General features: G+C 41.5%; 1 protein-coding gene across 1 annotated transcript; it reads left to right on the top strand.

Annotated features, from left to right (window-relative positions):
• Window positions 1–30,275: 30,275 nt before the first annotated feature.
• Window positions 30,276–54,303, top strand: LOC307120034 (uncharacterized protein; the record flags this gene model as incomplete). The annotated part of the gene is made up of 2 exons (XM_079806860.1): window positions 30,276–30,480; window positions 49,577–54,303. 2 exons carry the CDS (start codon window positions 30,276–30,278, stop codon window positions 50,884–50,886), a joined length of 1,515 nt encoding a protein of 504 aa, XP_079662986.1. The 3' UTR covers window positions 50,887–54,303.
• Window positions 54,304–72,089: the final 17,786 nt, after the last annotated feature.

The following is a 72,089-nucleotide window of genomic DNA, read 5'->3' as shown; positions in this document are numbered from 1 at the left end:
GGTTGAAAAAACGATTTATGAAGCACCATACAGTGTTGAAAGGTATTTAGCAGTGGGAGGGGCACCCCGCCCTCTACCATACGGAGTTGGAGAGGGAACAGAGACAGTTGTCATCCCAATTCGCCTGATGAGAACCTTTGGAAAGTTCGAAACGCGTCGCGAGAGTGTGCCTGGAGGACACGGGACCGTAAAAATGAGTACAGCTGCCATCATTTGAAAGGTGGGTGATGTAGCAGAGCCTTGGAAAATTTTCTCTTCATGCCCAAATAGGCGTCGAGTTGGTCAAAATGGCCTCCATCATTGGTGTGAGTGATGTTGAAGAGCCGCATAATTTTTTCTCCGTCCCCTGTGACGTCGAGTGTCTCCTTATGTCCAAATAGACGGGAGTTATATATGTCCAAATAGACGGGAGTTATATGCCCCTCACCACATCTGCCTAAAACCTAACCTTCGTTTTTTTATAAAATTAAACCCTTGTTAATATAGCCCTCTTGATTTGAACCCTGGCAATTTTAACCCTCTGGCAATTTTAGCCCTCTATTTTATTTTTTAATAATGATATATATCTGGTCTCGTCCAGTAGCCGTCTTTAGTGGTCAGCGGTTGGGTGGAGAGTGCATAACCATTTCCGATTCCTTCGGGGATCGGATCTTGGATCGATTTCCCCTAACACGCCAGGTCCTCCAACTCTGAGCTTCAGATGGTGATGGATGGGGCTTTGTTTATATATGGTTATTAAATTTTAAAATTAAAAACAAATGTGTTGATAGTGAAAAAACGATTTATGAAGCACCATACAGTGTTGATAGGTATTTAAAAATAAATGTATTGAGGTTGAAAAAACGATTTATGAAGCACCATACAGTGTTGAAAGGTATTTAGCAGTGGGAGGGGCACCCCGCCCTCTACCATACGGAGTTGGAGAGGGAACAGAGACAGTTGTCATCCCAATTCGCCTGATGAGAACCTTTGGAAAGTTCGAAACGCGTCGCGAGAGTGTGCCTGGAGGACACGGGACCGTAAAAATGAGTACAGCTGCCATCATTTGAAAGGTGGGTGATGTAGCAGAGCCTTGGAAAATTTTCTCTTCATGCCCAAATAGGCGTCGAGTTGGTCAAAATGGCCTCCATCATTGGTGTGAGTGATGTTGAAGAGCCGCATAATTTTTTCTCCGTCCCCTGTGACGTCGAGTGTCTCCTTATGTCCAAATAGACGGGAGTTATATATGTCCAAATAGACGGGAGTTATATGCCCCTCACCACATCTGCCTAAAACCTAACCTTCGTTTTTTTATAAAATTAAACCCTTGTTAATATAGCCCTCTTGATTTGAACCCTGGCAATTTTAACCCTCTGGCAATTTTAGCCCTCTATTTTATTTTTTAATAATGATATATATCTGGTCTCGTCCAGTAGCCGTCTTTAGTGGTCAGCGGTTGGGTGGAGAGTGCATAACCATTTCCGATTCCTTCGGGGATCGGATCTTGGATCGATTTCCCCTAACACGCCAGGTCCTCCAACTCTGAGCTTCAGATGGTGATGGATGGGGCTTTGTTTATATATGGTTATTAAATTTTAAAATTAAAAACAAATGTGTTGATAGTGAAAAAACGATTTATGAAGCACCATACAGTGTTGATAGGTATTTAAAAATAAATGTATTGAGGTTGAAAAAACGATTTATGAAGCACCATACAGTGTTGAAAGGTATTTAGCAGTGGGAGGGGCACCCCGCCCTCTACCATACGGAGTTGGAGAGGGAACAGAGACAGTTGTCATCCCAATTCGCCTGATGAGAACCTTTGGAAAGTTCGAAACGCGTCGCGAGAGTGTGCCTGGAGGACACGGGACCGTAAAAATGAGTACAGCTGCCATCATTTGAAAGGTGGGTGATGTAGCAGAGCCTTGGAAAATTTTCTCTTCATGCCCAAATAGGCGTCGAGTTGGTCAAAATGGCCTCCATCATTGGTGTGAGTGATGTTGAAGAGCCGCATAATTTTTTCTCCGTCCCCTGTGACGTCGAGTGTCTCCTTATGTCCAAATAGACGGGAGTTATATATGTCCAAATAGACGGGAGTTATATGCCCCTCACCACATCTGCCTAAAACCTAACCTTCGTTTTTTTATAAAATTAAACCCTTGTTAATATAGCCCTCTTGATTTGAACCCTGGCAATTTTAACCCTCTGGCAATTTTAGCCCTCTATTTTATTTTTTAATAATGATATATATCTGGTCTCGTCCAGTAGCCGTCTTTAGTGGTCAGCGGTTGGGTGGAGAGTGCATAACCATTTCCGATTCCTTCGGGGATCGGATCTTGGATCGATTTCCCCTAACACGCCAGGTCCTCCAACTCTGAGCTTCAGATGGTGATGGATGGGGCTTTGTTTATATATGGTTATTAAATTTTAAAATTAAAAACAAATGTGTTGATAGTGAAAAAACGATTTATGAAGCACCATACAGTGTTGATAGGTATTTAAAAATAAATGTATTGAGGTTGAAAAAACGATTTATGAAGCACCATACAGTGTTGAAAGGTATTTAGCAGTGGGAGGGGCACCCCGCCCTCTACCATACGGAGTTGGAGAGGGAACAGAGACAGTTGTCATCCCAATTCGCCTGATGAGAACCTTTGGAAAGTTCGAAACGCGTCGCGAGAGTGTGCCTGGAGGACACGGGACCGTAAAAATGAGTACAGCTGCCATCATTTGAAAGGTGGGTGATGTAGCAGAGCCTTGGAAAATTTTCTCTTCATGCCCAAATAGGCGTCGAGTTGGTCAAAATGGCCTCCATCATTGGTGTGAGTGATGTTGAAGAGCCGCATAATTTTTTCTCCGTCCCCTGTGACGTCGAGTGTCTCCTTATGTCCAAATAGACGGGAGTTATATATGTCCAAATAGACGGGAGTTATATGCCCCTCACCACATCTGCCTAAAACCTAACCTTCGTTTTTTTATAAAATTAAACCCTTGTTAATATAGCCCTCTTGATTTGAACCCTGGCAATTTTAACCCTCTGGCAATTTTAGCCCTCTATTTTATTTTTTAATAATGATATATATCTGGTCTCGTCCAGTAGCCGTCTTTAGTGGTCAGCGGTTGGGTGGAGAGTGCATAACCATTTCCGATTCCTTCGGGGATCGGATCTTGGATCGATTTCCCCTAACACGCCAGGTCCTCCAACTCTGAGCTTCAGATGGTGATGGATGGGGCTTTGTTTATATATGGTTATTAAATTTTAAAATTAAAAACAAATGTGTTGATAGTGAAAAAACGATTTATGAAGCACCATACAGTGTTGATAGGTATTTAAAAATAAATGTATTGAGGTTGAAAAAACGATTTATGAAGCACCATACAGTGTTGAAAGGTATTTAGCAGTGGGAGGGGCACCCCGCCCTCTACCATACGGAGTTGGAGAGGGAACAGAGACAGTTGTCATCCCAATTCGCCTGATGAGAACCTTTGGAAAGTTCGAAACGCGTCGCGAGAGTGTGCCTGGAGGACACGGGACCGTAAAAATGAGTACAGCTGCCATCATTTGAAAGGTGGGTGATGTAGCAGAGCCTTGGAAAATTTTCTCTTCATGCCCAAATAGGCGTCGAGTTGGTCAAAATGGCCTCCATCATTGGTGTGAGTGATGTTGAAGAGCCGCATAATTTTTTCTCCGTCCCCTGTGACGTCGAGTGTCTCCTTATGTCCAAATAGACGGGAGTTATATATGTCCAAATAGACGGGAGTTATATGCCCCTCACCACATCTGCCTAAAACCTAACCTTCGTTTTTTTATAAAATTAAACCCTTGTTAATATAGCCCTCTTGATTTGAACCCTGGCAATTTTAACCCTCTGGCAATTTTAGCCCTCTATTTTATTTTTTAATAATGATATATATCTGGTCTCGTCCAGTAGCCGTCTTTAGTGGTCAGCGGTTGGGTGGAGAGTGCATAACCATTTCCGATTCCTTCGGGGATCGGATCTTGGATCGATTTCCCCTAACACGCCAGGTCCTCCAACTCTGAGCTTCAGATGGTGATGGATGGGGCTTTGTTTATATATGGTTATTAAATTTTAAAATTAAAAACAAATGTGTTGATAGTGAAAAAACGATTTATGAAGCACCATACAGTGTTGATAGGTATTTAAAAATAAATGTATTGAGGTTGAAAAAACGATTTATGAAGCACCATACAGTGTTGAAAGGTATTTAGCAGTGGGAGGGGCACCCCGCCCTCTACCATACGGAGTTGGAGAGGGAACAGAGACAGTTGTCATCCCAATTCGCCTGATGAGAACCTTTGGAAAGTTCGAAACGCGTCGCGAGAGTGTGCCTGGAGGACACGGGACCGTAAAAATGAGTACAGCTGCCATCATTTGAAAGGTGGGTGATGTAGCAGAGCCTTGGAAAATTTTCTCTTCATGCCCAAATAGGCGTCGAGTTGGTCAAAATGGCCTCCATCATTGGTGTGAGTGATGTTGAAGAGCCGCATAATTTTTTCTCCGTCCCCTGTGACGTCGAGTGTCTCCTTATGTCCAAATAGACGGGAGTTATATATGTCCAAATAGACGGGAGTTATATGCCCCTCACCACATCTGCCTAAAACCTAACCTTCGTTTTTTTATAAAATTAAACCCTTGTTAATATAGCCCTCTTGATTTGAACCCTGGCAATTTTAACCCTCTGGCAATTTTAGCCCTCTATTTTATTTTTTAATAATGATATATATCTGGTCTCGTCCAGTAGCCGTCTTTAGTGGTCAGCGGTTGGGTGGAGAGTGCATAACCATTTCCGATTCCTTCGGGGATCGGATCTTGGATCGATTTCCCCTAACACGCCAGGTCCTCCAACTCTGAGCTTCAGATGGTGATGGATGGGGCTTTGTTTATATATGGTTATTAAATTTTAAAATTAAAAACAAATGTGTTGATAGTGAAAAAACGATTTATGAAGCACCATACAGTGTTGATAGGTATTTAAAAATAAATGTATTGAGGTTGAAAAAACGATTTATGAAGCACCATACAGTGTTGAAAGGTATTTAGCAGTGGGAGGGGCACCCCGCCCTCTACCATACGGAGTTGGAGAGGGAACAGAGACAGTTGTCATCCCAATTCGCCTGATGAGAACCTTTGGAAAGTTCGAAACGCGTCGCGAGAGTGTGCCTGGAGGACACGGGACCGTAAAAATGAGTACAGCTGCCATCATTTGAAAGGTGGGTGATGTAGCAGAGCCTTGGAAAATTTTCTCTTCATGCCCAAATAGGCGTCGAGTTGGTCAAAATGGCCTCCATCATTGGTGTGAGTGATGTTGAAGAGCCGCATAATTTTTTCTCCGTCCCCTGTGACGTCGAGTGTCTCCTTATGTCCAAATAGACGGGAGTTATATATGTCCAAATAGACGGGAGTTATATGCCCCTCACCACATCTGCCTAAAACCTAACCTTCGTTTTTTTATAAAATTAAACCCTTGTTAATATAGCCCTCTTGATTTGAACCCTGGCAATTTTAACCCTCTGGCAATTTTAGCCCTCTATTTTATTTTTTAATAATGATATATATCTGGTCTCGTCCAGTAGCCGTCTTTAGTGGTCAGCGGTTGGGTGGAGAGTGCATAACCATTTCCGATTCCTTCGGGGATCGGATCTTGGATCGATTTCCCCTAACACGCCAGGTCCTCCAACTCTGAGCTTCAGATGGTGATGGATGGGGCTTTGTTTATATATGGTTATTAAATTTTAAAATTAAAAACAAATGTGTTGATAGTGAAAAAACGATTTATGAAGCACCATACAGTGTTGATAGGTATTTAAAAATAAATGTATTGAGGTTGAAAAAACGATTTATGAAGCACCATACAGTGTTGAAAGGTATTTAGCAGTGGGAGGGGCACCCCGCCCTCTACCATACGGAGTTGGAGAGGGAACAGAGACAGTTGTCATCCCAATTCGCCTGATGAGAACCTTTGGAAAGTTCGAAACGCGTCGCGAGAGTGTGCCTGGAGGACACGGGACCGTAAAAATGAGTACAGCTGCCATCATTTGAAAGGTGGGTGATGTAGCAGAGCCTTGGAAAATTTTCTCTTCATGCCCAAATAGGCGTCGAGTTGGTCAAAATGGCCTCCATCATTGGTGTGAGTGATGTTGAAGAGCCGCATAATTTTTTCTCCGTCCCCTGTGACGTCGAGTGTCTCCTTATGTCCAAATAGACGGGAGTTATATATGTCCAAATAGACGGGAGTTATATGCCCCTCACCACATCTGCCTAAAACCTAACCTTCGTTTTTTTATAAAATTAAACCCTTGTTAATATAGCCCTCTTGATTTGAACCCTGGCAATTTTAACCCTCTGGCAATTTTAGCCCTCTATTTTATTTTTTAATAATGATATATATCTGGTCTCGTCCAGTAGCCGTCTTTAGTGGTCAGCGGTTGGGTGGAGAGTGCATAACCATTTCCGATTCCTTCGGGGATCGGATCTTGGATCGATTTCCCCTAACACGCCAGGTCCTCCAACTCTGAGCTTCAGATGGTGATGGATGGGGCTTTGTTTATATATGGTTATTAAATTTTAAAATTAAAAACAAATGTGTTGATAGTGAAAAAACGATTTATGAAGCACCATACAGTGTTGATAGGTATTTAAAAATAAATGTATTGAGGTTGAAAAAACGATTTATGAAGCACCATACAGTGTTGAAAGGTATTTAGCAGTGGGAGGGGCACCCCGCCCTCTACCATACGGAGTTGGAGAGGGAACAGAGACAGTTGTCATCCCAATTCGCCTGATGAGAACCTTTGGAAAGTTCGAAACGCGTCGCGAGAGTGTGCCTGGAGGACACGGGACCGTAAAAATGAGTACAGCTGCCATCATTTGAAAGGTGGGTGATGTAGCAGAGCCTTGGAAAATTTTCTCTTCATGCCCAAATAGGCGTCGAGTTGGTCAAAATGGCCTCCATCATTGGTGTGAGTGATGTTGAAGAGCCGCATAATTTTTTCTCCGTCCCCTGTGACGTCGAGTGTCTCCTTATGTCCAAATAGACGGGAGTTATATATGTCCAAATAGACGGGAGTTATATGCCCCTCACCACATCTGCCTAAAACCTAACCTTCGTTTTTTTATAAAATTAAACCCTTGTTAATATAGCCCTCTTGATTTGAACCCTGGCAATTTTAACCCTCTGGCAATTTTAGCCCTCTATTTTATTTTTTAATAATGATATATATCTGGTCTCGTCCAGTAGCCGTCTTTAGTGGTCAGCGGTTGGGTGGAGAGTGCATAACCATTTCCGATTCCTTCGGGGATCGGATCTTGGATCGATTTCCCCTAACACGCCAGGTCCTCCAACTCTGAGCTTCAGATGGTGATGGATGGGGCTTTGTTTATATATGGTTATTAAATTTTAAAATTAAAAACAAATGTGTTGATAGTGAAAAAACGATTTATGAAGCACCATACAGTGTTGATAGGTATTTAAAAATAAATGTATTGAGGTTGAAAAAACGATTTATGAAGCACCATACAGTGTTGAAAGGTATTTAGCAGTGGGAGGGGCACCCCGCCCTCTACCATACGGAGTTGGAGAGGGAACAGAGACAGTTGTCATCCCAATTCGCCTGATGAGAACCTTTGGAAAGTTCGAAACGCGTCGCGAGAGTGTGCCTGGAGGACACGGGACCGTAAAAATGAGTACAGCTGCCATCATTTGAAAGGTGGGTGATGTAGCAGAGCCTTGGAAAATTTTCTCTTCATGCCCAAATAGGCGTCGAGTTGGTCAAAATGGCCTCCATCATTGGTGTGAGTGATGTTGAAGAGCCGCATAATTTTTTCTCCGTCCCCTGTGACGTCGAGTGTCTCCTTATGTCCAAATAGACGGGAGTTATATATGTCCAAATAGACGGGAGTTATATGCCCCTCACCACATCTGCCTAAAACCTAACCTTCGTTTTTTTATAAAATTAAACCCTTGTTAATATAGCCCTCTTGATTTGAACCCTGGCAATTTTAACCCTCTGGCAATTTTAGCCCTCTATTTTATTTTTTAATAATGATATATATCTGGTCTCGTCCAGTAGCCGTCTTTAGTGGTCAGCGGTTGGGTGGAGAGTGCATAACCATTTCCGATTCCTTCGGGGATCGGATCTTGGATCGATTTCCCCTAACACGCCAGGTCCTCCAACTCTGAGCTTCAGATGGTGATGGATGGGGCTTTGTTTATATATGGTTATTAAATTTTAAAATTAAAAACAAATGTGTTGATAGTGAAAAAACGATTTATGAAGCACCATACAGTGTTGATAGGTATTTAAAAATAAATGTATTGAGGTTGAAAAAACGATTTATGAAGCACCATACAGTGTTGAAAGGTATTTAGCAGTGGGAGGGGCACCCCGCCCTCTACCATACGGAGTTGGAGAGGGAACAGAGACAGTTGTCATCCCAATTCGCCTGATGAGAACCTTTGGAAAGTTCGAAACGCGTCGCGAGAGTGTGCCTGGAGGACACGGGACCGTAAAAATGAGTACAGCTGCCATCATTTGAAAGGTGGGTGATGTAGCAGAGCCTTGGAAAATTTTCTCTTCATGCCCAAATAGGCGTCGAGTTGGTCAAAATGGCCTCCATCATTGGTGTGAGTGATGTTGAAGAGCCGCATAATTTTTTCTCCGTCCCCTGTGACGTCGAGTGTCTCCTTATGTCCAAATAGACGGGAGTTATATATGTCCAAATAGACGGGAGTTATATGCCCCTCACCACATCTGCCTAAAACCTAACCTTCGTTTTTTTATAAAATTAAACCCTTGTTAATATAGCCCTCTTGATTTGAACCCTGGCAATTTTAACCCTCTGGCAATTTTAGCCCTCTATTTTATTTTTTAATAATGATATATATCTGGTCTCGTCCAGTAGCCGTCTTTAGTGGTCAGCGGTTGGGTGGAGAGTGCATAACCATTTCCGATTCCTTCGGGGATCGGATCTTGGATCGATTTCCCCTAACACGCCAGGTCCTCCAACTCTGAGCTTCAGATGGTGATGGATGGGGCTTTGTTTATATATGGTTATTAAATTTTAAAATTAAAAACAAATGTGTTGATAGTGAAAAAACGATTTATGAAGCACCATACAGTGTTGATAGGTATTTAAAAATAAATGTATTGAGGTTGAAAAAACGATTTATGAAGCACCATACAGTGTTGAAAGGTATTTAGCAGTGGGAGGGGCACCCCGCCCTCTACCATACGGAGTTGGAGAGGGAACAGAGACAGTTGTCATCCCAATTCGCCTGATGAGAACCTTTGGAAAGTTCGAAACGCGTCGCGAGAGTGTGCCTGGAGGACACGGGACCGTAAAAATGAGTACAGCTGCCATCATTTGAAAGGTGGGTGATGTAGCAGAGCCTTGGAAAATTTTCTCTTCATGCCCAAATAGGCGTCGAGTTGGTCAAAATGGCCTCCATCATTGGTGTGAGTGATGTTGAAGAGCCGCATAATTTTTTCTCCGTCCCCTGTGACGTCGAGTGTCTCCTTATGTCCAAATAGACGGGAGTTATATATGTCCAAATAGACGGGAGTTATATGCCCCTCACCACATCTGCCTAAAACCTAACCTTCGTTTTTTTATAAAATTAAACCCTTGTTAATATAGCCCTCTTGATTTGAACCCTGGCAATTTTAACCCTCTGGCAATTTTAGCCCTCTATTTTATTTTTTAATAATGATATATATCTGGTCTCGTCCAGTAGCCGTCTTTAGTGGTCAGCGGTTGGGTGGAGAGTGCATAACCATTTCCGATTCCTTCGGGGATCGGATCTTGGATCGATTTCCCCTAACACGCCAGGTCCTCCAACTCTGAGCTTCAGATGGTGATGGATGGGGCTTTGTTTATATATGGTTATTAAATTTTAAAATTAAAAACAAATGTGTTGATAGTGAAAAAACGATTTATGAAGCACCATACAGTGTTGATAGGTATTTAAAAATAAATGTATTGAGGTTGAAAAAACGATTTATGAAGCACCATACAGTGTTGAAAGGTATTTAGCAGTGGGAGGGGCACCCCGCCCTCTACCATACGGAGTTGGAGAGGGAACAGAGACAGTTGTCATCCCAATTCGCCTGATGAGAACCTTTGGAAAGTTCGAAACGCGTCGCGAGAGTGTGCCTGGAGGACACGGGACCGTAAAAATGAGTACAGCTGCCATCATTTGAAAGGTGGGTGATGTAGCAGAGCCTTGGAAAATTTTCTCTTCATGCCCAAATAGGCGTCGAGTTGGTCAAAATGGCCTCCATCATTGGTGTGAGTGATGTTGAAGAGCCGCATAATTTTTTCTCCGTCCCCTGTGACGTCGAGTGTCTCCTTATGTCCAAATAGACGGGAGTTATATATGTCCAAATAGACGGGAGTTATATGCCCCTCACCACATCTGCCTAAAACCTAACCTTCGTTTTTTTATAAAATTAAACCCTTGTTAATATAGCCCTCTTGATTTGAACCCTGGCAATTTTAACCCTCTGGCAATTTTAGCCCTCTATTTTATTTTTTAATAATGATATATATCTGGTCTCGTCCAGTAGCCGTCTTTAGTGGTCAGCGGTTGGGTGGAGAGTGCATAACCATTTCCGATTCCTTCGGGGATCGGATCTTGGATCGATTTCCCCTAACACGCCAGGTCCTCCAACTCTGAGCTTCAGATGGTGATGGATGGGGCTTTGTTTATATATGGTTATTAAATTTTAAAATTAAAAACAAATGTGTTGATAGTGAAAAAACGATTTATGAAGCACCATACAGTGTTGATAGGTATTTAAAAATAAATGTATTGAGGTTGAAAAAACGATTTATGAAGCACCATACAGTGTTGAAAGGTATTTAGCAGTGGGAGGGGCACCCCGCCCTCTACCATACGGAGTTGGAGAGGGAACAGAGACAGTTGTCATCCCAATTCGCCTGATGAGAACCTTTGGAAAGTTCGAAACGCGTCGCGAGAGTGTGCCTGGAGGACACGGGACCGTAAAAATGAGTACAGCTGCCATCATTTGAAAGGTGGGTGATGTAGCAGAGCCTTGGAAAATTTTCTCTTCATGCCCAAATAGGCGTCGAGTTGGTCAAAATGGCCTCCATCATTGGTGTGAGTGATGTTGAAGAGCCGCATAATTTTTTCTCCGTCCCCTGTGACGTCGAGTGTCTCCTTATGTCCAAATAGACGGGAGTTATATATGTCCAAATAGACGGGAGTTATATGCCCCTCACCACATCTGCCTAAAACCTAACCTTCGTTTTTTTATAAAATTAAACCCTTGTTAATATAGCCCTCTTGATTTGAACCCTGGCAATTTTAACCCTCTGGCAATTTTAGCCCTCTATTTTATTTTTTAATAATGATATATATCTGGTCTCGTCCAGTAGCCGTCTTTAGTGGTCAGCGGTTGGGTGGAGAGTGCATAACCATTTCCGATTCCTTCGGGGATCGGATCTTGGATCGATTTCCCCTAACACGCCAGGTCCTCCAACTCTGAGCTTCAGATGGTGATGGATGGGGCTTTGTTTATATATGGTTATTAAATTTTAAAATTAAAAACAAATGTGTTGATAGTGAAAAAACGATTTATGAAGCACCATACAGTGTTGATAGGTATTTAAAAATAAATGTATTGAGGTTGAAAAAACGATTTATGAAGCACCATACAGTGTTGAAAGGTATTTAGCAGTGGGAGGGGCACCCCGCCCTCTACCATACGGAGTTGGAGAGGGAACAGAGACAGTTGTCATCCCAATTCGCCTGATGAGAACCTTTGGAAAGTTCGAAACGCGTCGCGAGAGTGTGCCTGGAGGACACGGGACCGTAAAAATGAGTACAGCTGCCATCATTTGAAAGGTGGGTGATGTAGCAGAGCCTTGGAAAATTTTCTCTTCATGCCCAAATAGGCGTCGAGTTGGTCAAAATGGCCTCCATCATTGGTGTGAGTGATGTTGAAGAGCCGCATAATTTTTTCTCCGTCCCCTGTGACGTCGAGTGTCTCCTTATGTCCAAATAGACGGGAGTTATATATGTCCAAATAGACGGGAGTTATATGCCCCTCACCACATCTGCCTAAAACCTAACCTTCGTTTTTTTATAAAATTAAACCCTTGTTAATATAGCCCTCTTGATTTGAACCCTGGCAATTTTAACCCTCTGGCAATTTTAGCCCTCTATTTTATTTTTTAATAATGATATATATCTGGTCTCGTCCAGTAGCCGTCTTTAGTGGTCAGCGGTTGGGTGGAGAGTGCATAACCATTTCCGATTCCTTCGGGGATCGGATCTTGGATCGATTTCCCCTAACACGCCAGGTCCTCCAACTCTGAGCTTCAGATGGTGATGGATGGGGCTTTGTTTATATATGGTTATTAAATTTTAAAATTAAAAACAAATGTGTTGATAGTGAAAAAACGATTTATGAAGCACCATACAGTGTTGATAGGTATTTAAAAATAAATGTATTGAGGTTGAAAAAACGATTTATGAAGCACCATACAGTGTTGAAAGGTATTTAGCAGTGGGAGGGGCACCCCGCCCTCTACCATACGGAGTTGGAGAGGGAACAGAGACAGTTGTCATCCCAATTCGCCTGATGAGAACCTTTGGAAAGTTCGAAACGCGTCGCGAGAGTGTGCCTGGAGGACACGGGACCGTAAAAATGAGTACAGCTGCCATCATTTGAAAGGTGGGTGATGTAGCAGAGCCTTGGAAAATTTTCTCTTCATGCCCAAATAGGCGTCGAGTTGGTCAAAATGGCCTCCATCATTGGTGTGAGTGATGTTGAAGAGCCGCATAATTTTTTCTCCGTCCCCTGTGACGTCGAGTGTCTCCTTATGTCCAAATAGACGGGAGTTATATATGTCCAAATAGACGGGAGTTATATGCCCCTCACCACATCTGCCTAAAACCTAACCTTCGTTTTTTTATAAAATTAAACCCTTGTTAATATAGCCCTCTTGATTTGAACCCTGGCAATTTTAACCCTCTGGCAATTTTAGCCCTCTATTTTATTTTTTAATAATGATATATATCTGGTCTCGTCCAGTAGCCGTCTTTAGTGGTCAGCGGTTGGGTGGAGAGTGCATAACCATTTCCGATTCCTTCGGGGATCGGATCTTGGATCGATTTCCCCTAACACGCCAGGTCCTCCAACTCTGAGCTTCAGATGGTGATGGATGGGGCTTTGTTTATATATGGTTATTAAATTTTAAAATTAAAAACAAATGTGTTGATAGTGAAAAAACGATTTATGAAGCACCATACAGTGTTGATAGGTATTTAAAAATAAATGTATTGAGGTTGAAAAAACGATTTATGAAGCACCATACAGTGTTGAAAGGTATTTAGCAGTGGGAGGGGCACCCCGCCCTCTACCATACGGAGTTGGAGAGGGAACAGAGACAGTTGTCATCCCAATTCGCCTGATGAGAACCTTTGGAAAGTTCGAAACGCGTCGCGAGAGTGTGCCTGGAGGACACGGGACCGTAAAAATGAGTACAGCTGCCATCATTTGAAAGGTGGGTGATGTAGCAGAGCCTTGGAAAATTTTCTCTTCATGCCCAAATAGGCGTCGAGTTGGTCAAAATGGCCTCCATCATTGGTGTGAGTGATGTTGAAGAGCCGCATAATTTTTTCTCCGTCCCCTGTGACGTCGAGTGTCTCCTTATGTCCAAATAGACGGGAGTTATATATGTCCAAATAGACGGGAGTTATATGCCCCTCACCACATCTGCCTAAAACCTAACCTTCGTTTTTTTATAAAATTAAACCCTTGTTAATATAGCCCTCTTGATTTGAACCCTGGCAATTTTAACCCTCTGGCAATTTTAGCCCTCTATTTTATTTTTTAATAATGATATATATCTGGTCTCGTCCAGTAGCCGTCTTTAGTGGTCAGCGGTTGGGTGGAGAGTGCATAACCATTTCCGATTCCTTCGGGGATCGGATCTTGGATCGATTTCCCCTAACACGCCAGGTCCTCCAACTCTGAGCTTCAGATGGTGATGGATGGGGCTTTGTTTATATATGGTTATTAAATTTTAAAATTAAAAACAAATGTGTTGATAGTGAAAAAACGATTTATGAAGCACCATACAGTGTTGATAGGTATTTAAAAATAAATGTATTGAGGTTGAAAAAACGATTTATGAAGCACCATACAGTGTTGAAAGGTATTTAGCAGTGGGAGGGGCACCCCGCCCTCTACCATACGGAGTTGGAGAGGGAACAGAGACAGTTGTCATCCCAATTCGCCTGATGAGAACCTTTGGAAAGTTCGAAACGCGTCGCGAGAGTGTGCCTGGAGGACACGGGACCGTAAAAATGAGTACAGCTGCCATCATTTGAAAGGTGGGTGATGTAGCAGAGCCTTGGAAAATTTTCTCTTCATGCCCAAATAGGCGTCGAGTTGGTCAAAATGGCCTCCATCATTGGTGTGAGTGATGTTGAAGAGCCGCATAATTTTTTCTCCGTCCCCTGTGACGTCGAGTGTCTCCTTATGTCCAAATAGACGGGAGTTATATATGTCCAAATAGACGGGAGTTATATGCCCCTCACCACATCTGCCTAAAACCTAACCTTCGTTTTTTTTTTTATAAAATTAAACCCTTGTTAATATAGCCCTCTTGATTTGAACCCTGGCAATTTTAACCCTCTGGCAATTTTAGCCCTCTATTTTATTTTTTAATAATGATATATATCTGGTCTCGTCCAGTAGCCGTCTTTAGTGGTCAGCGGTTGGGTGGAGAGTGCATAACCATTTCCGATTCCTTCGGGGATCGGATCTTGGATCGATTTCCCCTAACCTAACCCTAACCCTAACCCTAACACCAGGGGGCTCATTTCTGGGGGCTCAGATTCGTATAAACCTCCTGTACCTAACCCTAACCCACACGCCCACCAACCCTACCCGTGACAGCCCTCCCAGATCCAACACATCTCTTTTTACACCCCAAAAACACCCTAATATGCATGCATATATGTATATATGTCAAATCAACCACTGGGTCCACGTGTGGTTCCCTCACCCCCTGTATTGTGCCGGGACTCAAATGGCACTCCATGCCAAACGGAACAAGATAGAGGCACGGGACCGCCACCACCGTGATCAGCGCCCCCTAGGCCACAAACGGGCCGACTTTCAGCTCTCTGGGACGGGTAGAAATGGAAGTGCAGTACCGTAACTCGACGCACGGTGGCGCTAGAGACTCGAAAACGCTACAGGCGGATCGGGCGTCGCCCAATTAGTACATGTACCGAGTCCCAACCACCTAGCACCAAATGGTGCAAAGATATGACAGAAATAAAACACCAGGGGGCTCATTTCTGGGGGCTCAGATTCGTATAAACCTCCTGTACATACGTGAGCCCTGCCTATAATGTAATATAATATAATACTGGCTGTTTCAAATGCTCATATCACGGCCAAAATTGACCCGATTTGCACGGGGTAAAGTGCTACGTTCATAGCTCGAGCCGGGCTATCTGATACACCTCTCTGAAAACACCCTCATTTAAATACACGTTTCTTAAAGTGACACTAACTCCATTACACGCAAGAGACCACAGATGGATGCTCAACAACATGTATTGTGCCGAAACTCAACCGGCTCTCCATGCCAAACCGAACCAGATAGAGGCACGGGACCACCACCACCGTGATCAGCGCCCCCTAGACGACAAACGGGCCGACTCTAAGCTCTCTGGGCCGGGGAGAACCGCAAGTGCAGTACCGTAACTCGACGCACGGTGGCGCTAGAGAGCCGAGACCGCCTCCGGCGGATCGGCCGTCGCACAATTAGTACATGTTCCCAGCCACCTAGCAACAAAGGGTGCAAAGATATAACAGAAACAAAACACCAGGGGGCTCAACTCGGGGGGGCTCGTTTTCGTACTAACCTGCTGTACCTAACCCTAACCCTAACCTAACCCTAACCTTAACCTTAACCTAACCCTAAACCTAACCTTAACCTAACCACAACCCCACCTTCCCTAAACCTACCCGTCCCTAACCCTACCTAACACAACCCTACTGAATGTAAACCCGCCTTCAAATAACCCCCACCTTACACCTAAAACCTACCCGCTACAAACCCAGGAGCTACAACCTGGTTGATTTTAAAACAGCCCTCCCAAATCCAACACATCTCTTTTTACACCCCAAAAACACCCTAATATGCATGCATATATGTATATATGTCAAATCAACCACTGGGTCCACGTGTGGTTCCCTCACCCCCTGTATTGTGCCGGGACTCAAATGGCACTCCATGCCAAACGGAACCAGATAGAGGCACGGGACCGCCACCACCGTGATCAGCGCCCCCCCCTAGGCCACAAACGGGCCGACTTTCAGCTCTCTGGGACGGGTAGAAATGGAAGTGCAGTACCGTGACTCCACGCACGGTGGCGCTAGAGACTCGAAGACGCTACAGACGGATCGGGCGTCGCCCAATTAGTACATGTACCGAGTCCCAACCACCTAGCTCCAAATGGTGCAAAGATATAACAGAAATAAAACACCAGGGGGCTCATTTCTGGGGGCTCAGATTCGTATAAACCTCCTGTACCTAACCCTAACCCACACGCCCACCAACCCTACCCGTGACAGCCCTCCCAGATCCAACACATCTCTTTTTACACCCCAAAAACACCCTAATATGCATGCATATATGTATATATGTCAAATCAACCACTGGGTCCACGTGTGGTTCCCTCACCCCCTGTATTGTGCCGGGACTCAAATGGCACTCCATGCCAAACGGAACCAGATAGAGGCACGGGACCGCCACCACCGTGATCAGCGCCCCCTAGGCCACAAACGGGCCGACTTTCAGCTCTCTGGGACGGGTAGAAATGGAAGTGCAGTACCGTAACTCGACGCACGGTGGCGCTAGAGACTCGAAAACGCTACAGGCGGATCGGGCGTCGCCCAATTAGTACATGTACCGAGTCCCAACCACCTAGCACCAAATGGTGCAAAGATATGACAGAAATAAAACACCAGGGGGCTCATTTCTGGGGGCTCAGATTCGTATAAACCTCCTGTACCTAACCCTAACCCTAACCCTAACCCTAAATTTTGGATTTTCTCATTCCCCTAACCCTAACCCTAACCCACCCAAGTCAAAAACAAGTCCCACCCACCTAAGTCCCACCCAAGTCAAACACAAGTCCCACCCACCTAAGTCCCACCCAAGTCAAACACAAGTCCTACCCACCTAAGTCCCACCCAAGTCAAACACAAGTCCCACCCAACTAAGTCCCACCCAAGTCAAACACAAGTCCCACCCACCTAAGTCCCACCCAAGTCAAACACAAGTCCCACCCACCTAAGTCCCACCCAAGTCAAACACAAGTCCCACCCACCTAAGTCCCACCCAAGTCAAACACAAGTCCCACCCACCTAAGGTCCACCCACGTCCTATATATATATATGTGGGGCTCAACTCCATAACTCAAAAAGGGGAGGAGATAGAGGGATGGGACCACGCCCAATCGACTGGGCGTGGCCAAATTAGTATATATGTGAAGTATCCGCCCCATAGGACCAAAGGGGGCGGAGTTAGAGGGGGGGGCTCAACTGGGGGCTCAACTCCATAACTAAAAAAGGGGAGGAGCTAGAGGGATGGGACCACGCCCAATCGACTGGGCGTGGCCTAATTAGTATACAGGCGAAGTTTCCTCCCCCTAGGACCAAAGGGGGCGGAGTTACTGGGGGGGGCTCAACTCAGGGGGGCTCAACTTCGCAAAAGTGCCTATTACCTAACCCTAACCCTAACCCTAACCCTAACCCTAACCCTAACCCTAACCCTAACCCTAACCCTAACCCTAACCCACCCTAACCCTAACCCTAACCCTAACCCTAACCCTAACCCTAACCCTAACCCAAGTCAAACACAAGTCCCACCCACCTAAGTCCCACCCAAGTCAAACACAAGTCCCACCCACCTAAGTCCCACCCAAGTCAAACACAAGTCCCACCCAAGTCAAACACAAGTCCCACCCACCTAAGTCCCACCCAAGTCAAACACAAGTCCCACCCACCTAAGTCCCACCCAAGTCAAACACAAGTCCCACCCACCTAAATCCCACCCAAGTCAAACACAAGTCCCACCCAAGTCAAACACAAGTCCCACCCATCTAAGTCCCACCCAAGTCAAACACAAGTCCCACCCACCTAAGTCCCACCCAAGTCAAACACAAGTCCCACCCACCTAAGGTCCATCCACATCCTATATATATATATGTGGGGCTCAACTCCATAACTCAAAAAGGGGAGGAGATAGAGGGATGGGACCACGCCCAATCGACTGGGAGTGGCCAAATTAGTATACATGCGAAGTATCCGCCCCATAGGACCAAAGGGGGCGGAGTTAGAGGGGGGGGCTCAACTGGGGGCTCAACTCCATAACTCAAAAATGGGAGGGGCTAGAGGGATGGGACCACTCCCAATCGACTGGGCGTGACCAAATTAGTATACAGGCGAAGTCTCCGCTCTGTAAGACCAAAGGGGGCGGAGTTAGAGGGGGGGGCTCAACTGGGGGCTCAACTCCATAACTCAAAAAGGGGAGGAGCTAGAGGGATGGGACCACGCCCAATCGACTGGGCGTGGCCAAATTAGTATACAGGCAAAGTTTCCTCCCCCTAGGACCAAAGGGGGCGGAGTTACTGGGGGGGGCTCAACTCAGGGGGGCTCAACTTCGCAAAAGTGCCTATTACCTAACCCTAACCCTAACCCTAACCCTAACCCTAACCCTAACCCTAACCCTAACCCTAACCCACTTAAGTCCCACCCAAGTCAAACACAAGTCCCACCCACTTAAGTCCCACCCAAGTCAAACACAAGCCCCACCCAAGTCAAACACAAGTCCCACCCAAGTCAAACACAAGTCCCACCCACCTAAGTCCCACCCAAGTCAAACACAAGTCCCACCCACCTAAGGTCCACCCACGTCCTATATATATATATGGTGGGCTCAACTCCATAACTCAAAAAGGGGAGGAGATAGAGGGATGGGACCATGCACAATCGACTGGGCGTGGCCAAATTAGTATACAGGCGAAGTCTCCTCCCCCTAGAACCAAAGGGGGCGGAGTTACTGGGGGGGGCTCAACTCAGGGGGGCTCAAGTTCCCTAACCCTAACCCTAACCCTAATTATGCTGCATTATTTTCCTGTTTAACACTGTAAAGCTGCTTTGAAACAATCTACATTGTTAAAAGCGCTATATAAATAAAGTTGACTTGACTTGACTTGACTATAGTGACAAACCAGTCCTCCGCACGTATCTGAGACAAGATAGTCTTTAGCGTTAGCATCTTGAACTTCCCTTTGTAGAGGGTGAAGTTCAGGCGGTGGAGGTCCAGAACGGGACGCAGACCGCCGTCTTTCTTCGGAACAAGGAAATAACGGCTGAAGAAGCCACATTTCTCCTCTGTTGCCGGAACTTCCTCTATTGCCCCCTTTAGGAGGAGAGAAGAGAGCTCTTGTTGTAGTACAGAAGCCTGAGAGGCGCTGTTTACTACCGTTTGAGCGACCCCGTCGAAGCGAGGAGGGTTGCGACAGAACTGAAGCGTGTAGCCTGACTGAATCGTGCGGAGGACCCAGGATGACATCCCTGGCAAAAGCTTCCACTCGTGGAAGAAATTTGACAAAGTGGGAGGTATGATGAGGTGCGGTGGACATACCTGAGATAGGGTGTCGAGCTGGACCTCTGAGGGGTGTGTGGCCATCCGCAGAGGAGTGCACGTGGCGTCCTGGTGCGGAGTAGGCAGTGGAAGGCTGGGCCGCTCTGGTTCCCGGAGAAGACCGGATGTGTCTCCGTCTGGACGAGCGGCGGATGGTGAGCCAATCAGATGTGAGGGGAGAAAGCAAACAGCGTCTCCTTCCTTCAGCGCCGGAAAAGGCGAGGATAGAGTCGGTTCTGTATTCCGAAGCGCGCTGGGCGGCGGAAATGACAGAGCTGGATAGGGAGAGCTGGTGGGGGGCGGACAGAAACGCTTGCGCGGTCTGACCCAGCCCCGGTCGTGAACTGCAGCTCCCCTTTTTCTGACCAGAGGGTCAGGAGCGACTCGAAGTGGCCGAAGCAGAAGGTTTGCTGGGCCACTTTGGGTCGATGCGTCTGTGAGGACGTTGACGGGGAAATGGACGACCGCGAGCTCCCCAGACCGTGGTGGGTGGAGGATGACTCTGGTCGCTCCTCCTGGCGGTAAACTCCCTTCTGAAAGAGGGGCGATCTCTGGACTGAGAGGGGGAGGGGGAAGGAGCGTCCCTCGCTCTCCTCGGCATGAACTGCTTAAGAGCGGCAGACTGGGATTTTGCAGATCTGAACTTCTCAACCACAGTATTAACCGCCTCCCCAAACAATCCGGACTGAGAAATCGGAGCGTCCATAAGGAAAACTTTTTCCTTATCGCGAATCTCAGGGAGATTGAGCCATAGGTGGCGCTCCGCCGCCACCGCGCCCGCCATAGAGCGTCCTACAGTGCGAGCTGTGTGTTTAGTAGCCCGTAACGCCAAATCCGTGGCTTTGCGAAGCTCCTTCACTGCTTCAGGTGTCAAACCGGTGCCCTCGTCCATTTCCTTCAATACATCCGCCTGATAGGCCTGGAGAATGGCCATAGTATGAAGGGCCATGCCAGCTTGACCAGCCGCCATGTAGGATTTGCCAATGAGGGCAGAAGTGGTCCTACACGGCTTAGTGGGAAGAAGGGGAAGGGACTTCCACGAGGGAGCTGAAGATGGCGCGAGGTGAGTGGCCAGCGTGTCCTCAACCGCGAGAATCGCGGAATAGCCCTGTTCCTCAAAACCCACGAGGTTGGTGAAATCAGCGGCTGCCGCGTTAGTTAGGCGGGCTGAGAACGCCTGCTTCCAGGATCTGGAAATCTCACTGTGTAGATCACTGAAGAATGGTAGCTTCCTCCGCGGAGGCCTAGAATTAGGGCCGCTGAGGAATCTATCATCCAACCGAGAAGGTTGAGCTTCACGGGGTTCATCCGTCCACTCGATCGCGAGCTTCTGTGTAGCGCGCGCGAGTACATCCACAAGCTCATCATATGCCGCTGATGGCCGCGCTTCCTGGCTGCTTGGCGGGAGAGCGTCGTCAGTATTTGCAGCACCGAAATCCTCGGAGTCGGATGCTGCAGTGAAAATGACATCCTCCAGCCCGAAGGAAACCGCATCGCATGCCTCCGGGCTGGGACAGAGATAATCATGCGAGTATTCCACTGGAGGAGTCCCGCGCACGTGCTCGGGGGAGAGAGGGAGAGAAAGGGCTAGGCCCGTCTGCTCGCACTCCACATCCTCGAGCTCTACATCCGAACCCCAGGTCGCGGATCCAAGAGAGGCCTGCGCGGCCTCGGGAGCGCGACGGGGAAAAACGGATGACTCCCTCTCAAAAACCACGAGCCACGAGTGGAGGGTTTTGAGAAGAAGGTTATCGCAGTATTTACAGTTAGAGAACCCCTGAACCGCGTCGCGTGCGTGAGGAAATCCCAGACATTTAACACACTTACTGTGGGGATCGTCGATCTGAATCTGAGGAGCAGATGGCGCGCGCGCGCTAATATAGGTGACTACGTCAGGTGGGGCGACGTGCGCGCCATCAGCCAATCAATTGGCGTGATTCTATAAGGGCTTCAGACAATCGGCACACCCAGAGGGCGTCCCATTACTTCATTAAAGTGACGCAGCGTCGAGTGAACCTATGAAAGAGAACATTAGTAGTTTGTTTAAGTTGTCATAACACATGTTAGTGTTTGTTCTCGTTCGTTTACACTGTTTGAGAAGCACGAGTCGTCAATCGAATCACTGAATCATTTAGCAAATTATTTGCTTCAATTGACTCGGAGTGTCGAAAAGCTCAGTTTCTCCATCTCTACTCGCCAGAGACTTAACTCGTGTTTATGATGAACTGATTCACAATAGAGGAAGAGAAATGAGACGCCAGAGACAGAACTTGTGTTTATGATGAACTGATTCACTATAGAGGAAGAGAAATGAGACACAGCTTTTCTGTTACTGGTGTGGATGCGATTTACACACACACAAAATATCCTTTATTAAAGTTAGATAAAGCATTACAATGTTACATTCAATGTAAATAAACTTTTCACGTTGCTTTTAAAAACTGAATCATTGAACGGTTTCTATTGATTTAAACAGATTAAATGCTTAAAACAAACCTTTCTCCAGCCGAATCACAGATGCAGGAGCGGGCGCAGTCCCATGACGTCACATCACCGCACCAAAATAAAAGTTCCGTTCACACTCAGCTGACTACAATCACAGAAGTGCAGAGAAATGTCTGTCTACTATTTTTTTTTACCATATAATCCCTATATTAAACTTAAAACAACTTGTTAATTTGTTTTTAGACTTGTCATTGCGTTTATAATTTGTTATTTTGTTTTCGGAATTGTGATTTGTTTTGCACTTCTCGGCCACCATACAAATGTGATAAAACAAACATGATAAAAAGAGTGTATGAGTTCATAAACCATAGTTTATACATGTCTGAATTTAAACGGCTCATGAATTGAAAAGTTCATGTGAGTCTAAAAATATGTGTAATATATATATATATATATATATATATATATATATATATATATATATATATATTAGATTAGATTAGATTAGATTAGATTAGATTAGATTAGATTAGATTAGATTAGATTAGATTAGATTCAACTTTATTGTCATTACATTAGTACAAGTACAAGGCAACGAAATGCAGTTTAGGTCTAACCAGAAGTGCAATAGCAGCAAGTGCAGGATATACAACGTTTGCATAAGTGCAGGACATGGATATGTACTGAATATATATAAATATATCTATAAATAGAGAGATGGTTATTACTATAAACAGAATTTACAGGTGAATATGTACAGGGAGTAAATATACAGATGGCTATTACTATAAACAGAATTTACAGGTGGATATGTACTATGAATATAATATAATATACAGATGGCTATTACTATAAACAGAATTTTGCAGATAGAGGTATTCAATGATATGTTAGGCTAAAATGAAGAATATGGCAGTGGATTAAGGTAGAGCAATAAATTATGGACAGAAGCTATCCGAAAAAAGTGTAAAAGTGCAGTGGAAAGTGATTACATATTACAGTTAGAAGTACGGTGCAAAATATATATATATATATATATATATATATATATATATATATATATATATATATATATATATATATATATATATATATATATATATATATATATATAATCAAAAGTAAAAGAAGCAATAAAATGTTTGTATATGTAAATTCAATTTCTAAAATACCAACTATTATTGCTAAAAGGTCTGGCGCAATTACAAAATGTAATATTACACCGAATTTTAATTAAATCAAAAGTAAAGGCCTTTGCACACTGAGTCCGAAATTTTCGCATGCCTATTTTCGCATTCGTGATCCGAAAAATTCCTTGCACAGAGACCTTGCACACTGAGTCCGATGCGTATTAATGAACGCGTTACGAAGAAAAAAAAGCAAAACAATACAAAATGGCGTCTTCAAGTAGTGAGGATGATTTTTTTGTCCTCTTTCTTCTTAAAAAGAGGAAAAGAAAGAGGAAATATTGGGTCCATCCACTCCTGCGACCGCGTAGAGAGGAAGGAGAGTTCCACCTCCTTATCAGGAGCAGCGGGATTATCCACACCGATTCAAAGTTTACTTCAGGATGTCAGTGGCTCAGTTTGATGCTTTGCTAGCGATACTGGAGCCACATATAAAAAAAAGACCACCAATTTCCGTGAATCAATTGATCCTGAACAGAGACTGGCAATATGTCTAAGGTATGGATCCATATGAGCGAGCGAGCGCGCGCACACACACACACACGGTCTTGGTGTGCTATAATTAAAGCTGTGATTTAATAATATTTGTAGTATTTTAGATACAATAATATTTGTATATTTAATAGTAGGTATCTGAGCACTGGCGATTCATTCACCACCATTGCCAGCATTTTTAGGTTGGGCATCAGCACTGTAGGGATGACTGTGAGGGAGACTTGTGACCAAATCTGGCTGCAACTCAAGGACACTTACATGCCAACTCCAACAGAGGACATCTGGAAGCACAGGAGGCGAGGAGGTTTAATGAAATATGGAACTTCCCTAATTGTATTGGCGCTCTCGATGGGAAGCATGTCAAGATTGAGGCCCCCGCAAACACAGGTTCCCTTTTTTTTAATTATAAAGGCACCTTTTCCATTGTCCTCCTCACATTAGTAGATGCTGATTACCGTTTCCTGGCCATCGATGTGGGGAGCTATGGTGGGGACAGCGATGGAGGCATTTTTGCAAATTCTGCGCTGGGAAGGGCCCTCCAGCGTGAGACCCTGAATGTTCCACCCCCACTGGAGCTCCCATCTGCACCTGAATTGGTGAAGGTCAACCACATTATCGTAGCAGACGGGACCTTTCCCATGAAGCCATATCTGCTCCGACCCTACGGTGGAAAGCACCTTGAAGAAGACAAGCGCATCTTCAACCTCCTATTAAGAGCACGTCGCATCTCAGAAAATGCGTTTGGCATTCTGACCCAAAGATTCACATTAGAGACACATTCAGACAATATTTTGTCTCGCCTGCTTGCGAGGTACCATGGCAGTATGAGCGTGTGCGGCGTGGACTCACAGTCAGTCACACTGCGTAATGGCTGAGGTAGCTCAGCCCTGAGGTAACCCAGGTGAAAAAAAGTACATTTCTATAATGTACTTAAAGTGCTCTTTTTTCGTGCACTATTTTGTACTTAATATACTAAAAATTCTTCTTTAGTACGTCTTAAGATAATCTTAAGAACATCGAAGTGTACTCAACTGTGCTATTTTGAGACGGCATGAAATATGAACTAAAATGTGCTTTTAATATACTATCTCTGTATTTAGAAAATGTATTTAGTTACCACTTGTAGTGCACTATGGGTTCACATGTACTTCGATGTTCTTAAGATTATCTTAAGAAGTACTAAAGAAGAATTTTTAGTATATTAAGTACAAAATAGTGCACGAAAATAGAGCACTTTAAGTACATTTTACTTTTTTTCACCTGGGGACTGAGGCCCTGAGCATGCAACAATTTGGAATGCCAATTGAACTCTGTCTCCATACCTTAAACATACTGCCAACCCTGTTCACATATATATGTATATACATATACGCACACACACACATTTTTGCATTATTGCACTTTTTGTAGTTGTTAGTATTTAAATATTATAAAGAAAAACAGCAAAAGACCAATGAATGACTTATTTCTTGTTTATTCTGCATCCAAAAGAACTTGCTGCCCAAAAGAACCTAAATTCAAGTAAACGGTTAAAAAATGCTTTTGCATTAAAAAACAAAAACAAAGAATATTTAGAGGTATTTTAAATTCATTAATACAAAAACCGTGATGCTCAGAAGAGCAGAACCTGAATAAATGTAAACATTAAAGTTTTTCTGCATATCAAAAATAAACAATGCAACATTAATCCCTAGTTAAACAGGAATAATGTATTGGTAACATTAATTACCTTAAAACTATTAAAAAAAATAAAATTGCTGTGAAATGATTATTTAAACATAGTAATTTAAATCACAGAGAACGGTAGGTTGGATCCTGGGCAAACTGCTGATAATAAACCCCTCCGAAGGCAACATCGTGAAATAACTCCTGCATTTTTATTTTTAAATATGAAAGTTTCTCGGGGGCGAGTCTCCTCATGCATGGGGCCAAGCTGGAGAGAAAGGTAGAAACCTCATCATTTTGAAGCTCCTCCAAGACCTGACGCTTCTGTCTCTCTTTCTCTCTTTTTTTCATCCCTTGCTTGTTTCCATTGACAGTACCTCGCTAAACCATCATCACTCTCTGCCTGCGTCTTCTTTCTTTTGGCACCGTGGCTACATGGAGTTGTGCATACCTCGCTCTCTGTTTCCGTTACTACACTTTCACGCTCTGTCTGTGTTCCATTCTCTTCCTCCTCCTCCTCCTCCTCTTCCTCCTCATCATTATCAATCAGGATATTACCATCTGACCTGTTGGAAGTAGGCTATCTGAGTTATGAAATGAATGCACTCTGCACTACATTGTACTCTGCAAGCATAATATTTCTGTGGTGCATTTCTGGATAGCTAACATTACCTTCTTCTAGCCAAAGAATATTTTAGAAAGGACATTGCATCCATATGGACCCAATTTTTTCTTTTGCTGGCCCCCTGTCCGCTTCTGCCCTGTTCCTCTTTTTTTTGACGGACATACGTGTACCTCAGGTTGCGCCACATTTTCTTCACTGCTTCAACTAACATCATACAAAACAAGGGAAATTATTACATGCAAACAGTCATTTAGGTGACCAGGGAATTCCTGCAGCTCTTTGGGTTATTTTGGAATTCCGCCTGAAATTGGACATACCCAAATCTGATGGCTCCCCTTACCCGCATACAGTGAAGTAAATGCAAAATAGTGGTGTCGTTTTAAAGGAAAACCCTTTAAAAAAACTAAATAAAGTGTCAAATGTAATAAAAAGTATTATATGTGTTCAAAATATAAAAAATAACCACAAAAACTAGGCGCTTGTATTTTTTTTCTCTTTGAATCCTCTCTTTGAAAGTGTATAACTCTGGACTTGTGTGACACTGCTACCTATTGTAAGTTCCATTTGATTACACTAGATGTCAGAAAACACAGGGAAAAAGAATTAATTGTCTAACATTTTGCTTTCAAAAGTTAAATCTATGAAACCAAAGGAAGGCAAAGTGGATTTTTTGTGGATTTTTGGAGTTTCCAAAGTCCCGGCTGCAAAAACAAGCTATTACAAGGAATTTTACACCAAAAATCCCACTTTTACTACTTACTAAAAGCACTTCCCAAACATGTTTCATTTTCTTTTTCCTCAAATAGGCACATTTAATGAATGAATGACATTACCAACAAGATACTTGAGCGTTTTGTACACCCTGTATTTTGAAATCAATACCTACCATCCTTTCCAAGCTTCTCTGCTATCGTCAGCCACAATCTCTCTTTGTATTCTGTATCTTTATAATCTGCACTTTGCTTTTCATACAGTGCTTTGTGCTGCGAGACTAAAAATATTAGTTTATCAGACGCCATTTTCGCTTTGACAATCGCTTACGGTGGGTCTCAGTTGTCAAATGTCTCTCAAAATGTGTTTTTATGGATGCGAAAAACGCAGAAAATCGAACCTGTTCCGAATTTTTTTTTTGACGGACGAAAATTTCGGAGGCAGTGTGCAAGCGTGATTGACATAACGTGAGGTCGAATTTATTTTTTACCTACGAAAATTTTGCATGGGAATTTCGGACTCAGTGTGCAAAGGCCTTAAGTCTTCAATGTCAAGGGTCATTTGTGTGAGTTGTAGTGACTGAAATCGCTCACTAATGAGTGAACACAGACCCCATTCACACCTGCTCCAGTTTCTATTATATGTATTAAAATCTGCCAGTTCTATAAATGTCCTGTTTATATGTGATACACAAATAAATAATTATTTCTTCATATTGTATTGTATTAATGTGTTTCCCTGAAAGTATATTTTAAGATTAATTTATAAAGTGGCGATTGCTGGTTGTTGTTTTATAAGACTACATTAACATATGTGGGCCTAATAAATGATACGACACACAAATCTTGTCACTCATTGTATTTACTCACAAAAGAAGAAAAATCTGTCATTTCCTCATCCTCACATTATTCCAATCTAAACCTGTGTGACTTTCTTTCCTCTGTTGAACACAACCAGGTGTTAATGTTAACCTCAGTCAGGAGATTTTAAGCACAACGTTCCTTATTCACCAAAGAAAGTGAATGATGGATAAGGATCATTAACGTTAAGGTCTAACAAAGTCTGAAATAACAAGAAAGTGTTCAATGGTAACAGCTTTTTCATTGTTTGTAGAGGTCATGTAAAATGTCATGTAAAAAGTACACTGATAGTCCCTGTTCTGTCTGCTATGGTGCAGTTTTTGACTTCTCATCCCGCTCCATATGCAGTAACCGGCGCATCAGTGGTGTATTGCTGCCCTCCTCAGTTCATTTAAAGAATTCATAGATTCATTAGATTTATTAGATTATATCCTTATATATAATCCAGTCATGTGCAAAAAGTTGATAACATTTTTTGTTTGTCTCATATTCCTTATTACTAAGTAATGATTTCTTTATGATGTCAGAACACCACACCAAGAGAAATGTCTGTCTACTAGTTTTACCAAATCCCTGTATTAAAATTAAAACAGTGACAAATGTGATAAAAACAAACATGTTTGTTTGAGTGTTTTTCACAATATTGTAAAAACGTATTAATGTTTTTATCAAGTTACCATGTGTCCTTACAACATTACATAAATGTAAATTACCATATTAGACATATGAATTTCTATGCTCTTCTGGGATTTTAGACTCAGCAGTGAACGGGACTTTTATTTTGGTATCTAAGAGTGACATCATAAGGCCGCGCCACTCCTGCATCTGTTGGGATTCTGCTGAAGGAAGGTTTGTGTTTTGAGCGTTTAAAGTGTTTAAAGCGAAGCAGAATGAATGATGTATTATTAAATGTAACACTGCATTGCTTTATCTAACATTTATCAGCGTCGTGTGAGTAAAGTAACAGAATAAACTCATGAGTAACAGAAGAAGCGTCTCATTTCGCTCTTTATGATGAATCAGTTCAAACATGAGTTCAGTCTCTGGCGAGTAACGAGAGAACCGGAGCTTTAGACTCTCCGAGTAAATTGAACCGATTGATTCACAACAAATGATTCAGTGATTCGAAGCGCTGCATTTCTATCTCGATTTCATTATGAAATCTGCAATAAAGAACATAAAGTCATTATTTGAATCAAGACGGGAGAACAAGTTAAATAAATCATTAAATAGCTACAAAACATTAAATAGAAATGCTGAGTATATTAAGGATTTGTATAATTTGTATTCTTTTATTAATTTGTTGTGTTCATTTTGATCATTTGTCTCATCAGGGGTCCGTTCTTCATACCTCGCTTCTGAAATTATTCAGATGCCAGATCTTCTAATCTTAGAACTATTTCTAATTTGGTTCTTCAAACGAGTTTGTGTATTATGTTAAAATATCTGGATTAAATTGTCTGAGATTACTGTGTTCACTGAAGAGGGCAGATATATCGATAATCCAAACCACAATTGGCTTCAAGACCTTATGAAAAACTTGACAAATTTCTGGAGCTTCATAAAGAAAACAGCCAAGCAACCAAAATTACATAAATCCATATTATAATAGATCCTTATTATAATAGATAAATGAAATGTGCAGTTTTATCCCCCCAGTCATTTATATTAACGATTTCTAGTATTTGTACAGGCTTTACATTTTTATTTTAATGTTGTAATTAGCAATTCATTTAATTTGACCTTTGAAGCAGATTTGTTACGTGTCAGCATTAATATACTAAAACATATATCTATCTAATAAAGTTTCTTAGGATCAAGATCAAGTTCTCTGCATCTCATGGGCTGCATTAAGCCATCCCAAAATCATTATTGCCCCTGGTTCAGTAATGAACTCTTGTAATAACGGAGTTAGCGATGTATGAAGAGCAGACCCCAGAGCAATTAGTTCCATTAACTGGACGACTGAACTAGAGCTCATTGAGACACTCAGAGATTAAGGGATTTATTTTTCTTTCTGTTAATTATTCTCCTCTTAAACAGGACAGAGTGTTCAAACACTGAAAAACTCCTGCTGAAGCACGAGATCCACGTCTACATAAAGATGGAGTTCATTAAAGAGGAGATTGAAGACGTGAAGATTGAGGAAACATTGAGAGTGAAACATGAAGAAACTGAGGAACAAACAGAGAAAGAGGAGAGAGAAGAGATGAAGATTGAGGAAACATTGAGAGTGAAACATGAAGATACTGAGGAACAAACAGAGAAAGAGGAGAGAGAAGAGATGAAGATTGAAGAAACATTGAGAGTGAAAAATGAAGATACTGAGGAACAAACAGAGAAAGAGGAGAGAGAAGAGATGAAGATTGAAGAAACATTGAGAGTGAAACATGAAGATACTGAGGAACAAACAGAGAAAGAGGAGAGAGAAGAGATGAAGATTGAAGAAACATTGAGAGTGAAAAATGAAGATACTGAGGAACAAACAGAGAAAGAGGAGAGAGAAGAGATGAAGATTGAGGAAACATTGAGAGTGAAACATGAAGATACTGAGGAACAAACAGAGAAAGAGGAGAGAGAAGAGATGAAGATTGAGGAAACATTGAGAGTGAAACATGAAGATACTGAGGAACAAACAGAGAAAGAGGAGAGAGAAGAGATGAAGATTGAAGAAACATTGAGAGTGAAACATGAAGATACTGAGGAACAAACAGAGAAAGAGGAGAGAGAAGAGATGAAGATTGAAGAAACATTGAGAGTGAAACATGAAGATACTGAGGAACAAACAGGTTGGTTTCATTCTCAAAGCTCAATCATTTGATCTTACTAAAATGTCCATCTCTAGAGAAATTAATGATATTTTTGAAGAGTCCTGATTTAAAGCAGTTTTATTTGACATGGAGTGGGTCGCCTCATGTGGACAGACATGTTGAGATCACATGACTTGACAAACACTAATACTGCCTTCAAACTGAGAAGATCCAATATTATGAGACGATATTAACCCCTATATCTACTTTCTACTAAGTTTACATTAACAATCCTCACACCATCTAGAGGATGAGAAGCGTTGAAGAAATGGCCAAACCTTCCATGGTAACTTGGTTGCACGTCTATTGGATGATCTGGGAATGAGTTGAATAATTAGGTCAGGTGTGATGGATCATGCTGATATAAATTGTCCCTTGCTGTTAACTTGTTGTTTGCCTGAAAAAGACCTTCAGGTTGAAATGTTGCTTATTTTATTACATTTAATTTTAGGAGTCACAGTGGCAGTGTGAATAAAATAAAGCACATAAATAAAATATATAGGCTAACAAGCACAAATATGGTCAATTATAACTAGGGCTGCAAGATTTGGGGAAAATATCTAATTGAGATTATTCTGGTTAAAATTGCGATTTAAAATGTGATGATTATTATTATTTAAAAAAAAATTACAAATGAAAAGTGGATATAAAATTTTTTGTTTATATTAATATGACTAATAATAATTTTGATTATTATTATTGCTAAATAAAAATAAGAACTATTACTATTACAATAACATTCATTATTAAAAAATTAATATAGAGGATTTAAGAATAAATATTACAGTATAATAATAATATTTATATTTTACAGAAAACTAAAAAATGATGGGTTACCTGTTAATATGCAGACAGCCTATGACTAAAAATCATTAGAAATCATCTGTGTTTTTATCTGTGATAGTCTATGTTTCTAATATGAAATATGAGCCTCTTGCATCCACTGTGGGGATTAAAACTCCTGTACATTGAAGAAAAACAAATGGATTTTCATATACATTTATTTAGAGAAGTTTTATTTTTCTTATTTTCTACCCAAAAGTTTAATTAATACTGGAGGCCAGAGGGCGCCCTCGAGCAGAAACTCCACATTTGCGTCAGAGAAGTAATTGTTTTCAGGAAATCCCTATGGGAAATCCCTAATGTGAAGCTCCTGTAGGCTGAATAAAACGCAGATAGAAACGCTTTGACTGATTAAACATGAAGATAATACTATAAATACAAGATATGGTGTATTTAAGTTCTGCAAGCCTTCTCGGGTATTTTCATAATAATAAAGTATTCAGTGCTGATTGACATTCTGTGATAAGAAGTCACATCAGCTCGACTGACTATATGAAGTGAGTTAAAACATATTTTGTTGAACAACAGGTTTATGAACATTTCACATTACTAGTTTGTGAAGATAATTGTTATAAGCGACTCAAACGGAGCAGCGTTTAATCCTGTTCACAGAGCCGCTCTTCACTGAAACACTGGGCATATATTTATTTAATTAAAATCGCAGCCTTTGCGCTTTCATAATCGCACATAACCCAAATCGCGATTGCGGTTCGATTTCGATTAACCGTGAAGCCCTAATTATAACTGACTGTCACTATTGTTTTTCTCCCTCTGATCTCATTTTTGTCATATTATGAGAAAGAAACACAAGTTCATTTCATCCTTCTTCCTGCTGCTCTTCCTCAATGGCCATCAGCATAGCGAAGCAAAGTGAACGGCTTTTGAAGCAGGTCGGGAGAACATGCTTGTAAGTTTTGAACATATTCTTTAGTTCTGTTGCATGGCTTAAAGTTGTAGCTATTTTCTAGAACAGTGTTTATTCTCCTAGTATTATTGTATTTTATTCTGTCTGTCAGTAATTTATTACTGTCATAGTAAATTGCATTTGAATAAGTTATTACTGAGCGAGCGTTTTGCACTTAAGTTGCCCTATATCCAGGCAGAAATTAGTATTGATTTGAAGCCATTCACGGGCTATCATCATCTGCGCGTTGAAGTGTAATTATCAGAGCCAGCTGATCTCACTCAGCAGCGAATAGTTTCTATTTAACGAGCGTTCCATAGCTGGCGCGGAAGCGTCTTCAGCCTCCGCGTGTGAAGACCGACGCGGGTAAAGACATCTGTATTCGACTCTTCCTCTGCGTGACTCCTCCGAGGCTGGGACTCCGATAAGGCACCGAGTTATCTCCATTCTTCTCCTTTCATCTTCCTTTCCTCTCTCTAACCATGTGCGTCCACTCCATTCCCGTTATCTCTCAACCACGCCCCACTATTACACGTAGACGGCACCGTAACACTGCTAATCTACGTCCTGTTCCCTCCTCTTCTAATGCCCCTCCCTCTCTTTCTTTTTCTGTGGGGCTATGGAATTGTCAGTCAGCTGTCAATAAAGCTGACTTCATTCCAGCCTTTGCCACTCAATCCGCTCTCAAAATCCTGGCCTTGACTGAGACCTGGGTCCGTCCAGAAGACTCAGCAACACCTGCTGCTCTCTCTAATAACTTCTCTTTCTCCCACACCCCTCGCCAGACTGGGAGGGTGGGGGCACGGGTCTTCTCATTTCCAACAATTGGAAATACTCATCGCACACAGCTCTTTGCAATAACAACACATTTGAATATCATGCTATAACGCTTACAACTCCCACTAAACTCCATATTGTAGTCATTTACCGCCCCCCAGGTCCACTGACCACCTTTGTCCATGAACTAGATGTTCTGCTGTCCTCATTTCCAGAGGATGGCTGCCCACTCATAGTACTCGGCGACTTCAACATTCACCTGGACAAATCTTATGCTTCAGATTTCCACTCCCTCCTAGCTTCATTCGACCTCAAATGCCTCATCACGTCACATACCCACAAATCTGGTAACCATCTGGACCTCATTTACACATGCAGCTGCTCTACTGACAGCATTTTTTGTCAAACCTCTACACATGTCAGATCATTTCTACATCACAATCTTCAACTTACTACTCATGCACCACCAGTTCCTCCACCAGTTACTTTCAGACGAAACCTGCGCTCACTCTCTCCTTCTCATCTCGCCTCTGCTCTGTCATCCTCCCTTCCCTCATCCACACAATTCTCCTCCATGGATGTTAACACTGCAACTGACACTTTATGCTCTACTTTAACTTCTTGTCTAGACAATATCTGCCCTCTTTCCTTAAGGCCAGCACGAGTTACTCCCTCTAACCCTTGGTTATCTGATGTTATTCGTGAACACCGGACGATACTCAGGGCAGCAGAGAGGAAGTGGCATAAATCAAACCACCCATCTTATCTAGCTAAGTATCAGTCTTTGCTCTCATCCTTCTCGGATGAAATACATGCAGCTAAATCTTCTTATTTCCAAAACAAGATCAGCAGCACCCCAAACTCATGCACACTTTTCAGAACATTCAACTCTCTGCTCTGTCCTCCTCCACTACCTCCCACCACCTCCCAATCTCCAGACGACTTTGCACAATTCTTAACAAAAAAAACAACAACTATCAGCAATCAGTTCTCACCCCCGCGCACTGTGGATTTTAGATCATCCACTTCCACGACCGAACATACTCTCTCCTCATTTTCCACACTCACTGAGGCCGAAGTATCTAAACTTCTCCTGTCCTCTTGATCCCATTCGCTCACACCTCCTTCAAGCCATCTCTCCTACACTCCTACCAGCACTCACACACATCATCAACACATCTCTCTGCACTGGCACGTTCCCTACCACTTTCAAGCAGGCTCGGGTAACTCCACTGTTTAAGAAACCCACTTTAATTGCATCACTCATAGAAAACTACAGACCTGCCTCTCTCCTACCATTCATAGCGAAAACTCTTGAACGAGTTGTTTTCAACCAGGTTTCATCCTTCCTCTCACAGAATAATCAGCTGGACGTTAACCAATCCGGTTTCAAAAGGGGCCACTCCACAGGGACTGCACTACTGTCGGTCACTGAAGCCCTGCGGCTAGCTAAAGCTGACTCCAAATCATCAGTCCTCGTCCTCCTTGATCTATCTGCTGCCTGCGACACGGTCAATCATCAAATTCTTCTGTCCACCCTCTCATCACTGGGCATCACAGGGACTCGGCTCCATTGGTTTGAGTCTTATCTCACAGGTAGGTCCTTCAAGGTTGCCTGGAGAGGAGAGGAATCCCAAGCACATAAACTGACCACGGGGGTTCCTCAGGGCTCAGTGCTTGGACGTCTCCTTTTCTCCATTTACACTACTTCTTTAGGTCCCATCATACAGGCACATGGCTTCTCATACCACTGCTATGCTGATGACACTCAGCTCTACCTTTCATTCCAACCAGACGACCCCACAGTAGCTGCACGAATCTCCAGCTGTCTGGCTGACAGCTCTGCATGGATGAGTAAAAATCACCTACTGAGTTCCTCAGTTCCAGACTGTTTTCTCTCCTGCCCTCCGGCAGGCGTTTCAGGATCCACCGGACCAGGACCAGCAGACTTAAGAACAGTTTTTTTCCCCAGAGCTGTCTCTTTATTGAACTCAAACCCCCGCTGATCCACTCCCCTCATATACTGATAACTCTCCTACCTCACATCCACCTTCACTTTGTTATTTGCACTACCGACTCTTTATTACAGTAACAACTGTTTACTTATTCATCTTGCACTACCACACCGTAACTGGATTATGCTCATTTGCACTGCCGACTGTTATTTACAGTACCTACTGTTTACATTTGTATTTTGCACCGTACTTCTAACTGTAATATGCAATCACTTCCACTGCACTTTACACTTTTTTTCGGATAGCTTCTGTCCATAATTTATTGCACTACCTTAATCCACTGCCATATTCCTAATTTTAGCCTAACATATCATTGTATACCTCTATCTGTAAAATTCTGTTTATAGTAATAGCCATCTGTATATTATATTATATTCATAGTACATATCCACCTGTAAATTCTGTTTATAGTATTAACCATCTGTATATTATTCACTGTACATATTCACCTGTAAATTCTGTTTATAGTAATAACCATCTCTCTATTTATAGACATATTTATATATACTCAGTACATATCCATGTCCTGCACTTATGCAAACGTTGTATATCCTGCACTTGCTGCTATTGCACTTCTGGTTAGACCTAAACTGCATTTCGTTGCCTTGTACTTGTACTTGTGTAATGACAATAAAGTTGAATCTAATCTAATCTAATCATCTTCCCCGCCAGTCCCACTATGCAACATGACTTCACCATCCAGTTAGGTACATCCCTGATTTCCCCTTCAAAGTCAGTCAGAAATCTTGGAGTAACATTTGATGACCAGTTGTCCTTCAGAGAACACATTTCTAAGACAGCTTGCTCGTGCAGGTTTGCGTTCTACAACATCAGGAAGATCAGACCGTTCCTAACAGAGGACGCAACACAGCTTCTTGTCCAGGCCCTGGTTATTTCTAGACTTGACTACTGCAATGCGCTTCTGGCTGGACTCCCCTCTTGTGCGATCCAAACACTTCGAACGATCCAGAATGCAGCGGCACGTCTGGTCTTCAACGAGCCCAAAAGGACCCACGTCACACCACTCTTCATCTCTCTGCACTGGCTACCACTCGCTGCTCGCATCAAGTTTAAGGCACTGACGCTTGCCTACAGATCCACCACGAGCTCTGCTCCTGCATACTTTGACTCGATTCTACAAATCCACACCCCCACTAGAAGCCTTCGTTCAGCTAAGGAGCGAAGGCTTGTGGTACCATCACAGAGAGGCAAAAAATCCCTTTCCAGAACATTTTCATTCAACGTTTCCAGCTGGTGGAACGATCTGCCCACCGCCATCCGAAACGCTGATTCGAAACTAAAAACTCATCTCTTCCGTGAGCACTTAACATCATAAAAAAAAAAAAATCCTCTTTCTTCCCTTTTCCCTTCCTACTCTAGCTTGTGCTACGCTGAGAAACGTACACGGACTAAGTATTTCTGGCACTTGTTGTGCTCACTCGACTCTTCATGACCAATCGCTTATTGTACCCCTAAGTTGTAAGTCGCTTTGGGTAAAAGCGTCTGCTAAATGAATAAATGTAAATGTAGATATCTCCACCTGCTTTTCCCTTTTTTTTTTCTTTGGTGTGACTCACTTTCCTCTGTAGCTTACTACTGGCAGGATCGCTTTCTGGAACAGCTTCTGCAGATAAACTTTTAGCCAGATCCAAAACCGTTAAGTATGCCTCTTCCTTTTTCTCTGCATATCAGCTCTTCAAACGTGGGTCTAAAACAGCAGCTTTGGTATAAATGCTGGTCGCAATATTCCCCGTCAGTTCCCATCTTTTGTCAATTTTTCTGTTAGTGTTTATTTATTACTTCATATTTATTAACATGGGCACTGTGGCTGACAGAGATGCATTTTCTTCCCGCGAGAGCAGCTCGGTGAGAGTGATCATAGGTTTCAGCACTGACACACTGTTCTCCGCTGTCCGCCACTGTGTTGTTGTGAGACCGTTTGGTAGTAAGCACAGCTTTAACAGGCAATCTCTGTTCCAGGGGAAAAAGCTTTTCCAATTGTCTATGAACCTTATGTTATTCTGCACACAACACTTAGACAACCAGCCATTGAGTGATGATAGTTTGCTAAGTATCTCATCCCTCTGGTGAACATGAAGTGGGCCAGAGCATATTACAATGGCTAACATCATACTTGTGAGTTCACACACCTCTTTAATCTCCGACTGGCGAAGTCAAACATCATTAGTGCCGACGTGAATAATAATCTTAGAGAATTTACGATTAGCTTTAGCCAGCACTTTTAAATTTGGGTTGATGTCAGGTGCTCTGGCTCTCGGTAAACACGTGACTATGGTGGCTGGTGTCTCTAGTTTCACGTTCTATGTAATAGAATCGCCAATAACTAGGGCACTTTCAACCGGACACTCAGTAGGTGCGTCACTGAGTGGGGAGAACCTGTATGATGATCCGCAACTATGCCGTCTCTCAGTTGCCCTGCTGCACAGGTACTGTTTTTGCTGGAACCAAACAATGTACAGAGTTCACTAAGCCAGTTGCATCCAAAGCAGTGTCTAAGGCTATTACATTCTTATTATTTTGATTTTAAGTTTTGATCATTGAATAATTTTATTGTTCATCACTCTAAAGCTGCTTTGAAGCAATATGTATTGTATTCAACGGTATTTAAAGCAGCACTAGGTAGGTTTTGCTCTCGGGGTCCCCCTACAGTTGGGAAACAGTATTGTCCTCTACTACTGTCGTAAACTGTCATTCTACATCAGTGGATGCATCGCACGTGCATTTGTTGACATGAATGGTAAATGGACTGCATTTATATAGCGCTTTTAACAGACCTACGGGCATCCAAAGCGCTTTACAGTTTGCCTCACATTCACCCATTCACACACCGACGGTGGTGTCAGCCATGCAAGGCGCCATCCAGCTCGTCGGGAGCAGCTGGGGTTAGGTGTCTTGCTCATGGACACCTCGACACTTGGTCAGGTGGAACCTGGGATCGAACCACCAACCTTCCGGTTTGTAGACAACCTACATGAACCACTGAGCCACTGCCACCCCAACATGACAACTATAATAGCCCTGAACACTGCAGGAGTTCACATGCAGGTGTTCTGCTTGCGTCGCGTGTGAAATGTCTTCATCCCAGGTACAGTGGCATATGTTTCAGCATGTCATATGAATATAATTTCATGGGTTTTATTTTTTCAAATGCTAAATGATCGCGATGCTCACATTTACAAGCCAGCGTCATTATAGTAGCCTAGTCTATTGGTTCCCGTTTTACGGAATCTATATGATACTTCAATTCAATGTTTGAGTGGTAGGTAATAACCATACATCGTCAATATTATAATATCAAGCTACCATAGATTAATCTGCACATTTGAAAAATCGATTTGCATTATAGCTTGAGGCAAGACAAATAAACAAATATCACAGACATGTTAGGTATCCTAAAATATGATTTTGTACGTCTAATTCGTCACGTGACAGCAAGCGACCATGACGTATCTCCTCATTCTCAATTTACTTGCAAGAATGTAGCCCCTCCTCCTTCAGCTCATGTCAACAAGCAAACGCTGGCCCAATGTTGATCCTCATCCTGCCTTTAATCCGATCACTTTCTCGTTTCCTCTTTTTGCTTTCCTCCGACAAAACCTTTGCTTTCTTATTTTTCTGTGCTGCCTCGGCCATGACTATAACATCCGCCAAACAAACTATAGTTTGGCTCGGGCTCGCACGTCCAAATTTAAGGAAGTGGGGGTGGTGGTGGAAGTGACGTATATGCCTTAAAGCAGTCGAATTTTGTAGTTCTTTTTGTTCTCGGGTTACTACCCGAAACCCGAAGTTTAAAAGTACGATTAAAAACGATACAGACCCCGTCAGGCTATGGCAGACGTGTCATTCAACCTATTGTAAGTCGATGTATCATCACAAGAGTGTTGAAAATATATTATGAAGGTTGAAAAGTTACCTAGTGCTGCTTTAAATGAATGAATTAACTTTATTTCTAACTATTACAAAAATAAGAAAGAAACACATAAAATATACACAACAAATATAATAAAACAGAAACAAAAATTCAGCATAATAATCACCCAGTTAGAAAAGGGATAGGCTTATCAGGACCTACCCCCAGTATTTACCTAAACCAAATCACAATCGAACAAGATAAATCAAACGTACCATTTTAAATAATACAGAAACAATACTCCAATGTACATTCTACTTTATCATGCTATGAAGATACAGAAGAACTAACAGAAAAAATTATTCAGGCAGCATTAACAACAGTTTGGAATTATCACTATACCTCCCCACATCTGTACTTATCAAAAATAAATCTTTTGTACGTTTTTTTTTTTAAATTGCAAAATATTACACTTTGTTTGATCAATTTGTTCAGACTATTCCACAAAATCACCCCACAAATAGAAATATACATACTTTTCGAGCCTTCTGTTGTCTCCAATTTAAATCCCCTCTCAAGTCATAACCCCCCTCTCTATCTGTGAACAGTTGTTGTTCCTGGCAGCTGTTTATTTTTTTGCTTTGTAGATTATTTGTGCCCCAGATCATTAAACTTTAGAGTGTGCAATTTTAAATACAGTAAATTGGTATGCTCACGATAACCTACTTTAATATCCTAATTGCTCTTTTTTGTATTGTGCTTAATGTTTGTAAGGTGGTTTTAACCCCCATACTTCAACACAGTAATTTAAATACGGTAACACAAGTGAACAATACAAAATATAAAGTACTTTTTTATTCAATACATGCCTTGTTTTCCCCATTACTCCAATACTCTGTTCTACTTTTGCTCTGATATATTTAATAGGGGTTTTCCAACAGATAATCAAGAATCACACCCAGAAATTTATTTTCAACATTATTAATTATTACTTTTACTTGTGTATCAGTTTTACGGTTACCAAACAACATAATTTTGGTTTTATCTAAATTTCATCGACAATTTATTTGTCAAACCACATTTTTAACGTATTCATTTCTGTTGTGACCACCTCCAAAAGCTGCTCCAAATTTTCCCCATAACAGAAAATATTAGTATCATCCATAAAATCACAAATTTTAAAGGTCCCATGGCATGGCATTTTTCTATTATTTTATAATGTTTCCTGAGGTGTACTTATATTGTTAGTATGATTTTTACATCATAAAATGTCATAATGTAGAAATATAAGGCATTTTTTCTATACTGCTGTTTGCCCTGTGGCTGAATGCCCTGCTTCAAGAGGCGTGTCTGCTGTGAGACTTCAGTAAAAACGCCCACTGTTGTGATTGGCTGACATCTTTGCATTTGAAATGAGCGGAGAGGGCGTGGTTTAACGAGGTCTACCAGGCACGAGCAGGCACGAGCTGCTGCCAGAGAGACGGATGGACCTGAGTTCACTTCTCATGAGTTCTCTCAGCACGTCTCAGTTCAGTGAACTGTTGTAGTTACTAGGATATACTTCAGGTTATTAGTTTATTTCTAGTCAGAGGGACTGTCACTCATGTCAGAAAGTTAGTAACTTTAGTAAATTATGGATCAGCGCTGACTGGAGACGCGAACCGTTTAGAACGATTCAGTCCGATTTGGTGAACTGATTCGGTTCACTAAAAAGAACCGGTTCAAAAGAATGATTCGTTCGCGAACCGGACATCACTAATGTACCAGAGACGGAGCGATTGCTAACAAAGTCATTTATAGTAACTACTGAGTTATGAGAGCGATGTGAGCGCGAGTTTATTGTGTTTGTATCTGAGAGTTCTGAATTAACACGAGTCCCAGTCACGCCGAGGCCGTCTTCATCATTATTCTACCAACTTTGTAACACATGTAATGAACCATTACAGCTGTCGATATGAATGAGTTAGTAAGTGTTGATTATAGCATTATTTTTAGATATTTTCCTATCATATGAAAAGCGTCAGTGACACGCATTGAGTACACAGCGCAAACAAAGACACAACAGCAGTAATCAAATGTAATCCAGTTTATTGTGGGGATAGCTAGCCTAGCCCGTATACCCCGCGCTTACCCCCCTTCTGCTTAATCTCGCGCTGCGTTTGGCTCCTCCGCTGTGGGCCAGATGCAGTACTGGGGGTCGGGGATGTTGAAGGCCGACTGGTCAGTGCAGCCTGAGCCTCGGCGTGTGTGAGGTTTATCTCTAAAGATGTGACTCTGCCGATATTGAGCAGAAACTCACAACTGTATGCACAGTATGCACATTTTAGAACAGATAGACGAGATGAGGACGTACAAAAACACTGACTCACAAGATAGAAAACACGAAAACGCCGTTTTGTCGGGAGAGAGAGAAGCCACAGCGTGTGCACGAATAATAAATAATTAGCTACACATCAGAAATGAATTTAGGCTAATAATAGTTTGGGCTCTATTTTGTTAACCTTTAATATTAATATGCAAGTAAGGGCTCCCTATATAGTTTACAGCAATATCTTCAATACACTGTTAGATATAATTTAATTAATTCAAGGACAGACACTTTTTTTCTTCTTCAGTAAGCCACTGTTAAATCTAAAAAGGAATTTTGTAAAACTGTTGTACCGAACCGTGATTTCCAAACCAAGATCCGTACCGAACCGTCAGTTTTATTTTTTGTCATGCGTCACAACACTTCCTTGAATTCCAGGCATTTCCGTGTTGTAAATAAAATCATTTTTTAAATATTAATATGTCATTCTCTTTAAGTCACGCTCAGAAATGTGTCATTTGCATATGACCCCCCCACTGACACTGTCACCGTCACCTTTTTTACTCTGGGGAGTTTGCAGGTCTGATGAAATTATCCAATCTATTTACATACAATTTTCCTAATATTTTAGATAACTGAGAGAGTAAAGACAATGGCCTGTAATTAGTATTGATTACGGATTTCTCTCCAGCTTTATAATGGAATGACTTTAGCAATTTTCATTTTGCTTGGAAATCCGCCTGTTTTGAAAGACAAATTACAAATATAAGTTAACAGTTTTACAATTGCACCAATGACATCCATTTACATTACATTTACATTTAGTCATTTAGCAGACGCTTTTATCCAAAGCGACTTACAAATGAGGGCAATAGAAGCAGCTAGAGCAGTCGAAGGGCAACAATATCAACAATATGCAAGTGCTGTAACAAGTCTCAGTTAATCTAGCACAGAACAGAATGTTTTTTTTATTTTTATAAATAAATTAGACAGACAGACAATGAATAGAATGATAAGTGCTATTCTCGATCAGTCAGGTGCTGCTGGAAGAGATGTGTCTTTAAGTGTTTTTTGAAAATGGCTACAGACTCGGCCGCACGAATTGAGATAGGCAGGTCATTCCACCAGCTGGGAACGGTCCAGGAAAAGTTCAGTGACAGCGATTTCATGCCTCTCTGGTATGGCACCATCCTTAATTAAAGCCATATCAATGTCATTCTAGTCTGTAGACCTTTTATTCTTAAATTTGCTAACAATTTCAATAATCTCCTTTTTCTCAGCTGGTTTCAAAAACATTGAGTTTGGGTTGCTGTCTAAATAATCCACAACCTTCAGCTCACCTTCTGTCTGTGGACTATTAATCTCCTCTGCCAGTTTTGGTCCCACACTTACAAAAAAATAGTTAAACCCATTGACCACATCATTCATGTTGCTTACAGTCCTTTCATTATCTTTAAAATACTGAGGGTGTTTTATATTCTTTATTTTATATTCATAATAATTGTCCTTTTTTTTTAAAGTTTTTTTAAGTGTTATGACATGTCATTTGATCCAAAACATAAACAATATAAAGATCAAAATGTGCTTCTTGGAGCGCCTTGCGATTGCTTAGCGTCTCATTGGTTCCGGACATATGGTATCTGACAGACTGCAGAGTGCGGTGCACGTAAAGTGGCAGAGAAGTTTGTGGAGAGATGATCGGGCCCCAGCAAACTTCCTTGGTCCATTTCATTGCAGACTGTTCCAGTAAAAGAAAGGGCGATGACCAACTCGAAAATGGCAGGAACATTTTTTTAAAAAGTCAAGCTTTAATTGTAAATACGATGCCTCATATATTAGCCCTCTGGTGCTCTTAGGTCATTTCTGACCAGAACATTTTCTGTTTTGAAATGTTAAAAATCACAGCTTCATTGGAATGATATGAAACTTGGTGACTTTTCATGCATTAGGTATGTAAACACACAAAAAAATTGGGGTCATGATTTGAGCATGCAAATTGGTCATAAAAAAAAAAAAGTAGTGTTCATTGTCTTCGGTCATAAATGACCGACCATAGGAAATTAATGGGAAATCGGCAAAAACACAAAAATTCACCGAATATTTGTGTGTACAATCTACAAATCGGCCACAATGTTGAAAAAGGTACACAGCAGTAAAGGGGTGACACTCTAAACATCAAGAGTGTGTTATTGACACATCCACTCACACTTATACACACACACACCTATGAAAAACTGAGCCTATGAACCACATTTTGAATTTTTTTTAATCACAGCTTCATCGGAAAAATATTAAACTTGCTGACATTTCTAGCATTAGGTATGTTAACACCAAAAAAACTGAGGGCATGATTCGAGCATGCTAAGTGGTCGTAAAAAAATGACTCCCACTTGTGCTCTTTGATAAAAAATGACCCCCATAGGAAATGAATGAGAAATCGGCAAAAACACACAAATTCACTGAATATTTTTGTGTACAATCTACAAATCGGCCACAATGCTGAAAAAAAGTACAAAGCAGTAAAGGGGTGACACTCTAAAACATCAAAAGTGTGATATTGACACATCCACTCACACACACACTTATAGACACACACACACCTATGAAAAACTGAACATATGAACTACATTTGGATTTTTTTTAAATCACAGCTTCATCAGAATGATATGAAACTTTAGCCTGGGAAAACCCAGACAACTTCCGGCAAATTTAGATTTGCTCTGCAAGTAGTCTGGCAAAGAGTCCATTCAAACCCATTTCTAATCCCTAGAAATCGCGGCACCAATTAGAAACGTTGGGGCGGGCTTTACAAGATGACGACAGCGCAGCGACGTTGAAGCAGATTTGCCGCCGTGGAGCATCACTCGTTCGAATCGGCTATCGAGTCTGTTTTAAGCGATTTAAACTTTTCCTTTTCGTTAAAACCAGAGCAAAGAACAACACTCGAAGCTTTCATATCTAAAAAAGATGTTATCGCTGTCTTTCCGACTGGATTCGGCAAAAGTCTGATATACCAGCTTGCCCCTTGGTGGATAAAAACGAATGGGTCTTAGCGAGAGCCCTCTGGTAGTGTTAATGTTTTACAAAATATAGTTTTAAGTCCTTTTCAGGCGAGAATGTAGTTGTTTAAAGCTCAAATCTGTGTTTTTTTTATAAAGAGAGCGCCTTTTTGAAAATTTGATCTGCTGTTTTCGGAGTTGTGAGCTCCAGTGGTTCAGCGGCGCTCAATCGCTCATTGAGCCCACCGAGAGGTGCCTTTCCTCGGACAGTCCTTCTGTCGTCTGCCGCTGGCTCTGTCTCTGTAGTGGTTAAACATAAGATATGATTTGTCTCGTCTTGTGTAGATCTAACGGCTGATCTTTACTCTCATTAATCTATAATTAATAACTATAACTAATAATCTATAACTTTATATTTTTAAGATATTAAACTTTACCGTTGTTGTCTCCTAGCGCTGACTTTGACTGAATTGCTTTATTTATTGTATAGCTTCTTATACCTTTTACTTATACTTTTATAATTGCTATTGATGATCACACATAAACTGACATTTAACAAAAAGAGACTGTCATATTTAATTTATTACAGTGATAATCATAGCCTATATTATGTGTTTTTTTTTTATGTAAACGAAAAGAGGCTGGGTTTTTTATATTTCGTTTTGTTATAAACATGCATTGAAGATAATATGCATTCCCTGCACTACATATACAAATATATACTGAGTGATACTGTCAAGAACGCTGCTTGCCCATTAGCAGAGTAGGTGGACTAGTGTCCTCCTGTCCTCGGGAGTTCGTTCTCCGGAGTCAAACTTGGTAAGTCACGGACGCAAGTCAGAAGTTCGCGTACGAAATATGTCATAAAACAGCACTGCCTCATTTCATAAAAAAAAAAAATTCTTAAACAATAGCCACACAAATGTGGTTCAGGCAACGCGTAGCTAGGCCTACATTGATTATCTTATATATTTATAATAAAACAAAGTATAAAACACCCTGTCTCTTTTCGTTTACATTTTAAAAATAATATATTAAAGGGGTGGTAAACCACGATTTCACTATTCTAACTTTAGCTAGCGTCTAATGTTGCTGCTTGAGCATAAACAACATCTGTAAAGTTACAATGTTCAAAGTTTAAAGCAAAGGGAGATATTTGCTTTTAAAGAAATCAGTTTCTAAGAACTACAGCAAACGGCCAGCAGGCGACTACAGACATTCCTCCAGGGTTGGTGACATCAACAGGCTCAATATTTACATAAACCCCTCCTCCGAGAAGATTAAATAAGGGGGGGTGAGGCCATTTTGTATCGCTGCGCTGTTGTGGTATAGTTAGGCTGGAGTGTTGTTGCCGCGATGCCGAGGAAACGCTGTTATTTTCATCCGGATTGCAGGTCTGGGGTACTTGCTCTGTTCAGCCTTCCTTGGGACGGGGGTGCGTTGCAGAGCGTTTAACATACAGCATGTTATATGCACGTGTGTTTGAGTCAGCGTGGAATCAGGCGCGCGCAGGGCTCCTGCAGCACATCTAACAGAGGAAAACATCCACCGTCTTCGCGATTTCAATGCCGGATTTGCACAACGTCAGCTGCGTGAAAAAAACACTGCCGGTGCGTGGATGCACGACGCGCGTGCTGCACATTTCACGGAGGACAACACAAACTTCCACAAACTTCGCGAGTTCAATACAGGATTTGCACAACGGCTTGTCCTGAAAGCTGGATTTACAAACAGAAGCTGTTTACGGGCCACAACCTGTAAGTCTGATTTATATTTCATCGATGTGTTTTCCTGTAATAGGTTGTAGCAAGGAAGTAAACAGATGACAGCGCTGTTCTGCAAACCAGTCTGTTAAATGCTCATTCATACTTAACGTTATCCGACGAACACCTAACGTTACAAACACTAACGTTAAAATCTCAACAGCGAACCTGACATTAGTGTAAATGATTCTTTGATTAGAGCTTTTATGTATTGTTTATCTTCAGGCATGCTAAACATGGTTCTGTGTGTGATTTGTCTAACTTACTAGTTAAAGCCAGTGCTTAGTGTTCGTTTTGGGTTAGTTCTTGCGACAGATATTTGGCTATAATCGTTCTAAAAATACAAAAGTTAAAGTGCCATTCAGTAGCGATCATTATAGATCCGCAGTCTTTACTCTTGAGGACTGAACAGGTTCTGCTCGATCATCTTCACTCAAATGTTCTGGGTCTGATTCGGGCTCATATGGTTTTATTGACGCCGTTGTTTCTAATACTGACCAAAGCACAGCCTCCAGGTAAGGGGCGTGACGTTTCCGACAACCGTGCACTGCGGTTAGCGAATCAGAACACACTAGGCCAGCTAACCAATCAGAGCCCACTGCGTATTTTTGAGGGACCGGCTTCATACAACCCGGAAAGAATCAGACCGTTTTACAAGGAGGGACAGAGCAGTGTAGAATAAAGGTCAAATATATGAAAAATAAGGCAATTTTTTTTTAAACGAAGCATGAACACATGTTACAGTGCACCCCACAAACACAGTCAAGCCTTCAAAAGAATGTGTTTTACCACCCCTTTAAACATTAATATGTGGTTTAGGTAAGGTGACCAGATTTCTGAAATAGAAACCGGGGACATTTCCTATTTGGGAACACAAGTACAGAGAAGAACGCATATTGAGAGACGCCAGAGTTTCTCCATCGCTCTGCATACGTCATCTCCCTCATCGCTCTGATTGGTTTTAGGTCTATCCAATTGCGCCCAGAGGCATTTGAGCGACGCCCGTTGGTGACGCCCCTTTGGAAATGATTTGTCTATGAAGCTTCGCCAGACCATAACTCAGTTACTACTGAGAATGGTCTGGTTTTAACCAGGCTAATGAAACTTGGTATCTTTTCTAGCATTAGGTATGTAAACACACAAAACAATTTAAATTGAGGACATGATTCGAGCATGCTAAGTTGTCGGTCAAAAATGACACCATAGGAAATTAATGGGAAATCTGCAAAAACATAAAATCACAGAAAACAATCTATATTTCTAACAAAAATTATCTAAAACTTTATAATAAATAGTCTGAGATTTTTTAAATATATATTCAAATCCATCAAAAAAAAAAAAAAATCATTAAATGTGTTCAAAACAGAACTAGGAATTCTCAAGCCTCTCCATAGAGACCTCTAGTGATTCCATAGTGATTGGGATTCCAAAAGAGGGCGCTAATCTGTGTTCAAAAAAAATAGTTTTTGAAGGCCTTGGGCCCTATTTTAACGATCTGAAACGCAAGTGTCAAAGCGCGAAGCGCAAGTAACTTTGTGGGCGGGTCTCGGCGCTGTTGCTATTTTCCCGGCGGGATAAATGGCTCTTGCGCCCGGCGCAAATCTAAAATGGGTTGGTCTGAAGTAGCTTCATTATTCATAGGTGTGGTTTGGTTTGGGCGTAACATGAATAAACCAATCCGAGCGTCTTCCAACATTCCCTTTAAAAGCAGGTGCGAAAGTTCCATTATGGATTGCTATTATTATGGCGTATTTACCAGGCGCACGCCAGGAGCGGTTCACAGCCTGATGTTCTTGTAAGAGCAGTGAAAGACAGAGAAGTGAAGTTGTAATGTTGTACATTATGGTAAAGGTGATTTCACAGTCTTTTTTTTTTCAGTCTTTCAGTTTTTTCAGTTTTTCAGTCGATTTTTTTTCCTGGTTCTTGACGGACAAACCAATTTGTCAGATGTCCTTATATACATATAGCCTATGTCTTGCCACTATTGGGCAAACAGGTCTTATCCTTAATTATTACAATTAGCCTGAATCATTTGTAAGCTAGATTTATGCCTATTTTTTCACATCTTCGTGGCACACCACAATGATTTCCGTCATCTCATGTGTTAATATTTTTTTAGTGTAACAATTTATGATTTGCAAAAAGAACTGTTGCATCTGTGTAGGTTACATGAGCAAAGTGTATGCGCCCTTAAAATAGCATAATGAACAACGCGCAACGCGCCACTGACTTTAGACTAGGTTTTTTCTGGTCAGTGGCGCAATTGTTTAATGGAACAGCAAAATAGCACCAGGGATTGTTTGCGCCGGAACACGCCTCCTTTTTTGCGCTGAACCGCCCAGGGAGCGCAAGTTCATTCACTAGTTTAGCGACGTGCTTCTGTGGAGGGAAAAGCACGCTTTGCGCGGGTGCAAAATAGGAATGACACATGCGTCGGTGTACAAAGTCAATTGCGCTGGGTGCAAGATAGGGCCCCTAGTCTCTATTTTAACCTGAAATACTGCAATAAAAAATAAAAAACTAACAAAAATGTTTTTGTATAATTTTCAATGGCAAAAATAGACCATAATTATTGCATACATATTAAAAAATAATCTCAAAATACAAAATTAAAAAGAAAAAAATATTATTGAAGAAAAATAAATTGCATTGGTTTTACTGGGGTGGAGGAAGTTTAATTTTTAGGTGTCCGGTCACTTATGACCGGGAAGACAACCAATGCAACCCCTAAACGAAGAGCACCAGAGGGTTAATGATAGGTTTTTATGTCCATCTCAGCATTAACCCTTTAGTTAATCACCCACATTATCCTCATTATTTTAATCTACTTCATATGAATATGTGTGGCCTTTTTTTTCCCTTTGTTTTCTCTCTCTCTCTCTCTCTCTCTCTCTCTCTCTCTCTCTCTCTCTCTAAAGGAAACATACCCTAGACATAGGTTTTTCAGTGTCTTGCTGGTGGAAATAATGATTACCAGATGTGTTGTATGCATTATACTGATATCACGTGGCTCACATTCTTATACCATGAGATGTATATGATGTAATTATTTTCCATTGGATAAGTCTGTTCTCCACCTCCTTTCTTTCTCTTATATCTATCTGAGAATTGTCTATTAAATTGAAGATTTTCCTTCCCTCAGATCTGAGAAGTCTTTGTCTTTGAATCACCGAGAAAAATGCTGAGAAGGGCACAAAACAGGACAGATTAATTGAACCTATCAATTAGGTAAAAAGTCTAGCTTTAATTGTAAATACGATGCCTCTTATATTAGGTATGAATTTACGGCAACAGGCGATTCCGTGGAGCCAAATCCATTGTATATGCAAATAATTGATAGGCTGTTACTGTTTTACACTATGCTATGGTTCAAAACGATGCATCTTAAAAATATTTTTTTTTATGAATATGCAGGTCCCTGGCACAAAAAAAGGTTGAGAAAAGGTTCTGAGATTAAATGTAACCCCTCTTTCTGTAGCTTAGTGGGTATAGGATCTAGCATACATGATTTTTGTTTTGATGCCTTAAATGTTTTAATGTCTTGATGTTGTTTTGTACCATTAAACGGGGGTTAACTTGTATTTGTCTCTTTTAGATCTGATGGCACTTAAAGTGGAGAGTCAAGAACTAAATGAAATGGAAGAGAAAGATCCGTATGGGCAACATAATGATTTCATAACTTGCTCACAGACTGAAAATATTTCCTCACAAAAAATCACTCAAAAGCCAGGAAAGAGTTTAATTGAAAAACGACACCTTAAAGTCCACATGAGTGTTCACGCTGGAGAGAAGCCGTTTACCCGCCAAAAGTGTGGAAAGAGTTTCACTCAAAAAGGAAACATTGAGCAACACATGAAAGTTCACACTGGAGAGAAACCGTACACCTGCCCACAGTGTGGAAAGAGTTTCACTCTAAAAGAAAACCTTAAAGTCCACATGAGAGTTCACACTGGAGAGAAACCTTACATCTGCCCACAGTGTGGAAAGAGTTTCAATCAAAAAGGAAACATTAAGCAACACATGAAAGTTCACACTGGAGAGAAGCCTTACACCTGCCCACAGTGTGGAAAGAGTTTCAGACATAAAGGACATATTAAAGTCCACATGAGTGTTCACACTGGAGAGAAACCTTACATCTGCCCACAGTGTGGAAAGAGTTTCACTCAAAAAGGAAACTTTGAGAAACACATGAGACTTCATACTGGAGAGAAACCTTACATCTGCCCACAGTGTGGAAAGAGTTTCACTCAAAAAGGAAACTTTGAGCAACACATGAAACTTCATACTGGAGAGAAACCTTACATCTGCCCACAGTGTGGAAAGAGTTTCACTTTAAAAGAACACCTTAAAGCCCACATGAAAGTTCACACTGGAGAGAAACCTTACATCTGCCCACAGTGTGGAAAGAGTTATACTCGAAAAGAAAACCTTAACATCCACATGAGTGTTCACACTGGAGAGAAACCTTACACCTGCCAAGAGTGTGGAAAGAGTTTCAGAAATAGACAAAGCCTTCCAATCCACATGAGTGTTCACACTGGAGAGAAGCCATACACCTGCCGACAGTGTGGAAAGAGTTTCAGATTTAAACGAGGCCTTATAGTCCACATGAGAGTTCACACTGGAGAGAAGCCTTACACCTGCAAACAGTGTGGAAAGAGTTTCAGTCAAAAAGTAAGATTTGAAGACCACCTGAGAATTCACACTGGAGAGAAGCCGTTCACCTGCCAACAGTGTGGAAAGAGTTTCAGACATAAACAAAGCCTTACAGTCCACATGAGAGTTCACACTGGAGAGAAGCCTTACACCTGCCAACAGTGTGGAAAGAGTTTCAGTCAAAAAGGGCATTTTAAAGCCCACATGAGTTTTCACACTGTAGAGAAGCCTTACATCTGCCCACAGTGAGGAAAGAGTTTCAAGCGAAAAGGAAGAATTGAGGAACACATGAGAATTCACACTGGAGAGAAGCTTTAAACCTGCCAACAGTGCAGAAAGAGTTTCACAATAGGAAAGGGCAATAACTTCTCGTTTGCGACATACCGGTAAAATTGTTCCCACAATAAAAATGTGTCTTCCTGTGATAATAACGATAAAGCCTAGATGATGATTTTTTTTTCTGTATGCGACCATTCGCATCTCACGTCCAGAGCGAAAACAACTATGGTGGAAGGCGGAGGTGAAGATGAGGAGTTTATCGCTAAACGAGGAGAACTAAATGTAACCCCTCTTTCTGTAGCTTAGTGGGTATAGGATCTAGCATACACATTTTTTGTTTTGATGCCTTAAGAATGGGTCTCTCTCAGGAGCTCAGTGAACTCAAGCGTGGTACCGTGATAGGTTGCCACCTGTGGAATTAGTTAATTCATGAAATAATCTCACTACTAAATATTCAACAGTTAACTGTTAATGGTATTATAACAAAGTGAAAGCAATTGGGAACAACAGCAACTCAGCCATGAAGTGGTAGGCCACGTAAAATCACAAGAGTAGGGTCAGCGCATGCTTGGGCGCACAGTGTGCAGAAGTCGCCAACTTTCTGCAGAGTCAACAGCTACAGACCTCCAAACTTCTGTGGCCTTCAGATGAGCTCAAGAACAGTGTGTAGAGAGCTTCATATAATGGGTTTCCATGGCCGAGCAGCTCATCCAAGCCGCACATCACCAAGTGCAATGCAAAGCGTTGGATGCAGTGTAAAGCACACCGCCACTGGACTCTAGAGCAGTGGAGACGTGTTCTCTGGTTGACCAATCACGCTTCTCTGTCTGGTAATCCGATGGACGCGTCTGGGTTTGGTGGTTAACAGGAGAATGTCTCGGTTACGTATGTAACCCTCGTTCCCTGAGGAGGAAACGGAGACGTAACGTCAGTGACTGACGAATGGGGGTTTCGCTTAGAAGCCAATAATCTTCGAGAATTTAACAACGCCCAATGTCAGTGCCAATGCCATGGGCATGCGGAATTTGCATGCGTAACTCCGCCCCACCGCGTGGGTATATAAGGAAGGGCGCTGCCAACATCGCATTATGTTTACCTGCTGAGGAGCCAAGACTGAACTCCCGGCCGTTCTAGCGGTACAGCGGATGTGGCCTTCTCAGGGAACGAGGGTTACATACGTAACCGAGATGTTCCCTTTCGTTCAGTCACTACGAAGTAACGTCAGTGACTGACGAATGGGGGTCCCAATACAGTGACGCCACTCAGCTGTCTTCCAGTGCCCTGCGTAAGTGCGAGTGCCCTGTCATAATGCTAGTACGGATGAAGGACTCCCACTTATCACAGGAATACCAAGGTAGACTGGGAAGCATATTCCAGGTGGAGATATGACAAGATGCCTACCTGTAGGGAGGACTTCGAGAATACACATATGACCCGCTAAGGGCTGCATATGGAGAACTGGATATGGAGAAGAATATTGCACGTATCCAGTCCGTGGAGTTGAAGGGTGAGCAAGCGAAGACACCTGAGCCTAGTCCAGTACCAGCCACTAGTGGAGGCGAGTACATAGTCGGACACAGGCTCCACTCGGAGATTGTAGAATCTTGTGAATGTGTTCGGTGTCGCCCAGCCTGCAGCTCTGCAGATGTCTGTTAGCGAGGCGCCATGCGCTAAAGCCCAAGAGGAGGCCACACTCCGAGTGGAGTGTACCCTGACCCCAAGGGGGCATGGACGACCCTGCTGCTGGTATGCCAAAACAATGGTGTAACAGACAAAGAGTCTGAGGTCCTGAAACACTGCATCCTGTCTACGTAAGTGCAGAGAGCGCTTACTGGACAGAGCAGTGCCAAGGCTGGGTCTGCCTCCTCCAAGGGCAGCGCTTGCAGGTTCACAACCAGGTCTCTGAACGGAGTGGTGGGAACCTTGGGCACAAATCCAGGCCGGGGTCTCAGGATCACGTGAGAGTTGGCCGGCCCGAACTCCAGGCACGCTTCGTCAACCGAAAATGCCTGAAGGTCCCCCACCCTCTTGATGGAGGCCAATGCGGTCAGGATCGCTGTCTTCATTGACAAGAACTTAAGATCGACTGACTTCAAAGGCTCAAAGGGAGGCCTCTGCAGAGCATCTAAAACTACTGAGAGGTCCCAAGAGGGTACGAGGGGAGAGCGAGGGGGATTCAGTCTCCTTGCTCCCCTCAGGAACCTGATGACCAGGTCGTGCTGACTTACCTTTTTGTTCTCCAAGAGGTCGTGGTAGGCAGATATTGCGGCCACATATACTTTAAGGGTGGAGGGAGACAGCCTTCGCTCCAACCCTTCTTGGAGGAACGAGAGCACGGACCCGATCAGGCATGTCCAGGGGTCTTCTTGGCAGGAAGAACACCAGGTGACGAAGAGGTTCCACTTCAACGCATGGGCATGCCGAGTGGACTCTGCCCTAGTGGTAGTGATGGTAACTCAAACCTGCCGCATCCCATCCAGGAGCCACACGTGGAGATTCCAGAGCTCGGGACGCGGGTGCCAGAGGGTGCCCCGTCTCTGAGAAAGGAGGTCCAAAATACCCGCACCAAAATTCAGACTCTGTATGGTATCGCTTTTTATATCGGTACTTCGGTATTAGATTGTGGTACTGAACCAGAATTGTGGTATCGAGCCATCCCTACTTCAGCATAGACAATTTCACGCTCCTAATTTGATGGGAAAAGTTTGAGGATTCTTCAAACTTCCTGTCCCAACATGACCAGTGCACAAAGCGTCTGTCCTTAAAGAAATGGAAGAGCGAGTTTGGTGTGGAGGAACTTGACTGGTCTGCACAGAGTCCTGACCTCAACCCGATAGAACACCTTTGGGGTGAATTAGAGCAGAGACTGCGAGCCAGGCCCCATCATCCAACATCAGTGCCTGACCTCACAAATGCGCTTCTAGAAGAATGGTCAAAAATTCTCATAAACACACTCCTAAACCTTGGGTGGGCAGACTCCATATAAAACCCTACAGGTTAAGAATGGGATGTCATTAAAGTTCATGTGCTGTAAAGGCAGGCGTCCCAAAACTTTTGGCAATATAGTGTATTTTTACTCTGAATGCTTGAGAGTTTCACTCTTGCGTCCTTGGTAGTTTGAAGTTCGATTCAGAAGAACGAACTCCCGAGGATGGGCAGACCTAGTCCTGTAATTCTGCAAATTGTTACGTCCTGAGGAGGTATAATGTGTATGGGTGGAGGGAAGGTTATGTTGTTTATTTCTTTATTTCTTTTCTTTTACCTGTATAGGTCATTTAGTTCCTCCTTCCAAAAGTTAGGCAACCTTTTGTTTTTTGTTTTGGCTAGACCCTTTCCTGAAGATTGATTGCTTACATTTTACTTTGTTACCTGAAATAAAATATTTTTTTGCCTAATTTAGTGGTTGACTCACATTTCTGGGGCAGAGGACTGAAGGGAATCCTCCACGTTTACGTTTCTTTTTTTTAAAACTTTAATTGAGTCCTGTTACCCTCTCCCAACACTAGACTGGGAGAGCTTGTAACAAAATGGAAGGCATTCTTGATAGTGTCAGCTCACTCTGGCTACTCACGGTTATCTGTATGTATATTTTAGGCAACAATAAAAGAAACTAGAATTGTACATTTCCTGAAGAAAATGTGAGTGGTGCTTGGTTGTCACGCACATCCCTATCGCTGGGTGACAAACTATTGTAATATGCAGACAACATTTTGAAAATAACATATAATAATCTATAATTAGTCATTTATAAATATATATCTATAAATTATCTATAATCTTTTTTTAATCCAACGATTTTGTACCGTATCCATGTAATTTTCTATATGTAAACGCCATCTCCCCCTGGGTTTTTGCAACCTAGCTGCTAAACAATAATCCCAAGTAGTTCATGTAGTGGAAACACGGGACAGGTTTGCAAAATGTTCTATGAATTGCAATAAGTGTGAAAACACCTTTAGTAAAACTTTTGCTTATAAGCACAATGAAGTTGCAGATTTTCTTATTAGTGATTAAAGAACAGAACAACAATATTAGGTCCATATTCTGATTATATGCAAGCAATAGTCTGTCAGTATAGCAACCATCATGTAGTTAACGGGGAACAGGGTTCCCCAACTTTTCTCCACATCAAATTTAAGGACCTTCAAGTATATTTCTAGGCTTTTAAAATGAAATGTTCAGAGACATGGATCAAGGCGAAATCTTATCGAAGTGACAACAAAGAATTCCCTGGTGATACAATTGGCACTATTGCTATGGACATGCATTAGAAATTTAGCAATAGGACACACTCCACTGCGACCACAGGAGATACAGTGGTTAGTGTCGTGGAAAATGTCGAAGTCTCAAGTGTCCCCTCAGATCAGTCAGTGAAGAAGAAAATCTCTCAGAGGCGAAGTTCCAGGTTTCAGAAGGTTAACTTTATTGTCAGAACAACAAAGTGAGATGCTAGATGAACATCTGAATCTCCCCACTTGTAGCTCACACTTTTATACAGTTTTGACAAGTGATCTCATCTGCAGGTGCATCTCCCTCTCATTTCCCAGCATCTACCAAGCACTCCAACATTTTCATCAAAGTCAAACCATTCATAAGCTATCTCTTTTGTAATGGTGGCCAACATTTTTGGATTGTCCCAAACAGTGATTTGTGCCTCATTATTTTTATCAAGAGAAGAACACATCAAAGGCCACGTGAACCAAAAGAGCAACTCACTATCAGTGCAGATGGCAAATGCAAGCAACCTCAGATAAAATCCTATCCTTTCCCATAAGACTTTTCTCAGTCATGAAGGCCATGAGGCCTCCAAACACGTGTAAGCCAATTTATTCAGCAATTATTTTTAATTGTGGATTATCCCACACTTTCCAATTTTTAAAAATAGCACCATCTTAAGGCTTCTTATCTGACAGGCCTGCTTTTTCATACATTCTCATACTCTTTGTGTTCCACTCAAATGCTCTTAGTGTCATCATATTCTCATGTGAAACTCCCCAACACACATTAGACCTAATTTTTATATTAACTGTGCTCTTTACTAAAAGGACAAAAAAGACATATATTGACCTTTAAAAATCTACAACACATCCCCCCTTTGGGACTTAAAAAGTCCCACATCTATGCCCTCATGGTATAGTATTCTCCCATAAGTCCAGGCCCTTCCAGCCTATCCTTCTATTATGGCCAATGTAGCCACACATCTCTTATCCAAACACCTGTTTTCATGTGAGCATACTTTAACTGGAGTGTGAGGCAAAACATCTCCCCCTTTCTTAGCTAGGGAGGAGTAAAAGACCTCACCTCCCTTTCCTAAGAGAATCTCTATGGGGATGAAAATCAGCCAGCATTTCAGTGTAATACACTCATCAAATTAAATTAGTATGTCGTTATAGCATTACTTCAGTAGATTATCATTTCAGTGAACTATACTTCAGTGATTAGTACTATCAGTGATTCGATTATATGTCCCACGATGCCAGAGGAACTCTCAGGTGCTTCCGGTGGCCTGGAGCGCTATCTGGGTTGCTCCACCGTTGCCAGGTGTACTCAGTCTTGCTTTGAGTGCTACTTGGTTTTGGGGCTGACAGCGGGTTTTTAAACCACCAGTAGAGTCTAGCCCAGTTGCTAAGCACTGTTGTGCTCATCGATCCTCTTCTTCTTTGGCTTTCTCATAAGACTTCACATTACTTCATCATTCACAGTTTATCGGCACAGTAATTCGGCAAATCAGATCACGCGTCCATTCTACTTTTGCCCGCTTACAGGCAGAGACTGAAACAGGAAGCACCCGCCCTCAGAACCATCCAGTGCTGGTCAGACCAATCGGACTCTATGCTACAGGACTGTTTTGATCACGCGGACTGGGAGATGTTCCGGTCGGCCTCTGATGACGACATCGAGGTCTACGCTGATAGCGTAACGTGTTTCATCAGGAAGTGCGTAGATGACGTTGTTCCGACCAAAACAATTCGGCTGTACCCAAACCAGAAGCCGTGGATAAATGGGGATGTTCGCGCGGCACTCAATGCGCGGACCTTCACTTTTAACTCTGGTAATGCGGAGGAGCATAAACAAGCAAGTTATGCCCTCCGGAAAACAATCAAAGCAGCAAAACGCCAGTACAGGGACAAGATTGAAGGACAGTTCAACACCACCGACTCCAGAAGCATGTGGAGGGGAATTAACACCATCACAGACTATAAAGGGAACTCAAACTCCACCGTGAACACCGCTGCCTCTCTCCCGGACGAGCTCAACACCTTTTATGCTCGCTTTGAGGGAAATAACACCGCCCTCACGGAGAGAGAGCTCGCGGCTGAAGATACAGAGGTTAGTGCACTCTCCGTATCTGAAGCGGATGTTACCCGATCCTTCCGGCGGGTGAACGTCCGAAAAGCTGCGGGTCCAGACGGGATTCCCGGCCGCGTCATCAGAGCGTGCGCGCGCCAACTGGCTGGAGTTTTCACGGACATTTTTAACCTGTCCCTCTCCCTGTCTGTGGTCCCCACATGCTTCAAAACGTCCACCATTGTTCCTGTACCTAAGCAGTCAAAAACACTCTGCTTAAACGACTGGCGTCCTGTTGCTCTGACCCCCATCATCAGCAAATGCTTTGAGAAACTAGTCAGAAACCACATCTGCTCTGTTCTCCCCCCCTCACTGGACCCACTGCAGTTTGCATACCGCAAAAACCGCTCCACTGATGATGCCATTTCATCAACAATTCACACTGCTCTCTCCCACCTGGAAAAGAGGAACACATATGTGAGAATGCTGTTTGTAGACTACAGCTCAGCATTCAACACCATTGTGCCCTCCATACTTGACATTAAACTCCGGGCTCTCGGCTTAAACAGCTTGTTATGCAGCTGGATCCTGGACTTCCTGTCAAACAGACGCCAGGTGGTCAGAATGGGCAGTAACATCTCCTCACCACTGACTCTCAACACTGGAGCCCCTCAGGGCTGTGTTCTCAGCCCACTCCTGTACTCTTTGTACACACATGACTGTGTGGCAACCCACAGCTCCAACACCATCATCAAGTTTGCTGACGATACGACGGTGGTAGGTCTCATCACTGACAATGATGAAACGGCCTACAGAGAGGAGGTGCACACTCTGACACGATGGTGTCAGGAGCACAACCTCTCCCTCAACGTCAGCAAGACCAAGGAGCTGGTGGTCGACTTCAGGAGGAATGAGAGAGAACACCGCCCCATCACCATCGATGGAGCACCGGTGGAGAGAGTCAGCAGCTTCAAGTTCCTCGGTGTCCACATCACAGAGGAACTCTCATGGTCCGTCCACTCCGAGGCCGTTGTGAAGAAGGCTCATCAGCGCCTTTTCTTCCTGCGACGGCTGAGGAGGTTTGGAATGAGCCGCCACATCCTCACACGGTTCTACACCTGCACCATAGAGAGCCTGCTGACTGGCTGCATCACCACCTGGTACGGCAACAGTACCGCCCGCAGCCGCAAAGCCCTGCAAAGGGTAGTGCGCATTGCCAGCTGCATCATCGGAGGTGAGCTTCCCTCCCTCCAGGACATTTATGTCAGGCGGTGTGTGAAGAGAGCTCAGAGGATCATCAGAGACTCTAGCCACCCGAACCATGGGCTGCTCTCACTGCTGCCATTAGGCAGACGGTACCGCAGCATCAGATCACGCACCAGCCGACTCCAGAACAGCTTCTTCCCACAAGCAATTAGACTCCTGAACTCTTGATCCATCAGGATCATAACACACACTGGACAGAATATCACTCAGCACAACCCACTGTAGATAAACACACATTATATACACATTTATTTATCATACAGCATCTATTGCACTTTGGATTTCAATTTTTCAATCTGTGAATAATATTTTATACTGTACATTGTATATTATTATTACTATTATAGCGTAATGTATATTGTTTAGTGTATGTTTAGTGTATATTGTTTAAAGTATATGTATATTGTAAGTATGTGTATATTGTTTAAAGCTGTGAGAACTACACTCACATTGTGTAAATTATTTATTGTTTATTGTAGAGTTTACTGTGCTGTGAGTAATTGTGGGCGCATCAGTGTAATCTGATGCTGCTTTAAATGTTGTACATGTCATGTCATGACTACCATGTTGCTCGGAACTGCACCTAAGAATTTCACCTACTGTTGCACTTGTGCATATGTAGAGTGACAAATAAAGTGATTTGATTTTGATTTGATTTGATATCAATATCTTTGGAATACATGCTTATATGGAGAAATAAACTTTCTTTACATTCCCTTAAATTCCGGCTTTTGTCACATTCACAAACAGTGCCCTGTTTCCTTCAATCATACCCTTCATTCACAGAATAAAGTGAGTAAATACCATATGAGTATAAATGTGAGTACATAACATAAAGAAATAGATTTTACTGGAAAGGGGGCCTTAAAATGCATCCTAGTCTACCTGCCTACTCTATCCTTTTTCTGATCACTTTCTATTTTCCCAAAATAAAATACACAGTGGGGCTAGCTCCCTAACCCTTCAAAAACATAGTATTAAACATCAACATAAAATTGAAAAATAAAAGCGGCTCCCCTCTCCTTAACTTCATGATGGGCCCATTACAGGAAGTCATCCAGCTCATCTATTTCCGGGCCTATGGGGTACACTCCGGAATTGGCTCCAATATCCACCCCTGATCTCTTTACAGATATATTGATCATCTGTTTGGCAGCAGCATTGGCCAGCATCGATCTAAGAAAGAGCATAACACAACAAAACAACAAAACAAAAATACCTACAGCCACTGCTATTTTATTCCCACTTTAGTTTCTGACATCGTTTTGGATACATATGTTACATTCTGCAAAAAAATCATCGATTTTGGTTATTCTTCTAACCACTTTCCCCCCTTGCGCAATGGTCAACCATGCGCATCTAAAATTAAGATAGTAAAAAGTGTTGCTGATGTCCTCATGTGCCCTTTTATATCTCATTTGTCTATCGATCAAAAGTTGAAGTGGTCTGTTTATGCCTTCTAATTGATTTATCAATATGGCCTTATTTTTATGTTCAATTGTCCATACACAACTCTGATGACAAAAGCTATTGAACATATAGTTCATCAAGTTGAATGGATCTTCAGAGGAGGTGAAAATTCTCATGGTAAGAAACATGGAGGAATTGGACAAATATCAGTGATCATAATGCACATCAGTCATCTGGAAACAATTAAGGTAACATTTGACTTACACTATCACAATGAGTACTGAGCCACACACAGGAGGTCAAAAAGACAATCATACAGAGACAGACTTTTTGCAGAGAATTGAACAACTTCGTCAAATGGATCTGGGTGCAGCTGAATATACTGAGTACAATACGCATGATGTAGAGTCTGATATTGATCCTGATAACAACTTCCTTTCTATTATCAACAACAACTGCAACTACTATACAAACGATCAATACAACAATAATTGTATTACTAAGGACAAATTGACTATTATTCATTTTAACAGCAGAAGTTTGTATACAAATTTTAATGCAATAAGAGAATATCTACAAAACTTTGTATATCCCTTCAGTGTGATAGCGATTTCTGAAACCTGGTTCAATCAAGTGAAAGGAATTGACTTTGAAATGGATGATTATGATCTGCATTATGTGAATAGACAAAATAAAACTGGATGTGGGGTCGCGCTATATGAGCACAAAACTCTAAAATATTCTCTTCTAATGAATATGTCAATTGTACTTGATAATGTAATGGAATGTATAACAATAGAAATTAATAATGGAAACAAAAAATATATTATTGTAAGTTGTGTTTATAGATCGCCTGGGTCCAGTATTGATACTTTCAATGGAGAGATGGATAATCTGTTTTCAACAATTAATAATAAGTCTTTATTTATTTGTGGGGACTTCAACATTGACCTCTTAAATCCAAACAAACACAAACTGATTGACGAATTCATTGAAAGAATGTACTCCATGTCCTTATTTCCAACAATAACAAAACCTAGTAGAATCACATCACAGAGTGCAACCTTAATTGATAATATCTTTACAAATAATTTGACAAATAACATAGTTAATGGTTTGCTTATTTGTGATATTACAGACCATTTACCCGTTTTTGTCGCATATGACTGTAATATTTCTAAAACTAAAGAAATCTGTAATGTAAGCTGCAAAAGATTACAAACTCAAGAAGCTATTAATGCTTTTAATGATGATCTGAGAGTACAAGACTGGAGTTGTGTTCTTGGGGAGACCGACACAGATAGAGCTTATAATATCTTTTTAGAAATATTCACATATTCATATGATAAGTTTTGCCCCATTTCAGTGTATAGTAAACACAATAAATATTTCAAATGTCCCTGGATGACTAAAGGTCTACAAAATGCATGTAAAAAGAAAAATAATCTCTATAAATCTTTCATTAAACTGAAAACAAAAGAAGCGGAGAATAGATATAAATTGTATAAAAATAAGCTAACTGATATAATAAGAATAGCCAAGAAATTGTATTATAAGAAACTATTGATTAATAATAAAACTAATATAAAAGGAACTTGGGCTGTATTAAATAGCATTCTCAAAAAAGACTTCAAAAAAAATACTTACCCAGAATATTTTGTTGACGCAGATGTTGAATATCGTAATAAGAACATGATAGTTAATAGTTTTAATAATTTTTTCGTAAACATCGGCCGTGACTTGGCATCTAGAATCCCAGATGTTGAGCACAATATTGATAAAATTGAGAACAATTCAAACACCATCTTCCTTTCAGCAGTTAGTGAGGAAGAAGTAATGGATATTGTCCAAAAGTCCAAAAATAACTTCTCTATGGACTGTTATTTCATCAATATGGCAATATTAAAAAAAAGTTATAAATAACATCAAAACACCTTTAACGCACATCTGTAATCTGTCACTTCAAAATGGTTGTGTTCCCAAGAAAATGAAAATTGCAAAAGTTATTCCTCTATTCAAAAATGGCAATAAACATACATTTACTAATTATAGACCAATTTCATTGCTTCCTCAATTTTCAAAATTTTTAAAAAAAATATTTAATACTCTATTAGAAATATTTGTTGATAAATATAATCTGATTAATGAAAGTCAATATGGATTTAGAAGCAAAAGATCTACATCTATGGCTATAATTGATGCAACTGAAGAATTATCAAATGCATTGGACAATAAAAAAATGTACCATTGGAATATTTATTGACTTGAAAAAAGCCTTCGACACTATCAATCATGCAATATTACTTAAGAAACTTGAATGGTATGGGATACGAGGGGTGGCTGGAAACTGGGTAAAAAGTTATTTGAGTGACAGATTGCAATATGTGCAGATAGGTGAGTCCTTATCTGATTGTCGTGAAATTTATTGTGGTGTCCCCCAAGGGTCAGTATTGGGCCCTAAATTATTCAATTTGTACATCAATGATATATTTAATGTTTCAAAACTACTTAAGTGTGTTTTGTTAGCAGATGATACCAACATTTTCTATTGTGATTACAATTATGATAAGGTTATCAATGTGGTAAATACGGAACTAAGGGATATAAAAAAATGGATGGATAGTAATTTACATTTACATTTAGTCATTTAGCAGACGCTTTTATCCAAAGCGACTTACAAATGAGCAAAAGAAGCAACTAGAACAGTCAAGGGCAACAGTATGCAAGTGCTGTAACAAGTCTCAGTTAATCTAGCACAGAACACACAGGACAGGTTTTTTTTTATTATTATTTTAAATAAATTAGACAGACAGAAAATGAATAGAATGATAAGTGCTATTCTTGATTGGTCAGGTGCTGCTGGAAAAGATGTGTCTTTAGGTGTTTTTTGAAAATGGCTACAGACTCGGCCGCACAAATTGAGATAGGCAAGTCATTCCACCAGCTGGGAACGGTCCAGGAAAAGGTCCGTGAGAGCGATTTCATGCCTCTCTGGTATGGCACCACAAGGCGTCGTTCACTGGCAGAACGTAAGTTCCTGGAGGGTGTGTAAGTCTGAATGAGCGAGTTTAGGTATATTGGTGCAGAGCCAGTGGTTGCTTTGAAGGCGAGAACCAGTGCCTTGAATTTGATGCGAGCAGCTATTGGCAGCCAGTGCAGACTGATGAAGAAACTGATGAAGAGACTGATGAAGAGACTGATGAAGAGACTGATGAAGAGACTGATGAGGAGAGGCGTGACGTGCACTCTCTTCGGCTCATTAAAGACCAACCTCGCCGCTGCATTCTGGATCAGTTGCAAGGGTTTGATAGTGCATGTCGGAAGGCCCGCAAGAAGAGCATTACAGTAGTCCAGTCTGGAGAGAACAAGAGCTTGGACCAGTAGTTGTGTGGCATGCTCTGATAGGAAGGGTCTAATCTTCCTAATGTTGTATAACGCAAATCTGCAGGACCGGGTTGTTGCAGTGATGTGGTCAGTGAATTTTAGCTGATCATCAATCACAACTCCAAGGTTCCTGGCTGTCCTAGACGGAGTTATGGTTGATGAACCTAGCTGAATGGAGAGATTGTGGTGAAGTGCTGGGTTGGCAGAGACAACAAGAAGTTCTGTCTTTGCAAGGTTAAGTTGAAGGTGATGTTCCTTCATCCAGGCAGAAATGTCTGTTAGGCAGGCAGCGATACGAACACCAACCGATGGATCATCTGGTTGAAATGAGAAGTAGAGTTGAGTGTCGTCGGCATAGCAGTGATAGGAAAAGCCATGTTTCTGAATGACAGATCCCAGTGATGACATGTAGATGGAGAAGAGGAGTGGTCCAGGCACTGAGCCCTGGGGAACTCCAGTGGCTAGATGATGTGACTTAGACACTTCACCTCTCCATGACACCTTGAAGGACCTACCTGAGAGGTAAGACTTGAACCACTGGAGAGCAGTTCCTGAGATGCTCATCTTCATGAGAGTTGACAGGAGGATCTCGTGGTTAACTGTGTCAAAAGCAGCAGACAAATCCAGTAAGATAAGTACTGTGGATTTGGAAGCTGCTCTTGCCTGTCTGAGTGCCTCCGTAACCGAGAGCAGGGCAGTCTCTGTTGAGTGACCGCTTTTGAAGCCGGATTGGTTGATGTCCAGGAGATTGTTCTGTTCAAGAAACGTTGACAGCTGGTTAAACACAACTCGCTCAAGTGTCTTTGCAATGAAAGGCAGAAGGGATACCGGTCTGTAGTTTTCTAAAAGTGCTGGGTTTAGAGAGGGTTTCTTAAGCAGTGGGGTTACCCGAGCCTGCTTAAATGCTGTGGGGAAGGTCCCGGTGTGAAGAGAGGTGTTGACAATGTGAGTGAGTGCAGGAGTAACAGAAGAAGAAATGGCCTGAAGGAGGTGGGTGGGGATAGGATCAAGCGGACAGGTAGTGGGATGATTGGATAGGATGAGTTTGGAGACATCTGCTTCAGAGAGCAGAGAGAAGGAGGGGAGCGTGTGTGTGATGGTCGTTGAGATGTGTGTGTCGGTTTGTGGTGTGGAGAATTGGCTGCTGATGGAGGAGGTTTTGTTTGCGAAAAATGATGCAAAGTCATCAGCTGTAAGAGTTGATGAAGGAGGGGGGGGAGGACAAAGGAGCGAAGAGAATGTTTTGAAAAGTGCACGAGAGTTGGAGCAGTTGTTGATTTTGTTGTGGTAGTATGTAGATTTAGCAGTGGAGACATTAGTAGAGAAAGAAGCGAGAAGAGACTGATACAGGGTTAGGTCAGTAGCGTTTTTAGTTTTGTGCCACTTCCTCTCTGCCGCCCGGAGTCCAGAGCGATGTTCGCGGAGAACATCGGACAGCCAGGGGGCAGAGGGAGTGGCGCGGGCTGGCCTGGATGTAAGGGGACAGAGGTTGTCTAAGCAAGATGTTAGAGTGGAGCAAAGAGTGTCAGTAGCACTGTTAGTGTCTAGTGCTGAGAACTGAGCAGGTGGAGGGAGTGAGGATGAAACCATAGTGGATAGACGGGAGGGAGAGAGCGAGCGTAGATTACGCCGAAAGGTGATCTGCGGAGGAGTGTGTGTTGTGTCAGGAGTCAGTATGAGGTTAAGAGTGATGAGAAAGTGATCTGAGGTGTGCAGTGGAGTAACTAAAGTGTTGTCTGTGGAGCAGTAGCGCGTGTAGATCAGGTCCAGATGGTTACCTGATTTGTGAGTAGCTGTAGTAGACTCGCTTAAGGTCAAATGATGTCAAAAGAGTGGTGAAGTCAGCAGCCTGGGGTTTATCAAGGTGGATGTTGAAGTCACCAAGCAGTACCAGAGGAGTGCCATCCTCAGGGAAGTGAGAGAGTAAAATATCCAAATCATCCAAGAAGTTACCCAGTTGACCTGGAGGGCGATAAATAACTACAACATGGATTTTAGCCGGGTGAGTGATAGTGATTGAGTGTGATTCAAATGAGCAGTTGCCAGATAGGGAAGGAATGGGCTCAAATTTCCAATCAGTTGAGATGAGCAAACCAGTACCTCCACCCCTCCCAATCGGGCGAGGGGTGTGTGAAAAAGTGAAATTATTTGAGAGAGCTGCAGGAGTGGCAGTGTCTTCGGGTTTGATCCAGGTTTCAGTTAGAGCCATGAGACTGAGATGTGAATGAGTGGAAAAAGATTAAATAAAGTCTGCTTTGTTTACAGCAGACTGGCAATTCCACAGACCAATTGGAATGGACATTAATGTAGCAGAGGAAATAGGTACACTACGCAGATTATTAGGATTACGGTGTCTAGAATGTACTGAGCGTGACTTACGGGTGTTTGTGGTAATAGTAGCGATTTGGAAGCACATAGTGAATAGGGGTTAGAGAAATAAACAGATGAAAACACAATGTGGACATAGTAGAAGGAAAGCTATACTCAAGTGCCTTGTCGTGTCCTTGCTCGAGTAGAGTCGCGCAGAGTAGAGTCGATGGTCTTTACACTCTTCGGTCTTCACACGAGGAGGCTGAACGCTCCCGCTGACGCTTCCGCACCAGCGTTAACGAGCGTATTAAAACGAGCGTTGATTAAACTTGCTAATTTTGTGGTCTTGTTGAAGAAACAGCTGCCCATTTATTTTGTGATATTAACCCTTCTAATCTGACCCAGTTTTATCCTTACCAAAACCCAAAATCGTGATCTCTTGAATATGTTGTTAATTTCTTTATTTTATATGCAAACAATTTCATCCACAAGCAAAAGTGGCCTAAATTTCCTTTATATTTTCCTCTTTTTCTTGTTAAATTTAACTCCTGTTTCATCCCTCAAGCTTATGAAATAACATTTTTATTGCATTATGATGAATTATTCAAAGATATCTAACCTTGTTATTGTTTTGTTCTTTGTATATAATATATGCAAACCCATGATATTTGTTTTGTTTTATCATTATGATTGTTAAAGATACAACCATGTAATTATAAAATAAAAGATATGAGTGACAGGTGCAGTGAGAGCTCAAAGCATCAGTAACTCCACAGCCTGTGCGGTTTCCCTCAGTGTTTGCACAGAGACTCTTTCAGCTGCTCGAAGATCTCACCTTTGGAGAAAACTGATGATTTTATACTCCAAAAATGTAAGTATCACTACTCAAAATCAAGATTACCCCAGAATGAATTGCATTGCCAGCCCACTAAAACACTTACAATAATAATAACAAATGCTGACCAGTACTTCATTATATTACTTTTTCTTTTTTTTACTGAAAATTATATCGTTTTAGTAAAACAAGCAAAATGCAACTTGTTGTCACACTAGAACAAATGCAGCTGATGTGAACACACATAAATTTTCAGTCAAGCAATGAATTAATGCTCGAGTTAATACAATAATATTTTATTTACTGACAACAATAGGAAACATTAATAAATTAGTAAAAGAATGAAGTAAACATCACAATAAATAAATATAGTCAACAACACATGAAATAAAGCTTTATCAAACTATCACGCATTTACAGGCGGTGAAGCCCACATCTGCTGCCATCTCAACACAGCTGTGCTTCTGTGGCTTTATATTGATGAAGCAGTTGACCACCGTGAACACCTTCACCTGTCCTATAGCCGTCCATCATGTCCCTCCTGAACCCCACAACCCTGAAGCAAGAGTGAGAACATGTGTGGGACAATCTCTGACTGCTGATGTGTCTCCAAACATCTGTGTGTCTGCTCTCCCTCAGCATGACTACTGAAAACCCTTTACAATTCATGTTGTCAACATCACATTTCTTGCCATATTTAATGTAATATTTTTACAATTACATGGTATTTGTATTGTAGCTTTATGACTTTAGTGGTGTAGTGGGCTAAACACTGAACTGATAAGCAGAAGGTTTCTTCACACCAGTGTGTCCTTGAGCAAGGCTCTTTACTCCAGGAGCTCCAGGGGGATCGTCCCTGTAATAAGTGTACTGTTAGTTACTTTTGGTCTTTTTCTAGAACTTATTTGGGGAATTCTTGAAAGAATCGTCTAATTAATGTTTAATGAGAACATCTATAGACTATAGTCCATTACTCAAATTAGGGATGCACCGAAATGAAAAATTGAAACTAATATTAATAATTTCTTGTTTTAAATTAGTTTTTTGTATAATTGTATTATTATTATTATCAAACGTTTTAATTAGTACTTAGTAGTGAGAAGACACAAAAAAATTAAGTGACTGCATTGTGTTATTGCTTAAATATTTTTTTTAATTGTGACACATTGTGTTATTAAATGTATTACAATAATACATTCAACTCTGAATTTGGCCATATTGTTAATATATTTTTTCCTAGGTACATTTCTATGCACGTCTGTGATTTTAGACAACAGTTTACGAACGGGACTTTTATTTTGGCATCTCCGTGTGACCTCATAAGGCCGCGCCGCGCTCCTGCATCTGTGTGATGATTCTGCTGAAGAAAGGTTTGTGTTTTAAGCGTTTAAAGTAAAATAATGAATGTTGTATTGTTAAGTGTAACACTGCATTGCTTTATCTAACATTTATCAGCGTTGTGTGAGTAACGTAACGTAATGAACCTCATGAGTAACAGAAGGAGCGTCTCATTTCGCTTTTATTTAATTTATTTATTCGGGGTTATTTAAATAAAGTCGTTGCATTAATATATCAGATGGACAGTTTAATGACTCCTGATATTGAGCAAGTGTTGTCGAAATGTTGTTTTAAGAATTTTCAGGCGAGAATGTAGTTGTTTAAAGCTCAAGTCTGTGGCTTATTTATAAAAAATAGCGCTTATTATAAGCAGGGTTTTGGGAGTTGTGAGATCCAAGCGATCAGCGGGTGTTCGGCGCTCTTTATGCCGCGGAGAGCAGCCTTATCTCGGCTAGCCTTCTGACGTCTGCCGCTGGCTCTGATGGCTCTGCAGTGGTTCAACATCAGAGTTTTCTTTTTCTTCTCAGATGGCATTAAATCACGTTTATCAGGCATTTTAGGAGACACAAATGTAAGAAATTATATCAATAGTCCTATGAAATATTAGATACTATTATGAAAATGTTGCCAATAATTACTCCCATTATTACACTTCTCATTTTTCATTACATGTTGCCCCAAAAAACATTTATATAGAAATTAGCTACAATGTAGATGCATTTAATGGAACTATACATCTATGACCATTTTACCCACATATTGCATAAAGTAAAATGGTATATCAATTAAAGAAATTATGAAACCTAAAAATGTATCAGTGAATGAAAAACAATCTGTCAAACAGTCTTTTTTTTTTTTTTTTTTTTATGTTTGTAAAAGTCCTGGTGTCCACTACAGTGGACATAATTTTTTTCCAAAAGGATTTTATTCATGTTATCTTTTTTCAAAAATATATATTTTTCTTTTTTTTGTATCAATTTGTTTATTATGCTCTAAACAATGTAATGACAGAAACTTAAACAATAACCGTCCCCATAGACGTTGACTAATTTAGTGTTTTTTTTTTTTTTTTTTTTTTTTAAATATAAACATAATACATCAGTTAGACAGTGTAATGATCTGCACTACAGGTTAAAATATCTGTAGGCTAGATATTTACTGTTGGCCTAAATTATAAACATAGTTGGATCAGATCTGTAGAATAGTTATACCTATTCACCGTAGGTTTTTATTTACAGGAGAATGGGTAATGTATGTTTTTGTGAATTCATATAAAATTCAGATTCAGCCCTTCAGTGTAGTCATATGGACCATCTATGAAATATCTGCTGCAGTATTCATTATTGGTTGTCATACAGCTACAGAACACCTGTCCTACATAGCATTTTATGAAGACAAACACATTTCATTCCTTTTCTAAAATTCCAAGGGCCATTTATCCATAGTCAAAGAAAAAGACAACTTTTTTTGTGAACAATATTATTTATTTTCATGAAAACATGAGCTAGGATGATTCCCCTATGGCATGCAACTCCACTTGAATTCTTTCTCAATCTTCTGGTCAAAGTGTTCCCCTTCACTGATTTAAAAAAAGCAACAGTTGGAGAGAAAAATAGTTATTTGTAAATAATGTCAGGATGTCGTTTGACCATTTTTTCTTTATCTGATCCTTATAGTACCTTATGTCAATTACAGGGGCCTTGCAGAAATCTCTTCTCTGCCTCCGGGATACGCAGATTTCCCACAAAAGCAAGGTAAAAGCATTGAGATTAATCACACCCCAAATAAGCAAAGTATACTTTTTCATGTTTTTCCAAAAAAATCAAATGTATTTTCTATATTAACCTCATGACTATGCCGATGGTTTATTGCATTTTTTTTTTGTCTGTGCTGCAATGCCTCAATTTGTTCTTTTTTCCATTGGCAAGGAAGAAAAATTAAGAATAAAACAGGGCTCCAGAGTGCGACTAAATGGTCGCATTTTGCGACTAAAATTTTAGAGTGTGCGACTGAATTTTACATCCAGTCGCACATGTGCGACCAGTAAATTTGCCTGCTGTCGGTACTGGAGAAATTAAGAAAATACACTTACTAATTATAATTGATAGACGTTATGTCTGGCAAATTCTATCTTTGCCATCCGTTTCTATATGAGAGAATATTAAACCATTTGTCCGTGATGCATTTTTGCTATTCGCAATCCAGAAGAGAGAGAAAGCGAGCGCGCTCTCTCATGTGGAGCTACAGCGAACACAACACCACAGTCAGCTTAATGAGGGACGATGGCCAAGAACTAAACAAAAGTTTAGTCTGCTTAAACTTTAGGGATGTGCTGTGATATTAATCTAATTTTATTTTCGATTTTGGCTTCCAAGAATTATAAAAAGATGGAATGAGGTAAAACTATTCCTATAGCCGTGTTCCGTCGAGCTCATCCTTCCCTTCACAGCTGCGCTGTCATTCTCCCTAAACCTAAACTAAACGTCAGATTCAGTGATTGTTGTAAACTGCAGTCTCTACAGTTGCTAAACTGCGGGATGTGTTTGATAATAAAGAGCTATTAAATGCACAATAATCCGCGCAAGAGACGCTGTTTCCAACTTCAAGGCAGCTTATGTGTGTGTGCTGCGAAATGGACCGACTTGCACTTAATATTTTAGGCTTCGTGTGCGCCTCTAAACCATCAAATAAACAACAAATAGCCTGTGTCAAAATGACCGGATTGGAGAGTAGTTATTTTAACAGTTTATATCTTAAATGGGCGTAAATAGTTTGGAGAAATAGGAGAATATGATATTATTAGTTCTACATTGATCGGTCTTAAAGGGGCATCGTCTAATAAACCTGCTGACGACTGAGCCATTAATACGAATCGAACAAAAGGCAAATAGAAAATATTCACATCTCTTGAATTAATAACTTTAGCTTTTATAAGCATTAATCTATCAATTTATACAGTGAAAACTATGCAGTGTTATTTTACATTTCATTACTTTATTAGATTTCTTTGTAGGTTTGATCTTTACTGTAATATTAATGTTAGCAGACCTTCCGAATGCCTGCACACTGGTCCATTTACAAATAGATGTTTTATATTTTTGTTCAAACTTTGCGGTTTCTTTTGTTTTAGATATTTTACTTTTCAGATTATAAAGCCATGTTAATTATGTTCTTAATTATGTTTTTTTTCTAATAAAAAAAAAAAAGTATAATAAAAAGAACCGGTAAGAATACTGTTAAAGTACCGGATCGATAAGCAGTATCGGTAAGAGTAGTAATACCATTAAAACCTTAACGATACCGATCCCTATTAGTAATACAGTGGAAATTAGTAGATTTGGTTAGCATGTTGATTTACGGTGTGCGCCCCTAAAATTTCTGGTTGTGCCCCTAAAATTTTCAGTTGGGGGCCACTGTGCTCCTAGTGAAAAAAGTTAGTCTGGAGCCCTGTAAAATACCAATCTGAGATTTATAAAAACTAGTACACATACCCCTCTGTCTCAAACCGCTCAACTAGACGTAAACACCACACCTCCCTGATTGCCGGCATGTCAAGCTAATAGAAATTGAAATGTTACAAGATTAGTATTCAATTCATATTGTTAGAATTTTAATGATCAGCAATAAAGTACAACTTTTATAGCCACCTTCTAGGGAAGAAATTAGAAAAGCTCACCGGAGTGAAATTGAATGTCGTGTTCAGCACAGTGTGAAGGGCATACTGAAAAACAGAGCAAAAAATGTATTATAAAAAATTAAATAATAAGTACGAAACATATATCTTAATTGATCTTACCATGAGCATGAAAACTCCACAATCATGGCTGTTGGTCTGTTGAGGAAAGACCTAGAATACACATATAAGAATTTGAAATAAAAACATAAATAAGAAATAATACACGGAGCTAAAAACTTGTACAGTTGTATTGTAGTTGTGTGTCACCCCAATATCCAATCCTGTGACTTCTGTCCACTGTCCAGGGTCAAGATGATGTGCAATATAGATACTGTTAATTAGATAATAGATAATTAGATACTGTCTAACACTTGATGGCTGTTCTGTCAAGTCCTCGTCGTCAGTGAGGAACCTGGGTGTGCTCTTTGATACCAATCTTTCGTTTGAAAGCCACGTTTCTAGCATCTGTAAAACTGCTTTCTACCATCTTAAAAATATATCTAAATTACGGCACATGCTCTCAATGCAAAATGCTGAACAGTTAGTTCATGCGTTCATGACCTCAAGGTTAGATTATTGTAATGCTCTACTGGGTGGTTGCCCTGCTCGCTTAATAAATAAACTCCAGCTGGTCCAAAACGCAGCAGCTCGAGTTCTTACTAGAAC

The sequence above is a fragment of the Gobio gobio genome, assembly GCF_949357685.1.
Source record: "Gobio gobio genome assembly, chromosome: 23".
NCBI classification, from domain to species: Eukaryota; Metazoa; Chordata; class Actinopteri; order Cypriniformes; family Gobionidae; genus Gobio; species Gobio gobio.
Note: the sequence above shows the minus strand (reverse complement) of the source record. Positions and strands in the feature narration are given on the sequence as shown.